The following is a 72,089-nucleotide window of genomic DNA, read 5'->3' on the forward strand; positions in this document are numbered from 1 at the left end:
GCATAAGAGACAATAATTAGCTGAGAATTTATTCCCAATTAAAAGATACTAAAGAGACAAAAGAACAAAATACAATGCATGATCCTATACCAGAGGGAGACAAGTTCCATAACAAATCATTATGAGAATAATTGAACAAAGTGGGATGTGAACTAAAGATTATGGCCTTATGTCAATGTAACATTTTCTGAATATTTTAATTGTAATGTGGTTATGTATCCTAGTTCTTTTTTTTTTTTTCTTTTTTCGAGATAGAGTCTTGCTCTGTCACCCAGGCTGGAGCACCTGGGTGTGAGCTTGGATCACTGCAACTGCCGCCTCTGAGGTTCAAGCAATTCTCCTGCGTCAGCCTCCTGAGTAGCTGAGATTACAGGCACATGCCATCACGTCCGGGAAATTTTTGTAGTTTTAGTAGAGACAGGGTTTCATTATGTTGGCCAGGCTGGTCTCGAACTCCTGACCTTGTGATCCACCTTCCTTGGACTCTCAAAGTGCTGGGATTATAGGTGTGAGCCACTGCACCCAGCTGTATCCTAGTTCTTATGAAACACACTGGATTATTATAAGATAAATTTAATAAATGCTCTGTTAATACATATCATGGAGACAGAGAGAGCAAGCAAAACTGAATGAGAATAAGGCTTATAAAGAAAATAGGGCAAAGATTGAAAAACTAGTGAATCTTGGTACAGTATTGTGATGGAAAAAGTAATGACTCCCCACAAAATGTCCATGTCCTAATCCTCAGAATCTGTTAATATGCTGTTTTACACAGCAAAAATAGTTACAATTGTAATTTAGCTAAGGATTTTGAGCTGTGGATGCAGATGATTATCCAGCAGGCCCAATAATCACAGGGGTCCTAGTAAGAGGGAGGCAGGGGGGTCAGAGTCAGGCAGAAAAGATGTATCAAAGCAGGCATCAGAGAGGAGAGAGCATGCTGCACTGCTGGCTTTGATGATGGAGTCCTGAACCAGGAAATAGAGAACTCCAGAACAAACACAGGCCTGTGGACCCATTTTTGACTTCCTTCCTCCAGAAGGCTAAGATATTGTAAAATAATAAGTTTTTGTTGTTAAAACCACTAATTTTGGTTAGGAAGCCAATACAGGTATAGAGAAATTTCTGTGTCTCCCTATGTAATTTTCTGTTTAAAATTATTTTAAAATTCCAAAAACTTCACAGAAAAAGATGAGTCAGGGATTGGGCAATTAAATGTGTATGATTTGGGGAAGTTATCAGAAATATCTACAGGCAGATCATTAGATCAGGTTCAAATACTGGGTCATAGGAGCCTGTCAAGGTTTGAGGCTCATAATATTCCTGTCAGTATAAAAGCTTAACACAAAGATGGCCCTTGGTTGGCTGGAGAGGGGCTCCAGTGTGCTGAGGAAAATTGGAATTTAAAAAGACAGAGTTTTTCTATTGTTACCAATTGTTATAAGCTGCAAACTGGAGCCTCATGAGTGTGAAATTACAGGCAATCATAGGGATGAAAACAGTTAAAAAGTTGGTGCAAAAAATTGCCATTCCTGGAACATGTGTGCAAACCTCATGCCTACTAATAGTGGGTCAGTTTTGCTCTTTTTGAGTGCACATCTGATTTTTGACAAACCTGACAAAAACAAACAATAGGGAAAGGATTCCTTGTTTAATACATGGTGTTGGAAAAACTGGCTACTCACATGCAGAAAGCAGAAACTGGACCCCTTCCTGACAACTTACACTAAAATTAGCTCCAGATGGATTAAAGATTTAAACATAAGGCCCAACACCATAAAAACCCTAGAAAAGAATCTAGGCAAAACCATTCAGGACATAGGAATAGGCAATGACTTCATGACTAAAACACCAAAAGCAATGGCAAGAAAAGCCAAAATAGACAAATGGGATCTAAATAAACTTAAGAGCTTCTGCACAGCAGAAGAAACAATTATTAGAGCGAACAAGCAATCCACAGAATGGGAAAAAATTTTTGAAATCTACTCATCTGACAAACGGCTAATATCCAGAATCTACAAAGAACTTAAACAAATTTACAAGAAAAAAAAAAAAACCACTACAAAAGTGGGCAAAGGATATAAACAGACAATTTTCAAAAGAAGACATTTATGCAGCCTACAAACATATGAAAAAATGCTTATCATCACTGGTCATTAGACAAATACAAACAAAACCATCTTGAGATACCATCTTATGTCAGTTAGAATGGCAATCATTAAAAAATCTGTAGACAACAGATGGTGGAGAGGACGTGAAGAAATAGGAATGCTTTTACACTGTTAGTGGGAGTGTAAATTAGTTCAACCATTGTGGAAGACAGTGTGGTGATTTCTCAAGGATCTAGAAATACCATTTGACCCAGCAATCCCATTACTGGGAATATACCTAAAGGATTATAAATCATTCTATTATAAAGACACATGCACACGTATGTTTATTGTGGCAGAGTTTACAATAGCAAATACTTGGAGCCAACCCAAATGCCCATCAATGATAGACTGGATAAGAAAATGTGGCACATATATACAATGAAATACTATTCAGCCATAAAAAAAGGATGAATTCATGTGCTTTGCAAGGACAGGAATGAAGTTGGAAACTATCATTCTCAGCAAACTGACACAAGAACAGAAAATCAAAAACTGCATGTTCTCATTCATAAGTGGGCATTGAACAATGAGAACACATGGACACAGAGAGGAGAACATCACACACTGGGGCCTGTCAGGGGAGGGATGATGGGGAGTGGGTGAATTGGTTAGGGATAATATTAGGAGAAATACCTAATGCAGGGGACAGGGGGATAGATGTAGCAAACCACCATGGCATGTGTATACCTATGTAACAAACCTGCACAACCTGCACATGTACCCTAGAACTTATAATAATAATAATAAATCCCTTTACTTCTTTCTAGTAATATTCTTCACAAATATTACTGACACAAGAACAGAAAACCAAACACCATATGTTATCACTCATAGTCATATTTCATACTTTCTTCACTCAGGATTTCAGGAAGATACAGATCTGTCTCAACAACAACAAAAAAGGCATTACAGTGTGCAAAGTAGGAAATTTAAGTGCAGCAAATAAATCTTTTTTTACCACGTGGGAAACATCCTAGTAATTTCCATTATGGCCATGAAAGGATTCGTTTATCATTTTGAAAGTGGAAAATAATAATAATGTTTTTATTTGAAAATTTTTGTTTTTAATTATGTAGAATCTTGTGCAATTTTAATGAATATCATGAGTTATTTGTTGATCACTTTGTAAAATTTCACAGATGCTTGTTTTTTTCCTTTTTATTTATTTATTTATTTATTTTTTATTGCATTTTAGGTTTTGGGGTACATGTGCAGAGCATGCAATACAGTTGCATAGGTACACACATGGCAGTGTGTTTTGTTTGCTTTCTCCCCTTCACCCACATTTGTCATTTCTCCCCAGGCTATCCCTCCCCACCTCCCCCTCCCACTGGCCCTCCCCTTTTCACCCCAATGGACCCCAGTGTTTAGTACTCCCCTCTCTGTGTCCATGTGTTCTCATTTTTCATCACCCACCTATGAGTGAGAACATGCGGTGTTTCATTTTCTGTTCTTGTGTCAGTTTGCTGAGAATGATGTTCTCCAGATTCATCCATGTCCCTACAAACGACACAAACTCATCATTCTGATTGCTGCATAATATTCCATGGTGTATATGTGCCACATTTTCCCAATCCAGTCTATCATCAGTGGGCATTTGGGTTGATTCCAGGTCTTTGCTATTGTAAACAGTGCTGCAATGAACATTCGTGTGTATGTGTCCTTATAGTAGAACGATTTGTTTAGAGTGGACAGATATAAAAGTCCCTGTGTGAAATAACTGAGCTTTGTTTCTTAGCTTATGCTACACATTCTGCATTTCCAACAAAATTAAACAAATCATTTTGTGCCAGTTGAAGAGAGATGCACCCTGGGTCAAGCCTTTCCACTCTTGCCATTTTGGATACCACTGACAGCATTTTTTATTCATCACTGTCATTTATATTTTGCCCAAACTAAAGTTTATTTCTCTGAATTCCTGCTATAACATATTGCCCTAGAGACATTGTAGAATCACCATCAGCATCATTTTAGTCAACACTATCAAATAGGAATGCGAATGGAATAATAGGGGAAAAATTCTCAAATTAATTATAATTTCACAATTATCTGCAGAGATAGCAAATAATATCTCTGCCTAAATATTATAAAATGAAAAAGTTCTGGGGTCAAATAAAAATATGTTATTATAAGATATAGCAGAAAGCAACTACTACGCTCTGCATAATCTATTATTACCTCTCTAATTCCATTTTTTCTTAAAAGGTAAAGTCATATAACTTTTATCACTCTTGGTGCAATTAGCTTTGAATGCAAGCGTAGGTGATAAAATGGACCTGGATACAATATCTCTGAGAAATCTGAGCCCGGTAGCTGTGGTTGACCCACTCAGAGATTTCAATGGTAGTAAGGACTAAATGCTGTTTTTTCAGAGTGATTTGTCTCCACATATGAGTAGGGATTTTACTGCTTCTCTTCAGCATGATGTGTGCTTTTAATTCTAATATTTCAGAGACAGCTTTTTGCATTAGCTTCCCAGTGAAAGCCACTGAGTGAATACAGAGTTTTGCTAGAATGAATCAACCATGACCTATTTGCTTAGAGTCAGAGGCTTTCCTGTTTTTGGAAAACAGAATCTTCAAAATTGTGTGTGTGTGTGTGTGTGTGTGTGTGTGTACACACACATGTCTATGTATCTTTGTGTATGTATAAATATATTTCTGGATAATTTATGCTGAAATGTTTTTATTTGCTTGGTTTTCTTGTCTAAACCAAGATCCATTAAGCAAAAAAAGAAACCAAAATTGTGTACAAAGGAAGCTATTTCTATTTTCAAGCCTATTCATTTATGTAATAGCATGAGTAAGCTGCTGATACAGAAACTTTCATGCTTAAATGATCTTATTAGAAGAGGCTCATAATATCTAATTTTAACTATATTAGCTGCAATGTTCACTGATTTTTTAAATTGCATATGAAAGTTTACCATTTATACAATATTTTTCCAGAAAATGGTTTATACATATACATATGTTTGTTTGTTTGTCTATTTATTTATTTATTTATGCATGTATACACACACAGATGAACTAAGAATTTGGTGGATGTCTGCAACAATAAATTTTTTTAAATAATATTTTAATTCTTCTTTTTCCTATTAATCAATAAAATAAGATAGAAAAATTATATAATATTGTATTCAACGGCCTAACTGAATGCATTTATTCGAAGGATGTTCTTATTACCATCAATTTCATCTTAAAGAAGGTAGAATTCCTTCTTGTGTTCTCTTTTCTTCTTGATCCTTTCTCTTTTGCCTCCTGCTAGATTTATTTATATTTTCTGAAAAGGATAGCTCCTATTTTTCTCAACCCTCCAAATTCTCCTGCTTTACCTACTCATTCTGCTCTGTAAACACAGATTTCATTTTCATTATCCTCAAACAATTAAAGTCTTCTTGCCAATCTTGCACTAAGTCAACTATCTCTTCATTTTTCGTTTCATGAAGAATTTCATGAGGTCCATGTTACTTCCATCAACATCTCTTCACCTATTAACTGCTTTTTTTAAAAGGTCACCTATAACCTTTGTCTTAATGCAAAGATGAAATCTAATAATCTAAATATGTTTTAATTCTGCTTATTATTGAAGTCATTTATTTTTCAAACAACTAAATTAATAAAGTAGCATGTATTAAATATGTATTATAGGCACTGATGGTATAGAGATTAAAGATATTACTCAGAGTCTCAAAAACTTAGTTTAGTGAGGGCAATGAACATGAAATAAACATCATATAATGCAAGGCAACAACTCATAAAGATATATTTTCTTGATAGAGATATGACATTTGTTACTTGCTAAGCAAGAATGTTTATCTAGAAACTTGAAAAGTTTCTTAATTTAAGCAAAATGACACAAGGAAGAAAACCAAACCACATGTTCTCACTCATAAGTGAGTGTTGAATAATGAGAACACATGGACACAGGGAGGGGAACATCACACACTGGGGCCTGTCAAGGGGTGGGGGACTAAGGGAGGGATAGAAGGGGATGGGGGTATAGGGGATGAATAGCATTAGGAGAAATGCCTATTGTAGAAGATGGGATGATGGATGCAGCAAACCACCATGGCATGTATATTCCTACATAACAAACCAGCATGTTCTGCACCTGTACCCCGGAACTTAGAGTATAATAAAATTAATTAGTCAATGAAAAAAGAATTGTACAGTGTATTATACCTTAAGGACGGATTATTTTTAATTGGGAGAAAATGTTGCTTACAAAAATCTTTGGTTTCTTAGATGTGAAACATGAATTTTCAATTCAATAATAGTATTTAACATAAAAATAAAGAATCTCACATTTTAAAAATGTTAAGGCAACTGATTCAATTATCCAAATAATTACTTTTATGTGCTATGAAGTGCCTAGTTCATGCCTTCTAGAATTGTCCCATCTTTTGTAAAAGCTTGATTTTTTCTGACCATTTAAATACCTATGACACACAATCTAGATTTCTGTAATATTAAATCTATATGTGCTTATATATAGATATGATTGATAGCTAGATGATAGATAGATAGATATAAATAGATATAGACAAACTCTCCTTGGTAAAGTGGTACACGCCCTTTTAAGGAAAAGTAGTGAGTTAAGCTGATTACATATTTTCAAAAGTTTTTTTATGACCCATGATAGATCAAAGGCTGAATGTTTTGGTGTGTGGGGCAGGGAGATCTTGTAAATCTAACTTGGAAGAATAACCCAATATTTATGAGGACAGTTTAAATAAGATCCTACTTAAATACATGTGAATAATGGTTTAAGACTAAAACCCCATTAAAAAGTTGCATTTTCTTTAGTCATTTTAACAATCTATTTAATACATAACCTTGCACAATTTTACAGGAAACAAGTTTATGACACACTAAGTACCCTAGGAGGCTGTGCTCCCATCTGAATAATGCGACCACAGCAGTTTCTTCTTTATAATTCACCTGTAACTGTATCATATGTTAGTTTTCAAGCAAGCCATTGATTGACCCAACCCTACAGCGAACATTCTCTATGGAAGCTAGATATGAAATGACTTGGCTTGACAACTGTTCCTTATGGGGTGATGACTAATGATATTCATTTATACTCTCATTTTTGTTACATTTCAATTTCAGGAGAGAGGAGTCGAATCATAGACTGTATTAGAGACACAGACCATGAGGTTAAACACAGTAAAGAGCTCAGTTGTCATTATGGTGAAATCAATAGTGGGGGGTGGGGGGCAGAAGCAAAAGCTAGCTTCTATAGAATGGCATATCAATGTCCAGTATTTCAATTGGATCACAAGTGTCTCCACAGTGACTGGAATGGTTCCAACCATTGTTTCAGTCCTCCAAAGCCCAAACAAACGTTTGGATCTTCTTACTTTTTTGTTTATGTAATACACGCCTAACAGATTACTTAGTCATTGTCTGTTCCTTATCACTCAAAATGTCTAATGTACTATTTTGTCTTTCTTTAGGAATTAATAAATACTCTGCTGCTCTTTTATGTATTTGAAAATCTGGACAACTTTACGTTGTATTTGTTAGCATATGCTTTAATTGATGTCCACTTTAAATTGATGTTCCACTTGGTGACAGAGCATGCAATTTTGGTATCTCATCTATCAAAGTGCCTTGATTATATTAATGCCTAATGAAGGTGGATGCTATTCTTTGAATTATTTTAGACTACCTTCTGACTCTTCTATATTGTGCTAATAATGTAAGTGCTTTTTCTAGTATTTTTTCATCAGCAATTATTGTATTTTTGGGTAAATAACGTAAACAGTGTTACGTGCTATTGGTTGATATTCTGAGTTTCTTCATGTATGCTGGTGATGTGAAAATGTATTTAAAAGAAAACTAACCAGTTTTTTAGAAGAATTTTTATAGTACAAATTCTCTGAGAACAGTTATAATTTAAATGAAAACATCTGCTTTTATTTTTAATGCATTTTTTATACATTTAAATAAAATTATGGAGGTAAAAATGTAATTTCCACTGTTGGAGTGTAGATAATTAGAGATTAAATATTTTTGCAAAAACTTATTTATGTACATTTAAAATATTATGTTGTCACATGAATTAATCAGCAGAAACAAATGTACAATATGTAAATTTATTTTTGGGGACCTGCAGGTTTATAGTCATGTTTTTTCACTTGTTCCCTAAGCCACAAAGGCAATTTAACAGTAAGAATATAAAAGGGAAAGCTTTATCTGAATCATCTCTTTAAATTGATGTTCCACTTGGTGACAGGGCATGCAATTTTGGTATCTCATCTTATCTATCATAGTGACTTGATTATATTAATGTCTAATGAATGGGGGGGCTACTCTTTGAATTATTTTATACTACCTTCTGACTTTTCCATATTATGTACTCCTACAACCACCATCAGTCTTTGTCAATACCCCTTAATGAAAAAGATGCATCTTTCAATTTGTTAGATTGCATACATTTGTAGATTTTGATTTAACACCTACTGGCACCTCAGAAACATATGATAATCCTTATCTATATAGTAATATCAGAAATGTAAATTAACATGAACAAAATTTACTCAATTACTTATAGATTTGATTTCATAGGGCCAATACCTACTTGTGGTGTTAACGATTGGCTAGAGCTCTAACATAATATATAATACACCATCATTTCAGATTATTGAGTTGATAATTAACCTAGCCCAGGTATTAGCATCTTATTGTTCCTAGACAGAACTGAGTTTTTCAGCCTATAAGATGATATAAACTCTTTTTAAAATTTTTACTCTTTTTGTGCCTTAAGCAAATATGACTTTGACTAAAACCTAGTGAAACATATTAAATCTTTCTACACATCACAAAATTCTTCTGAAAGGTCTCCAGGTATGACCATTGTAGAACAATACCATCATTATCATTGGAAATTTTATACGTGTCTGACATAATTTATTGAAATTGGCTGCTTTAATAATAAGTCATATGATACAAAAGATGTCATAAATGTATTTCTTTTCCCCCTAGAATGATTGTCACATAATGTGTAAAGACAATGAAAGAATCAAAGGCAAGATAAACCTGTATGGTGAAAACACAAAGGGTCACTGGCAGGTTTCAAATGATCCAAGACATCCTTAAGTAAGAGAAATAATTAGAATTAATCCCATTTTCAGCCGACAGCTTTCTCTGGACAATAAACTTAAGAAATCAAGACTAAAAATAGCATTACCCTTTCCCCATAGGGATGATATTTGTTAGACTGAAAATTATTAAGGAGGCAAAACAATAAAATCAAGCCTTTTGTACAAGAAAATAGCAAACATTTGGTTTGATATTTAAAATATATCATAATATTTAGAAATGAATTTTAATATATAAATATTAATTTAAATTTTTATGGTAGGAAATATTGGTTAAAGAATGTTCTTTACACCAAATTTCTAGTCAACTGTCTCCAGCACAGTGAAAATCCAAAGAGTAATAATGATCTTCAACCAATTTTCCCATCCCACTGATTTTTCCAGATATCACCTATACTAACTGTGGAAATTTGGGCATGTTGCATAACTCCTCTGAGCCACAAATTCATTTGCAAATTATCAGGACATTTCTACCTATTAAATAAAAAACATACACAAACCAGAGTTATTGGCACACAAGAGTTTCCAAGTAAATGTTAATTCCTTTCAACAATTTCCAATTCAGTCAAGAGCCTATATTAAAGAACATTACAGCTTCTTTGAAGGATGCAGCTCAAAGTCAAGGGTAGCGATGTTTAATTGACAAGATATTTTATGTAAATTATGATAGTGTCTACATTTGTGAATAATGTTACAATTTTCAAAGTGCTTTTATCTTACTTGGGTCTCATAAATTTTCTCTGAGATATGCATGATGACATTGTTAAAATACCCAAATGTATCTTGAAAAATGATTGTGTTTCCTTGGGAGTGCAATCAATAGATTCTGTACACACTCCCCATTGTCTTGAACTTCCCTGTAAAGGATCATACCTACCAACTTCTCAGGTAAAACTTCCTTTAAAAACTACTGACCTGTTTCCATACTCCATACACCTCACCTTTACACAAAAATGCATTGAGTTGTCTGGTTAGTGAATAAAGCCATTGGTCTTTTATAAAAATAAAGACTATTTAGCCTCTATCTGCCCTCTCCTTCTTGGTGGAGCAATGTCTTGAAGTCCACATGATGGGATAGGTCTTCTAGCCAGTCAACTTAAGATATAGTCTCCAATTTTAGTTTTATTAATAAAGATAACATCGTCCTCTCCATCTGCCTTACCCCTGTTTGTTCTGAACATTGGTGAAGAAAGTTGAGCTATTTCTGTTTCCCTTCAAACTCCAGTATAGCTAAAGAAAAAATAAAATCAGGAATAAAAGCGTTTGAATGACTAACCCAAGAATATAGAGTTAGTAAATGGGAGATCCAAGATACAAATCCACATTTCCAGACACAAAGTCTGGAATTCCTTCCAATTTACCTCTCGATTTATCAGGTCATTTTTCTTTTTACACTTTTTTTTTCTAATCCTGGAAATTTTATTGGTTGGGCAAGCACTTAGAAGCTCTGTGATATGCAAAAGTTACTCAAACTCTCTGAGCCTTGTTTGTTCATCTTTAAAGTGGAAATGTAATACCTCACTGGGCTATTGTGAGGATTAACAAAATAGTGTACATGAAACATATCTTCTAGTAGGCACTTCAGATGTCATGTTTCCATTTTCTTCTTTCTTCTTTCATTCATATTAACACCAAGGGGAAGAATTACAGTGTGAACTTTTCAATCAGTTTATTGAAATATGTTTCCACATGACATTTGCTGAATTTATTCTTACCATTAACTCTTATTAGGAAAACTGACATTTTGCTTCATGATTGTTAATAGTAGAACATATAATTTCTTCCATTATTTTTTAGTTACATTTTTATAATTCCAAACTATAATCCTGCTCTTGAATTTTAAGTAAAACACCTTAAGTGGTCTTATACTACCATTTTTAAAAGAAGAGTATGACTTAGAAATTATTACATAAAATATACTTGGTGAGTAACTGTCACAAAAAGCATATCTGACAATGTAGCTTCAAAAAATGATAAAAATATATTTGAGGTAAAAAGAGAAGAAAATTCAGCAAAAGAAATAGACAAAGATGACATAAGAAAACTGAATGAATAGGAGAGAAAAGAAATTATATTGTATATACTCATAATATTTTACATGTTTATATTTAACAATTTTTTTAAGCTTGAAAGAAGCATGTTTATGTCTGAAAATGGAATGGAAAATAAATTTTATAGATAGATAAAATGTATACCTCTACATAGGAGAAAGTTTTTTGTGAGATGGAAAGTGATGTCACCAATGGAAACATTTGATGGTAGGGTCAGATCAGAAAATAAGTAAAATAAGGAAGTGTTAAAATTCAAACATTATTTGGCTTACTGGAATTTTCATTGAATTAACAAATTTAATTAGATGGCTTTGTGAAAATATACCTAACGAAAAATTTAACTATAATATCTACTTTTCCTATGTATTCTTCCCTCAACATGCTGTGTTCCTCACCATTTATTCATATTTTTACTGTAAAATCATACAATAATAATTTTTTTCTGAATAATTTCCATGGAACAGCTGCAAAAAACATGTTAGTATATTTAAATGACTGAATGATCAATGAATGTGGTTATAAAGAATCATTCAGAATATATTAGTAGATAATAGATCAAGCTACGTCTTACTCTTAATAATTTTTCATCTTTATTCTAGCTGGACACACTTTGTATTTTCAAGCTAATGATCAACATTTATAAAGAGAAATAAATTATTCTTCAAGTTCTGTTTTTGCAAAGTTGAAAAGAATGTGATCAATAACTAATTTCAGGTCAATGAACTGGGAGACACTATACTGATGGCTAAGAGCCGCTTGGAAACATTAGACCTTATGGCATGGTGCTGTATCTTCAGATCACTTAATACTCTTAATACAGTTAATAATATTTATTTAATCCCCCCTGGTTTTCATGTGGGACATTTGATTTCTGTTTAGCTATTTTAGTATGGTTTTGTTTTACCATGGTTTGAAGTGTTTTCTGCACATTTTGTCCTCTTAGTTGTAGCTCTAGAAATTTATTTACACTAATGATCAGATTTAGTTTTGGAGATAGATATACTTAGGATTACATTTTTTCTACTCTATTTTCTGATGTTTGATTATTTCTTAAATCCCTTGACATACTTGTGAATTAAAACCTACATATTGTTTTAAAAGTAATTTAGAGCTGCTGGATAATTTGTTGTCCCTCTTTGCTAGGAAGATAGAATGTAGGTGAACCCACTTAATCTAATCAAGGGCCTATTAGATTTCATCTTGAGTTACACTTTTGAGAATAATTTGTTCATTTGTCATTTGCCCCCTACCTTTCTTGCTCTAAGGTATAGTCTTCCAGGAGTTCCAGGTCCTAGAGAAGTCACAATTGTTCCTCTCTCATCTTCCCGTGTTTCCTGAATTTTCGCTCTTGCCTCACAATTACTACGAGGCTGCTTAAAACTTTATCCTACTCTTCTGAAGTTTTTGCTTCGCCTATTTTTAACCAGTTTCTTTTGCACAGCTTTAGAATTCAACATATCTAGCAAAGAGAATGATTCTCTGATATCTGTTTCTCACTTATCACTTTCCACATTTCCAGTCTTTCAAGCCTTCAGTTTTTATAATCTGGGCTCAAAACACATCCATAATTTCTACGGTTTTTTTTTTTTGTGTGTGTGTGTGTTTGCTTAATAGCACGATTTACCTGGGTTATTTGCCACACCCTCAGCCTCTTAACCTCAACCCAGAATCAGCAAATACTCAAAGGAAGTTAGCTGGTTCAGAATGTCGGCTTACCTCTCTGTGCAGTTCAGTCACCTGCATGGTTTTGCCATTTGAAATTCTGGTTATCTTAACTAACCTCTCCTGCCTTAGAATATACTTTTCCTTTTCTGTTTTTTTTTCTTAATTTTCTTTTGTTCTTCTTCTTCATATTGTCTTCTAGAGAAGATTTACCACACGTTACTTTATAATAGTTTTGAGTGGCACTTTAATATCATAATTTAAAAAAAGCAAACAATAGAAATGTATTAAAATATCTTCTCAAGGTAAGAATATGTTGTGGTACTTTACAAACACAAAAGTAGTCACATTAAAAACTGATAAGTTCTTGGTAAATTAGGTTATATATGTCTACCTTTGGTTTTTTATAAAATGCATGGTTTCCTCAAAGCTGTAAAACATAAATATGTATTTTTAAAGGTATTATTGTCTCCATGAGTTAAGTCTCCACGAGATTGCACTTCTTTTAATAAAGTTTCCATTGCTTCTGGGCATATGTGTGCAGTAAATTATATCCATGTTATTTTTCTTAGTGGTTAGTGTTGTGGATTGATGGTTTCCTCTTGTTGCAGCTGCTACCTATTCAGGAAGAAACCTTGTAAAAGTGTATGTGTGTTGGTGGAAGCTTAATTACTTAGTATTTCATTGGTTTCCAAGCTATTTATACCTTGACTATCCTCTATTTCAATGTCAAGTATCAATTACATAGTAAGACATTTAAAAAAAAGACAATGTGCACACTCTAAATTTGTGCTTTGGGATAAAGACACCATTTACTAGCTTGCGTTGCTTTCTCATCAATATAATATATTCTTCTGACCACTTTGATGTCTGTTTTGATATCAACTTGCCTCTGCTTTTTTCATTATCTGCTGTCATTATGAAGAATGCTGACTTCATAATTGTGTAAAGTTTTATGTCTGCAGAATGTATCTTAGCTAATCAATATGAAGTTAATATTTTAGGTTAGCAGTGAGCTAGAATTCCTGTCTTTTTGTACCTTTCTTATGAGACAATCTTAGCTGGAATAGATATGACTTTAATTAGTGTGATCAATCGTAAGCCCTTTCAGTTAATGAAAAGTCAGGCCCCTAGATGTCAGTATTCTGCAGTAAAGTGTGCTATAAATAGTCACTAAATCACAGATGCTCAGCCAGAGAACTCTGTGAAGAGTTAATCATATACTAAAAGTTTTAGATTGTTTGATGATTTACTGACTCTGGACTTAAGCTTCTCATTTTATGGGAGAGTAAGTGGCAATTGACAGGATTATTCTTGGTCTCTAGCAGCCCTCCAGATATTATTTTTCTGATACACAATCACTGGCTCACAGTAAGTGACGTTTCAATGTAAAGTACAAGCTTTATTATCTTATACAGTGGGGATCATTTAGATTTGAAACATACCTATTTCCTACTTCAGATAGCTTACTTTTGTGACATTTTCTAAGATTCCATGTCTATATATTGGTATCAATTTACCACAAGTTACTTTATCATAGCTTTCAGTGGAAATTTGATATATTTTAAAAGAAACAAAATAATAGAAAGGTATCAAAATATCTTCTCAAGGTAAGAATATATTGCGATACTCTATAAACACAAAAGTAGTCACATTAAATAACTAATAAGTTGTTGGTAAATGAGGTTTTGTATGTCTACTTTCAGTATTTTATAAAATGCATGGTTTCCTAAAAATTGATATCAATTTATAGGCATGGCATCTTAGACAACGTCATAAAAGTAAGCTATCTGAAGTATCTCTAGTTGAATGGTCCTAAAGCTGAGACATGCTGCTAAGATATATTTTATCAGGTTCTTCTAATTGTCCTACTTATGTGAATGATACTAATACTGTTAGACACATTATGATGTCAACTCTCAGCACATTTATGAAGAAAGTAGACTAGGTCTTCTGTCCTCTTTGGTTTCCCAGGAGATCCTCAGCAATTAAAATAGAAATGGATTATAGGTCAGTGTTCTAGTTCCTTCTTCTCCAATGCCATGGACAAATTATTTAATGTGAGCATTGTTTTTATACAAATAAATTTCTGTTTATAACCACAGCTTTTCACCAAGATTTTCTTAGACCCTACAAACTGTCTAATCAAATTACAATGATTTAGCCATCAAACTGTTTATCTGGGACAATATTTATTTTTATATGTTAAATAATAACTAGAAAGTTATGTGTACTGTGAGAGATGTCTTAAAATATAAAATCAGTTAAAAATAAAATAATAAAAAATAGATTGTGATGGATTATAAAAATTATTGATGCTTTGCTGATTAGTTTAAAATGATAGATTCTACAAGTAATTATTGCAATCAGCAAAATAAGGCTAAGAAAGTAATAAGATTAGTCAGGTACAACACTAACATAGGACACACTATTTACAGCACAGTTTTGAAGATTCAGGTTTGAATCTACACAGTGTCAGAAGCTATAAACTGGACATTCAAAATAGATAAGTTTCATCAATTCATAGGGTAATGTTTGATGTCTTTTTTTTTTAAATTTTTTATTGGATTATAGGTTTTGGGGTACATGAGCAGAGCATGCAAGACAGTTGCGTAGGTACACACATGGCAGTGTGCTTTCTTTTCATCTCCCCTTCACCCACATTTGGCATTTCTCCCCAGGCTATCCCTCCCCACCTCCCCCTCCCACTGGCCCTCCCCTTTTCCCCCCAGTAGACCCCAGTGTTTAGTACTCCCCTTTCTGTGTCCATGTGTTGTCATTTTTCATCACCCACCTATGAGTGAGAATATGCGGTGTTTCATTTTCTGTTCTTGTGTCAGTTTGCTGAGGATGATGTTCTCCAGATTCATTCATGTCCCTACAAACGACACAAACTCATCATTTCTGATTGCTGCATAATATTCCATGGTGTATATGTGCCACATTTTTCCAATCCAGTCTATTATCTATGGACATTTGGGTTGATTCCAGGTCTTTGCTATTGTAAACAGTGCTGCAATGAACATTCGTGTACATGTGTCCTTATAGTAGAACGATTTATAGTCTTTTGGATATATACCCAGTAATGGGATTGCTGGGTCAAATGGAATTTCTATTTCTAAGGCCTTGAGGAATCGCCACACCGTCTTCCACAATGGTTGAACTAATTTACACTCCCACCAACAGTGTAAAAGTGTTCCTATTTCTCCACATCCTCTCCAGCATCTGTTGTCTCCAGATTTTTTAATGATCGCCATTCTAACTGGCGTGAGATGGTATCTCAATGTGGTTTTGATTTGCATCTCTCTGATGACCAGTGACGATGAGCATTTTTTCATATGATTGTTGGCCTCATATATGTCTTCTTTCGTAAAGTATCTGTTCATATCCTTTGCCCACTTTTGAATGGGCTTGTTTTTTTCCTGTAAATCTGTTTGAGTTCTTTGTAAATTCTGGATATCAGCCCTTTGTCAGATGGGAAAACTGCAAAAATTTTTTCCCATTCTGTTGGTTGCTGATCCACTCTAGTGACTGTTTCTTTTGCTGTGCAGAAGCTGTGGAGTTTCATTAGGTCCCATTTGTCTATTTTGGCTTTTGTTGCCAATGCTTTTGGTGTTTTGTTCATGAAGTCCTTGCCTACTCCTATGTCCTGGATAGTTTTGCCTAGATTGGCTTCTAGGGTTTTTATGGTGCCAGGTCTTATGTTTAAGTCTTTAATCCATCTGGAGTTAATTTTAGTGTAAGATGTCAGGAAGGGGTCCAGTTTCTGCTTTCTGCACATGGCTAGCCAGTTTTCCCAACACCATTTGTTAAACATGGAATCCTTTCCCCATTGCTTGTTTTTGTCATGTTTATCAAAGATTGTATAGTTGTATGTATGTTGTGTTGCCTCCGGTGCCTCTGTTTTGTTCCATTGGTCTATATCTCTGTTTTGGTACCAGTACCATGCTGTTTTGATTACTGTAGCCTTGTAGTATAGTTTGAAATCCGGTAGTGTGATGCCCCCCGCTGTGTTCTTTTTGCTTAGAATTGACTTGGCTATGTGGGCTCTCTTTTGGCTCCATATGAAGTTCATGGTGGTTTTTTCCAGTTCTGTGAAGAAAGTCGATGGTAGCTTCATGGGGATAGCATTGATTCTGTAGATTACTTTGGGCAGTATAGCCATTTTTATGATATTAATTCTTCCTAACCATGAACATGGTATGTTTCTCCATCTGTTTGTGTCCTCTCTGATTTCGTTGAGCAGTGGTTTGTAGTTCTCCTTGAAGAGTTCTCTTACGTTCCTTGTGAGTTGTATTCCAAGGTATTTTATTCTTTTTGTAGCAATTGCGAATGGCAGTTCGCTCTTGATTTGGCTTTCTTTAAGTCTGTTATTGGTGTAGACAAATGCTTGTGATTTTTGCACATTGATTTTATATCCTGAGACTTTGCTGAAGTTGCTTATCAGTTTCAGGAGTTTTTGGGCTGAGGCAATGGGGTCTTCTAGGTATACTATCATGTCGTCTGCAAATAGAGACAATTTGGCTTCCACCTTTCCTATTTGAATACCCTTCATTTCTTTTTCTTGCCTGATTGCTCTGGCTAGAACTTCCAGTACTATATTGAATAGGAGTGGTGAAAGAGGGCATCCTTGTCTAGTGCCAGATTTCAAAGGGAATGCTTCCAGTTTTTGCCCATTCAGTATGATATTGGCTGTTGGTTTGTCATAAATAGCTTTTATTACTTTGAGATACGTTCCATCGATACCGAGTTTATTGAGGGTTTTTAGCATAAAGGGCTGTTGAATTTTGTCAAATGCCTTCTCTGCGTCAATTGAGATAATCATGTGGTTTTTGTTTTTGGTTCTGTTTATGTGGTGAATTACGTTGATAGACTTGCGTATGTTGAATCAGACTTGCATCCCCGGGATGAATCCTACTTGATCGTGATGAATAAGTTTTTTGATTTGCTCTTGCAATTGGCTTGCCAATATTTTATTGAAGATTTTTGCATCTATGTTCATCATGGATATTGGCCTGAAGTTTTCTTTTCTCATTGGGTCTCTGCCGGGTTTGGTATCAGGATGATGTTGGTCTCATAAAATGATTTGGGAAGGATTCCCTCTTTTTGGATTGTTTGAAATAGTTTTAGAAGAAATGGTACCAGCTCTTCCTTGTGTGTCTGGTAGAATTCGGCTGTGAACCCGTCTGGACCTGGACTTTTTTTGTGTGGTAGGCTCTTAATTGCTGCCTCAACTTCAGACCTTGTTATTGGTCTATTCATAGTTTCAGCTTCCTCCTGGTTTAGGCTTGGGAGGACACAGGAATCCAGGAATTTGTCCATTTCTTCCAGGTTTACTAGTTTATGTGCATAGAGTTGCTTGTAATATTCTCTGATGATGGTTTGAATTTCTGTGGAATCTGTGGTGATTTCCCCTTTATCATTTTTTATTGCATCTATTTGGTTGTTCTCTCTTTTATTTTTAATCAATCTGGCTAGTGGTCTGTCTATTTTGTTGATCTTTTCAAAAAACCAGCTCTTGGATTTATTGATTTTTTGAAGTGTTTTTCGTGTCTCAATCTCCTTCAGCTTAGCTCTGATCTTAGTTATTTCTGGTCTTCTGCTGGGTTTTGAGTTTTTTTGATCTTGCTCCTCTAGCTCTTTCAATTTTGACGATAGGGTGTCAATTTTGGATCTCTCCATTCTCCTCATATGGGCACTTATTGCTATATACTTTCCTCTAGAGACTGCTTTAAATGTGTCCCAGAGGTTTTGGCACGTTGTGTCTTCGTTCTCATTGGTTTCGAAGAACTTCTTTATTTCTGCCTTTATTTCGTTGTTTACCTAGTCAACATTCAAGAGCCAGTTGTTCAGTTTCCATAAAGCTGTGCGGTTCTGGGTCTGTTTCTGAATTCTGAGTTCTAACTTGATTGCACTATGGTCTGAGAGGCTGTTTGTTATGATTTCAGTTGTTTTGCATTTGTTGAGCAGTGCTTTACTTCCAATTATGTGGTCAATTTTAGAGTAGGTGTGATGTGGTGCTGAGAAGAATGTGTATTCTGTGGATTTGGGGTGGAGAGTTCTGTAAATGTCTATCAGGTTTGCTTGCTCCAGGTCTGAGTTCAAGCCCTGGATATCCTTGTTGATTTTTTGTCTGGTAGATCTGTCTAGTATTGACAGTGGAGTGTTAAAGTCTCCCAGTATTATTGTGTGGGAGTCTAAGTCCTTTTGTAAGTCCTTAAGAACTTGCCTTATGTATCTGGGTGCTCCTGCATTGGGTCCATATATGTTTAGGATCGTTAGCTCTTCTTGTTGTATCGATCCTTTTACCATTATGTAATGGCCTTCTTTGTCTCTTTTGATCTTTGTTACTTTAAAGTCTATTTTATCAGAGATGAGAATTGCAACTCCTGCTTTTTTTTGCTTTCCATTTGCTTGGTAAATCTTCCTCCATCCCTTTATTTTGAGCCTTTGTGTATCCTTGCATGTGAGATGGGTTTCCTGTATACAGCACACTGATGGGTTTTGGCTTTTTTTCCAATTTGCCAGTCTGTGTCTTTTGATTGGTGCATTTAGTCCATTTACATTTAGGGTTAAGATTGTTATGTGTGAATTTGATACTGCCATTTTGATGCTAAGTGGCTGTTTTGCCTGTTAGTTGTTGTAGATTCTTCATTATGTTGATGCTCTTTAGCATTCAGTGTGATTTTGGAATGGCTGGTACTGGTTGATCCTTTCTATGTGTAGTGCCTCTTTTAGGAGCTCTTGTAAAGCAGGCCTGGTGGTGACAAAATCTCTGAGTACTTGCTTGTTCGCAAAGGATTTTATTTTTCCTTCACTTCTGAAGTTCAGTTTGGCTGGATATAAAATTCTGCGTTGAAAGTTCTTTTCTTTAAGAATGTTGAATATTGGCCCCCACTCTCTTCTGGCTTGTAGTGTTTCTGCCGAGAGATCTGCTGTGAGTCTGATGGGTTTCCCTTTGTGGGTGACCCGACCTTTCTCTCTGGCTGCCCTTAGTATTCTCTCCTTTATTTCAACCCTATTGAATCTGACGATTATGTGCCTTGGGGTTGCTCTTCTTGCGGAATATCTTTGTGGTGTTCTCTGAATTTCCTGCAATTGAGTGTTGGCCTGTCTTGCTAGGTGGGGGAAATTTTCCTGGATGATGTCCTGAAGAGTATTTTCCAGCTTGGATTCATTGTCTTCATCCCCTTCTGGTACACCTATCAAACGTAGGTTAGGTCTTTTCACATAGTCCCACATTTCTTGGAGACTTTGTTCATTCCTTTTTGCGTTTTTTTCTCTAATCTTGGTTTCTCGTTTTATTTCATTGAGTTGGTCTTCGACTTCAGTTATTCTTTCTTCTGCTTGGTCAATTCGGCTGTTGAAACTTGTGTTTGCTTCGCAAAGTTCTCGTATTGTGTTTCTCAGCTCCTTTAATTCATTCATATTCCTCTCTAAGTTATCCATTCTTGTTATCATTTCCTCAAATCTTTTTTCAAGGTTCTTAGTTTCTTTGCATTGATTTAATACATGATCTTTTAGCTCACCAAAGTTTCTCATTATCCATCTTCTGAAGTCTAATTCCGTCATTTCGTCACAGTCATTCTCCATCCAGCTTTGTTCCCTTGCTGGTGAGGAGTTTTGGTCCTTTCTAGGAGGCGAGGTGTTCTGGTTTCGGGTGTTTTCCTCCTTTTTGCACTGGTTTCTTCCCATCTTTGTGGATTTGTCCGCTGGTCGTCTGCGTAGTTGCTGACTTTTCGATTGGGTCTCTGAGTGGACACCCTGAATGTTGATGATGAAGTATTTCTGTTGCTTGATTTTTCTTCTACCGGTCTAGCCCCTTCGCTGTATGAGTGCTGAGGTCCGCTCCAGACCCTGCTTGTCTGGGGTGCACTTCTAGCAGCTGTGGCACAGCGAGGGATGCTACCAGTTTCTTTTTCTGCTATCTTTGTCCCAGGATGGTGCTTGCCTAATGTCAGTCTTTTGGATATAGAGGGGTCAGGGAGCTGCTTGAGGAGACAGTTTGTACTTTATAGGGGTTTAATTTCTGAGCTGTGAGCTGTGTTGTTCATTCAGGGCTGTTAGGCTGCTATGTTTGATTCTGCTGCAACAGAGCTCATTAAAAAAAACCCTTTTTTTTGTGTTGAGGGGTTTGGGCTTTATTTTTGGATGTCCGTTGAGGTCCTGCCCAGCTAGGATTCAGACTAGCCACTGTTTGCCTGCCGAGGCTCTGCCCTGCTGTTGTGAGGCTCACCCTGGCTCAGCTGTTCTGCTGTTCTCCGCCATGCCCTGCGGTGGAGTCTCTCTGTTGTAGCGGGTTGCCTCGGCAACGGCAGGCTGCGTCAGCAGTGGGCGTGTATCTCAGTAGGAACGGGTTGCCTCGGCAACGGCTGGCTGCGTCAGCAGTGGGCGTGTATCTCAGTAGGGACGGGTTGCCTCGGCAACGGCTGGCTGCATCAGCAATGGGCGTGTATCTCAGTTGGGGCGGGTTGCCTCGGTAATGGTGGCCGCCCCTCCCCCTCAGAGCGTCTCGGGCCATCTGCAAGGGGCTTGTTTGAAATCGCGGTTTTGTTCGTCCCACTGGGCCAATCCTAACGCTCTGTTCCTGCAATCCCCTGGGCTGGCCCACTGTCCAAGTCTAGCTCAGTCTCAAGTCCAGCCCTCTCACGTCTCCGGTTGCCAGTTCAATGGGGCACCCGGACAAGTGCGCCCTGTGGGTAGCACTGGGTAGGGACAGCCGCCGCCACCCCAGCTGCCGGTTTCGCCAGGCGGAATATCTGCCTGGCGTCCCGTGTCTCCTCTTCACTTGGGAATTTCCCCGTTCCATGGGCAACAAAGATCAGTCTGGAAATGCAGCTCAGACTCCCCTCTCCGCCGACACAATGAGAACTCCAATCCTGGGTTGTTCTCACAGCGCCATCTTGAGTCCTCTCTGTTTGATGTCTTGAGTACCATACTATACTGGCACTATGCCATTCTAGTCTTTTGTCATTTCCTTTTATATTAGAATCTTCCCATTCCACAAGAAAAATCACCAGGCCAAAAGTGAAGTTCGAAGTCTGGACATGTACTAGTTTTCTCTAGCAATCAACTGTCAATTTTTGATAATTAAGAAGAGGCTATTTAAAACCCTCTTCTTAATTACACATATTTATGTAATTCATTACTCTACCTCCCAGTCCATATGAAGTATTTCCAGTTTTGAAATATCAGAATTATGATAGTCCTATAGAACAAGGTGGGAAGTATTCCCCTTCTTTCTACTACCTGGAAGAATTTGTGTAAGACTGTGAGAAATTATTTCTTTCTTAAATACTTGAACAAATACACCTGTGATTGTGAAGCTATCTGAGTCAGAAGTTTTCCTTGTGGAAAAGTTTTAAAAATATAGATTTAATTTCTTTAATGGATTAATAACATTCAGATTTTTGGTGTCTTTTTTTAAAAATCAGTTTTGGTATGTTGTTTTTTAAGATTCTTTTTCATCTAAATAACTAAATGTATTAATAGATAAGGTTTTCTTAATATTCTCTTATAGACTTTTTCAAATCTGTTGGGTTTATAATAATGGCCTCCCACACTACAGCTTTATTTCTGATATTGGTAATTTGTGTTTTTCTCACTTTTTTGTCTTGCTAGCACTTATTAACTTTACTTATTTTCCCAAAGAACCAAATTTTGACTTAGTTGATTTCCCTAATGTATATTCAGACTTTTTCTAATGTATGTGTGCTTTATGTTTTACTGGTGTCTGCTCACTTTAAAAAACATTTTCTTCCTCCTATATTCTTTGCGTTTAATTTACTGTTATTTGTCTGGATTTTGAAATAGAAGCTTGAATCATTATCTTTTCCATTTTTTCTTCTTTTCTAACATATGCATTAAAAAGTAAAAACAGCAACAACAAACTCTTTAGAAATTCACTGTTCAAGCTGCATTTTATAAATATGTCTATGCCATATTTTTTAATTGCATTTTAGGTTTTGGGGTACATGTGCAGAACATGCAAGATAGTTGCATAGGTACACATGTGGCATTGTGTTTTGCTGCCTTCCTCCCCTTCACCCACATTTGGCATTTCTCCTCATGCTATCCCTCCCCAGCTTCCCCAACCCCACTGTCCCTCCCCATTCCCCCCAATAGACTCCAGTGTATAGTGCTCCCTTCCCTGGGTCTATGTGTTCTCATTGTTCATCACCCACCTATGAGTGAGAATATGCGGTATTTCATTTTCTGTTCTTGTGTTAGTTTGCTGAGAATGATGTTCTCCAGATTCATCCATGTCCCTACAAAGGACACAAACTCATCATTTTTGGTTGCTGCATAATTTTCCATGGTGTATATGTGCCACATTTTCCCAGTCCAGTCTATCATCGATGGGCATTTGGGTTGGTTCCAGGTCTTTGCTATTGTAAACAGTGCTGCAATGAACATTTGTGTGCATGTGTCCTTATAGTAGACCGATTTATAGTCCTTTGGCTATATACCCAGTAATGGGATTGGTGGGTCAAATGGAATTTCTATTTCTAGGTCCTTGAGGAATCGCCACACTGTCTTCCACAATGGTTGAACTAATTTACACTCCCACCAATAGTGTAAAAGTGTTCCTATTTCTTCACATCCTCTCCAGCATCTGTTGTCTCCAGATTTTTTAATGATCACCATTCTAACTGGCATGAGATGGTATCTCAATGTGGTTTTGATTTGCATCTCTCTAATGACAGTGATGATGAGCATTTTTTCATATGTTTGTTGCCCTCATGTATGTCTTCTTTTGTAAAGTGTCTGTTCATATCCTTTGCCCATTTTTGAATGGGCTTGTTTGTTTTTTTTTTCTGTAAATCTGTTTGAGTTCTTTGTAAATTCTGGATATCAGCCCTTTGTCAGATGGGTAAACTGCAAAAATTTTTTCCCATTCTGTTGGTTGCTGATTCACTCTAGTGACTGTTTCTTTTGCTGTGCAGAAGCTGTGGAGTTTGATTCGGTCCCATTTGTCTATTTTGGCTTTCGTTGCCAATGCTTTTGGTGTTTTGGTCATGAAGTCCTTGCCTACTCCTTTGTCCTGAATGGTTTTGCCTAGATTTTCTTCTAGGGTTTTTATGGTGCCAGGTCTTACGTTTAAGTCTTATTTATTTATTTATTTATTTATTTATTTATTATTTTTTTTTATTGGATTTTAGGTTTTGGGGTACATGAGCAGAGCATGCAAGACAGTTGCATAGGTACACACATGGCAGTGTGCTTTGCTTTTCTTCTCCCCTTCACCCACATTTGGCATTTCTCCCCAGGCTATCCCACCCCACCTCCCCCTCCCACTGGCCCTCCCCTTTTCCCCCCAATGGACCCCAGTGTTTAGTGCTCCCCTTTCTGTGTCCATGTGTTCTCATTTTTCATCACCCACCTATGAGTGAGAATATGCGGTGTTTCATTTTCTGTTCTTGTGTCAGTTTGCTGAGGATGATGTTCTCCAGATTCATCCATGTCCCTACAAACGACACAAACTCATCATTTCTGATTGCTGCATAATATTCCTCAAGGCCTTAGAAATAGAAATTCCATTTGACCCAGCAATCCCATTACTGGGTATATATCCAAAAGACTATAAATCATTCTACTATAAGGACACATGGACACGAATGTTCATTGCAGCACTGTTTACAATAGCAAAGACCTGGAATCAACCCAAATGCCCATCGATAATAGACTGGATTGGAAAAATGTGGCACATATACACCATGGAATATTATGTTTAAGTCTTTAATCCATCTGGAGTTAATTTTAGTGTAAGGTGTCAGAAAGGGGTCCAGTTTCTGCTTTCTGCACATGGCTAGCCAGTTTTTCCAACACCATTTATTAAACAGGGAATCCTTTCCCCATTGCTTGTTTTTGTCAGGTTTATCAAAGATTGTATGGTTGTAGATATGCCATATTTTTATTGCTGCTTAGTTTAAAATATATCAACATTTTATTATGATTAAACTTTGATCTATTAATTATATAAAAGTATGATGTTTAATTTTCAAATATATTATTTCAAACGTTTTTTACTTGAGAATTATTAACTTAGTGACTTAGAAAGCTGTTTTCTAACTCTGTTATTAATCTTAATGATTGTGGTGATATTTACCCAATTTGTAATATATGAATAGTTTCTATGACACTAATCACTAATTAAATCTCTGAAAATAACTGAATGTCCCTAGAAGCAAAACAAGAATCTTATACCAGAATTGGCTGATTTAATTTACTGTGGATTTTTAGTTATGGTTAGATGGGGTTTCTTTTGGTATCTCTCTATATTTACTCAGTCCAGAAAAAGTAACATCAACAATCAAAATTAAATTTCAAATGTGAAAAAGTAACTTTTAATAAAGGAGATTTTGTTAAGTGTCAGAAATAATTTTTCACTTTAATAAGCATATGACAATGATAAAAAAAGGCTCTGTTTTGTCTCCCACTTATTACTCCATTCCCCAAATAATTACTACATGTGAAATCATAGTCTTCAGTGTATCCCTTTTGTTTTTTATTGCAAAATATATGTATTCTCACAGAAATTGAAGTGACTCCTGTCTTTTATTTCATTAATAATGCCTTATTACATAAAAGAAAATCCTGAAAGTATAAAAAGATTTTAAAATGCATTTTCTTATGTATAGTGTGATATCTTTTAAGTCTCTGTAAGCTCTTTTACCTTTGACATTCTTGATTACCTAGAGCTATGGAAGTGGGAGTTGTACTTGTTTCTCTCCTAGGTCTGCCATGTTTTAGCTTTGTGATCTTACAACCATGTTTAAGTCTAAAAATAAGAGTTAGAAATAGGACTGGCACATCTCACTATATTGCATTTAATCAACTCTAACAGAATTTGTGTTCCTAAACCCAGGACATTGGGATCTGCTGGTTAGAGATATCAGTGCCCAGGGAAGAATACTTGCACAAGGAGATGGAACAGTGTTTTTGTTGCATTGGCAATGAAGAATATTTGATTATTTTGAATTTGTCACAGTCTTCAGCTAAAAGGTGAACTGGAAAAGAAGAGGGGATTACCATGTTGGATTGCTTGTTTGATCCTGAAAGTCAAGGGGAAATATGGCTCCCACAAAATGAGGTCAGAGAGATTCATGTAACATTCAAGGTATCCCCTTGAGCATCTTCTATTACTGTTTTGGCCAATGATAAAAGTTTAAGAATGATGACAACAAGTCAATATACCAAGCACAATGCAACTAAAATTATGATAGTTACCCGTATTTTTTATTATCATGTTTATATTAACATTAATTTACATATTCTTAATATATGCTAATTTAATAAAAGTTGATATATTAATTATTTGTTAAATAATTTTATATTTTTCGATCCTGACTCAAGACGGCACTGTGAGAACAACCCAGGATTGGAGCTCGCGTTGTGTCCGCGGAAAGGTGAGTCTGAGCTGCATTTCCAGACTGATCTTTGTTGCCCACGGAACGGGGAAATTCCCAAGTGAAGAGGAGACGCGGGACGCCAGGCAGAACCTCCGCCTGGCGAAGCCGGCAGCCAGGGTGGCGGGGGCCAGCCCTACCCAGCGCTCCCCACAGGGCGCGCTTGTCCAGGTGCCCTGTTAAACCAGCAACAGGAGACGTGAGAGGGCTGGACTTGAGACTGAGCTAGACTTGGAAAGTGGGCCAGCCAGGGGATCGCAGGGACAGAGCGTTAGGGTTGGCCCAGTGGGACGAACAAAACCGCGATTTCAAACAAGCCCCGGGCAGACGGCCCGAGACGCTCTGAGGGGGAGGGGCGTCCACCATTACCGAGGCAACCCGCCCCAACTGAGATACACGCCCATTGCTGACGCAGCCAGCCGGTGCTGAGGCAACCTGTCCCTACTGAGATACACGCCCACTGCTGATGCAGCCTGCCATTGCCAAGGCAACCCGCTACAACAGAGAGACTCTGCCGCAGGGCGTGGCGGAGACCACAGCAGAGCCTGCAGGAACAGGGCGAATCACACAACAGCAGGGTGGAGCCTCGGCAGTCAAACAGTGGCTAGTCTGCGTCCTAGCTGGGCAGGTCCTCAACGGACATCCAAAAATAAATCCCAAACCCCTCAACACAGAGCATTTGGGAAAAAAAAAGGGTTTTTAAATGAGCTCTGTTGCTGCAGAATCAAACATAGCAGCCTAACAGCCCTGAATGAACAACAGAGCTCACAGCTCAGCAATTAAGCCCCTATAAAGTACAAACTGTCTCCTCAAGCAGCTCCCTGTCCCCTCTATATCCAAAAGACTGACATTAGGGAGGCATCATCCTGGGACAAAGGTAGCAGAAAAAGAAACTGGTAGCATCCCTCGCTGTGCCACAGCTGCTAGAGGTGCACCCCAGACAAGCAGGGTCTGGATTATAAACTAGTAAACCTGGAAGAAATGGATAAATTCCTGGACTCCTGTGTCCTCCCAAGCCTAAACCAGGAGGAAGATGAGACTATGAATAGACCAATAACAAGGTCTGAAGTTGAGGGAGCAATTAAGAGCCTACCACACAAAAAAAGCCCAGGTCCAGATGGGTTCACAGCCGAATTCTACCAGACACACAAGGAGGAGCTGGTACCATTCCTTCTAAAACTATTTCAAACAATCCAAAAAGAGGGAAACCTTCCCAAATCATTTTATGAGACCAACATCATCCTAATACCAAAGCCTGGCAGAGACCCAACGAGAAAAGAAAACTCCAGGCCAATATCCGTGATGAACATAGATGCAAAAATCTTCAATAAAATATTGGCAAGCCGATTGCAACAGCAAATCAAAAAACTTATTCATCATGATCATCATGATCAAGTAGGATTCATCCCAGGCATGCAAGGCTGGTTCAACATATGCAAGTCTATCAACGTAATTCACCACATAAACAGAACCAAAAACAAACACCACATGATTATCTCAATTGACGCAGAGAAGGCATTTGACAAAATTCAACAGCCCTTTATGCTAAAAACCCTCAATAAACTCGGTATCGATGGAATGTATCTCAAAGTAATAAAAGCTATTTATGACAAACCAACAGCCAATATCATACTGAATGGGCAAAAACTGGAAGCATTCCCTTTGAAATCTGGCACTAGACAAGGATGCCCTCTCTCACCACTCCTATTCAATATAGTTCTGGAAGTTCTAGCCAGAGCAATAAGGCAAGAAAAAGAAATAAAGGGTATTCAAATAGGAAAGGTGGAAGCCAAATTGTCTCTATTTGCAGACGACATGATAGTATACCTAGAAGACTCCATTGCCTCTGCCCAAAAACTCCTGAAACTGATAAGCAACTTCAGCAAAGTCTCAGGATATAAAATCAATGTGCAAAAATCACAAGCATTCGTCTACACCAATAACAGACTTAAAGAAAGCCAAATCAAGAGCGAACTGCCATTCGCAATTGCTACAAAAAGAATAAAATACCTTGGAATACAACTCACAAGGAATGTAAGAGACCTCTTCAAGGAGAACTACAAACCACTGCTCAACGAAATCAGAGAGGACACAAACAGATGGAGAAACATTCCATGTTCATGGTTAGGAAGAATTAATATCGTAAAAATGGCTATACTGCCCAAAGTAATTTACAGAATCAATGCTATCCCCATCAAGCTACCATCGACTTTCTTCACAGAACTGGAAAAAACCACCATGAACTTCATATGGAACCAAAAGAGAGCCCGCATAGCCAAGTCAATTCTAAGCAAAAAGAACACAGCGGGGGGCATCACACTACCGGATTTCAAACTATACTACAAGGCTACAGTAATCAAAACAGCATGGTACTGGTACCAAAACAGAGATATAGACCAATGGAACAAAACCGAGGCACCGGAGGCAACACAACATACATACAACTATACAATCTTTGATAAACCTGACAAAAACAAGCAATGGGGAAAGGATTCCATGTTTAACAAATGGTGTTGGGAAAACTGGCTAGCCATGTGCAGAAAGCAGAAACTGGACCCCTTCCTGACACCTTACACTAAAATTAACTCCAGATGGATTAAAGACTTAAACATAAGACCTGGCACCATAAAAACCCTAGAAGGAAATCTAGGCAAAACTATCCAGGACATAGGAGTAGGCAAGGACTTCATGAACAAAACACCAAGAGCATTGGCAACAAAAGCCAAAATAGACAAATGGGACCTAATGAAACTCCACAGCTTCTGCACGGCAAAAGAAACAGTCACTAGAGTGATCGGCAACCAACAGAATGGGAAAAAATTTTCGCAGTCCACCCATCTGACAAAGGGCTGATATCCAGAATTTACAAAGAACTCAAACAGATTTACAGGAAAAAAACAAACAAGCCCATTCAAAAGTGGGCAAAGGATATGAACAGATACTTTATGAAAGAAGACATATATGAGGCCAGCAATCATATGAAAAAATGCTCATCGTCACTGGTCATCAGAGAGATGCAAATTAAAACCACATTGAGATACCATCTCACGCCAGTTAGAATGGCGATCATTAAAAAATCTGGAGACAACAGATGCTGGAGAGGATGTGGAGAAAAAGGAACACTTTTACACTGTTGGTGGGAGTGTAAATTAGTTCAACCGTTGTGGAAGACGGTGTGGAGATTCCTCAAGGCCTTAGAAATAGAAATTCCATTTGACCCAGCAATCCCATTACTGGGTATATATCCAAAAGTCTGTAAATCGTTCTACTATAAGGACACATGTACACGAATGTTCATTGCAGCACTGTTTACAATAGCAAAGACCTGGAATCAACCCAAATGTCCATTGATAATAGACTGGATTGGAAAAATGTGGCACATATACACCATGGAATATTATGCAGCAATCAGAAATGATGAGTTCGTGTCGTTTGTAGGGACATGGATGAATCTGGAGAACATCATCCTCAGCAAACTGACAGAAGAACAGAAAATGAAACACCGCATATTCTCACTCATAGGTGGGTGATGAAAAATGAGAACACATGGACACAGGGAGGGGAGTACTAAACACTGGGGTCTACTGGGGGGAAAAGGGGAGGGCCAGTGAGAGGGGGAGGTGGGGAGGGATAGCCTGGGGAGAAATGCCAAATGTGGGTGAAGGGGAGAAGAAAAGCAAAGCACACTGCCATGTGTGTACCTACGCAACTGTCTTGCATGCTCTGCTCATGTACCCCAAAACCTAAAATGCAATAAAAATTAAAAAAATAATAATAATAATTTTATATTTTTCTTACCCCTAATGTTTTATGTAACATATAGCTGGTGTTGGTACTGATTATCTTTATAACATAGTCCATATATTTCACTTTATCAATGTGTAATTATGACTGAATTAAAAGAGGAACAGCAATCATCCAGGGATTGTTGTATACATCGTTGGGACTTTATTTCTTCCTCTTCGATAGACAGTAAGAAGTTTGCAGTTGTATGTAGAATGGTTGTGTAGTTGTTATTACTCTTTGGTACCTTTTGGTATAGGGAAAGGTTGAGGATTATGCATTTCTGTATTCTATCAGTTTTCTTCTAGTGTAGAGACTAGAAAACTTAGAGCTACATTTCTGAAGCTCACCATCAACTGAGACTCTTTGTATAGTTTACTTCCACCTTATCAAATGCAGTTGCAGAAAATAAGAAAAGTAAAAATAAAAGTGGAAGCCATGGTTAAAAATTTATTTACCTGTAACTTTTGCCCCATCATTGAAAATATCTGGTTCTTCTTCAGTGGCTTCCTGATATGAAAGCATCTTCATCACAGAAGAGGAGGTAGCTCCTTGCAGCACTTCTATGGTGGAACACTAATAAAGTCTTTCTTGGTTAAGTTAGACATAGTGATTTCAGTTACCAAAAAGTTCAGTTTTGATCAATAGAATTATGATGTTTGTTAAATACATTCATTCCTGAATACAGTTTTCTAATATGTAAACTTCATCTAAAAATGTCTTTATTTTGCCTTTGTTCCTGATATAGAGAACAGTGATTTGAGTGATAGCAGATTTCATATGAGGAACCGATGAAGCTAGATAAGAATGGAATATCTTTGAAGTCCAAAAGAAACAAAAAACCAACCTTGAATTCTTTATTTAGTAAAGTTACCCTTCAAAAATGAAGGCAAAATAAAGATGTTTTCAGATAAAAGACAACTATGAGAATTCTTCACCAGAAGTCCTATTATATCAGAACAGCCAAAAGAAGTTTGTCGGCCAGGCGCGGTGGCTCGAGCCTGTAATCCCAGCACCTTGGGGAGCTGAGGCGGGTGGATCACAAGGTTGAGAGATCGAGACCAACCTGGTCAACATGGTGAAACCCCGTCTCTACTAAAAATACAAAAAGTTAGCTGGGCATGGTGGCGCATGCCTGTAATCCCAGCTACTCGGGAGGCTGAGGCAGGAGAATTGCCTGAACCCAGGAGGTGGAGGTTGCGGTGAGCTGAGATCTCGCCACTGCACTCCAGCCTGGGTAACAAGAGTGAAACTCCATCCTAAAAAGAAAGAAAGAAAGAAAGAAAGAATAAATAAATAAATTTATCAGCCTACAGGAAATTATATCAAAGGGAAGATTTGACCTTGAAAACGAATGAGGAAAATAAAAAATTGTAATTATCTGGGTAAACAGAAAATAAAATTTTTTTATCTTAACATCTCTAAAAATGTATGACTATTGAAAACAAAAATTGGAATATGAACAGTGTGAATTTCAATGTATGTAAATGGATATTGTAAGATTACTTTAACATAAATAACAGTAGCAACTAGAAGAGCAATGTAAGAAACTTATATAGATGCAAAGTTTCTAAGTTTTACAAGAGCAATGCAATATTAACTCTAAGTGAACTCTGAAAGGATTCATAGTATAGCAATCAATATAGATCAAGTTGGAATAGGTAAATTAAATTAGAATACTAAAAATGTTTAAATAAACCAACTTAAGGCAGAAAAGGGAGCAAAAAGAAGAAGAAGAAAAACAAAATAGTAGACATAAATCCAACAATGCCTTTTGAGTGATAGAAATTAATAGAATGGATAAAAAGCAAGACTCAGCTCTATGCTTTCTGCAAAGAAAACTTTAGATATAAAGACTTAGATTCAATGTAAATGAATAAAAAAAGATATACAATAAAATAAGCAAAAGAAACCTGGAGGGTCATATGAGTGCCAAATAAAACAGATTTCAAACCAATGTATTACTAGAGATACTGAGAGACATTATATAATGATAAAAGAGACGTTTCATCTGGAACATATATTTTAGATGCATATTTCCTTAAGCAGAGGCTTATCGAACAGAGGAAATAAATTGATAAATTGGCAAATCTTTAGTTATAGTATGAAAGTTTCAAAACTCCATCTTAGCAATTGATCAAGCAACTAGATCAAAAATAAAAAATATATATTTGAAGATATTACTCACACTATTAACCACCTTAATTTAATTGGCATTTGTAGATCACCATATTTGACATTCTTTTCAAGAGTACATGGTACATTCATCAAGAAGGACCACATGCTCGTCCATAAAACGTGTCTCAAGAAATTTAAAAGGATTGAAATCATACACGGAATATTCACTAACTTCACAGAATTAAATGAAATTCAATATCAATAGTATACTTAGTAAACTCACAAATACTTGGAAATCAAACAAAAATCTTCTAAATAATTCATAGATCAAAAACAAATTTAGAACACATTTTGAATTAAAAGACAATAATAACCTGAAGTACTGTAATAATTATTTGATCTGAGTGGCAGTTACATAGTTTTCGCTTTCTGACAACTTGTTAAGTTTAGAGTTTATATTATTTTCTATATGCGTATGATCTGTTATACTTACATTTGAGTTAAAAATAAAAGTTGTTAGCATATACCTGACACTGGAAGCCTAGGTAGTGTATTTGAACAGGCAATAGTAAAGTGTGAAATAGAGGAAATGAAATGGTATCCTAGAGTGATGAGACTCATTGCCACAGTAACACAGGAGATAGAAAAAAATTACTGTAGGCAGATAGTGAGGGCAAAAAAGTCCATGGCAGAAGTTACCTTCTAACAAAAAGAAGCCCGAGAAATCACTTCTTTTCTAACAAAGAGCAGCCTGGAAGATCGAGCTGAAAACACAGATAAGGACTCTGGAAGCTTGCCCAGGGGAATGCCCACAGCTGCCCAGATAGAAAGGGCTCCCTGGGGCCAAGCATATCCACCATGGGGGCTCCACCTTCCTTTTTTTGTTAGCACATGCACACTGAAAAAGAAATAAGCAACATGGAGTAGCTCAGGCAGAGTACTCACCTGCATAATAAAAGATCGGGATGAGGGCTTCCAGAGATTCACGCCCTATGCAGATGGCACACCTGGTACTAACCATTTTTTTGCACCCTATGTAGATCAGATACCACCTCCCCACTAGCTCGTCTAAAAACCCTTCACATTTCACTGCCCCTTGGCAACTCGTTTTTCTGGAAGCCCTCTCTGTAACAGAGAGCTTTTCTCTTCCTTTTGCCTGTTAAAATTCTGCTCTAAACCTCACCCTCTGTGCATGTGTGTCCATGTCCTTATCTCTGTGGCTATGAGACCAAGAACCTCAGGACCCCAGACAAGGCTTCTTCAGCAGATGAGTGGCAACTATCTGGGCCAGTGGTGTGGGGGTAAGAAGAATTTACCAAAACTGTTGTAGGTTAAAAAGGCAGACTGAGTAGAGGAAGTATGAAAATACATGGCAAGAAAGCAACGAGCAAATCAGCATGAGAGGAGCTGAACACGCAAGGAAACAAAGGCTTGGTAGGGAGTTTATAAAATAGCGCTTATGCTGAAGAGTTCTACATGAAGTACTGATAACGCCAAGGTTGCAGTGAGTGAACTTGCAGGTGTCTGGCAATAGCTGGGTGCAGGAAGATTGTGACTTATTTCAGCATGAGGGATTTGTGTCCTGGACTATGAAGAAAGGCAGACTTACAGCTTATCTACTTTCTCTTTTTGCTTTTCCCTGGTTCCACCAGCCTGACTCCTTTTCCCTAATTAGGACTCCACACTTTTGAAGATTAATAGGAAGATGCAGATTAGTAGGAAGACCAAACAATGAGGTTAATAAAACCCATATGGGGAAAATTGTAAGAAAAGAATAAAACTCAAATTGTTTTCTGTTAGAGTGAGCCTGAGTAAGAAAAGCAAGTGCAGTGTTAGGGATGTCTAAAATCAGAGTCCAAATTAGAGTCTATTAAAAGAAGGTTAAAAGTGAAGGAGTAGCAAAAAAGTGTATGGTGATATGTTTTAGAAATATATTTATGTATGAATAAAATAATTCTTTCAACTTTACTGGTAAAATAAGTTGTTATTTTTCCTGTATAAGAAGTATGGTTTTAGGCAGCCACCAGTGTTGAATCAGAAGCAAAACAAAGACAAGTTTAAATTCTGTGTGGTTTTTCTCATGATACTATTCAAAGGTAGACAGAAGTAGCCACTTATTTCTCTTTTTATCTGACTTCCAGCTCCAAGAGAAGCTGGAGCAATGTGTGCTTAGCTAGTTCAAGCAAAATCAGAGTTCTCTCAGCAAAAAAGAAATGGGGATGGAAGGTGGAAGGTGATTCAGAACACGTGCCTCTGTATACATGCATCTCTTCCACTGGGGAGGCTACCCCAAATTCTCATCCAGGTACCACATCCACCTTGAAGTTCTGACTTCTTTGGTGAGGTAGTCTTTTTCATCATTCATTAATTCACTTAACAAGTTTTTATTGAACATCAATTACTGTGTGTCAAGCACTGCTCTTGTTCTCAGGGTGTATTAGAGACTAAAAAAGAAAAAAAAAAAAAAGACAAAGATCTCTGCTCTGCCATTATCCTAACTGAAAATCAAATTATGTGTACCCACATATTTGTGGTGAAAAAACAGGTTAAGTTTGTGAAATTCCCACTTGGAAAAGGAGATGATGAAAAATATGCAGAAGTAACTTTTCCAGAGCACATAGTAACCCTTGCTGGACAGTGATGTAATTTCTTACAAAGCAGCAGTGAATGGAACCTTGAGAATCAGTGGTGGGAAAGACTTTTGACAGCTAAGAGGTACTTTCACCACTGAAATTGTTACATACTGACTATTGCTATTGGACACACCCTGTCTTTAGATGTGTTAATTCAAAGTAACTCTTCTAATTAGTGAGTTTATATGTAAATTATATATGTAAGCTAGAAATACAAATGACAGCTGCTTCCTGGTGTGAGTATTAACATAATGAAACAGGTTTCTAAGGGCATCTAGAGACTTCTTTTTTTTTTTCTTTTGGAAAACAGGGTGGTTTCTGAACTGCACATAGAAGACTCCTATTAAATGTCACTGGTTTAGGCAGGAACATTTAGGCAGCTGTTGTCTTTGTTCTGCTGGGGCTCAGAAAACAATACCCCAAAATAGAGGTCTCAGAAGCAGAAGCTTTTCCCTGACCTTCTGCCCTCCTGTCTCTCAGTCTCATTCTCCCCTGATGCTAGCCATAGAAACTAGAATCCCCCTTCCCCAAGAAGGGGGTCATAGAAACTAGAACCCCTTTTCCCGAAAGCTAGTCATAAAACCTAACGTTGGAGTAATAAAATATTGCTCTAACTTTCCATCCTCATTTGTGAGTAAAAACTGGCCATAAAGAAATTATCTGACCTACCTTGTTTGACTGTAGGATATAAGACCCCCATTTCAGAGATGATCCTGCACATACTCAGAAGGAAAGAATCAATGCTTAGAGAGGCCAAGAAGAATCTAGGCAGACAAACCTTGTGGGGTTTCCCCACTCAACTTGTTAGCATTATACTACAAAGTTTTTGTTCAATTCTAGTTTTACACGCACCCATACTTTGTTGAACCTAAGCATAAAAATGGACAGTTTCCTCTGTAATTTTGAGTCTCCATTCTGAAGGCTCCTGTGCATACACATTGAATAAATTTGTATATCCCTTCTTCAATTAATCTGTCTTTTGCAAGTTTATTTTTCAGGGAAACTTCAGAGAGCCAGGGGTGCCATGGCCCCTACTATTCAACAATACCTACTTATTTATATCTTGAGTAAATTGTTGCAGGGAATCAATGACTACCCGGGCCAGTGGCACAGGGATAAAAGAATTTGCTAAGACAGTTGTAGGTAAAGAAAGGTAGATTTATTAGAGAAAGTATGAAAATATATTGCAAGGAGGTAACAGGCAGGTCAGCATGAGAGAAGCTGATTGCAAGGAAACAAAGGCTTGCAGGAGATTTTATAGAATAGAATTTGGGAGCCGTGATGTTTAATGAGTTATGTACGTTATTTGTTCAGGAGGGCAATATATTTTGGGCCATAAAGAAAAACAGGCTAATAATTTATCTGCTTACTCTTTTTGTTTATATGTCCCGAGCCATAAAGAAAAGCCTATTTATAGTTTATTTGCTTTAACTTTTTGTTTTCTTCTGGTCCCACCAGCCTGACTCCTTTTTCCTAATTAGGACTCACATAAATATTACATGAAAAATTATTAAAAGGCAACAAGCAGAGTAGAGAGACAAAGGTAGAAAGGCTTGGGTCCAGGTAGCTGTATGGTTCTTGAGCATGTAGAACGCTCTTTTCTCTAAATGATGGTAATGCAGTACTATGAATAACCTAGGCAGATATTAGTGTATTCTCAATAATTTCCTAATGTTGCTGCAGCCACTGCTGGAAGATGTCTTAAGAGCTCAGCAATTAAATCTCAGTGGTTATAGTTCAACAGTACTTCAGTAAAGGGCCTCAGATGTTTCATTATATCATTCATGTTTCTAAGCAACTATTTCTATGGCAATGTGTCTCAAACCTATGATTAAATAAATTAGCACTCTCTATCCCCTACATGGGGGTTGAGGAATGGCCTTTTGGAAAATTTGAAATTTGTGAAAAATTTTGCATTCTAATTTTTTATTTTGGCATTTCATTGGTTTTATGCAATTTGGTTTTAAGACGTTAAAAATTAAGGTGTGTTATACAAAGGGGGAATACACATAAGTTTCAACAAAAATACTAATGAAACAGTAAGAAGTGTGACAACTGGCTGTGTGATGATTAAAAGATGTCGTGACTTCACCTACAGATGATGGCCATTACATTCCAGGCAGAAAGCAAAGAGTATCTGACCCGCTCCACTTGAGGTGTGAAAATAGAGTTATGTCACTTACCTTCCCATCCTTCTCAGGAAGTTTGGAAGATAAAGTTCTAAAGTTTCCTCAGCTAAATAATAGTGTATGTGTAAGAGTTGACAATAAAATGACAATAAAATGAACAGTTGCCCTTTTCTTAAAAGGGGGTCATGCCTGTTACTCTCTTTTATCTCTTTTACTGCTTCACTCTCATGAATCAGTAATGATGGGGTGAAGTCCAAATTAGTAACTTTGGAGTTATTGGAGTATTGTTAAAGAATATTTTTAAGATATTGGAATATCTTTAAAAAAAAAAAGACGTAGAAAGGCCTGGGTCTAGGTGGCCAAATGACTCTTGATGAGCACATAGAATGTTCTTGTCTCTAAATGATGATAATGTAGTACTATGAATAATCTAGACAGATATTATTGTATTCTCAATAATCTCTGCACCCTGCTATCACCACTATAAGAAACTGCCTCAATCTTAACAGCACAGCAATTAAATCTCAGTGGCTATAGTTCAGCAGTAGTTTACTAAGTTCCTCAGTGCTTCTGAATAAAGTTTTCTGATAACCTCAGCTTTCAGATGAGAAAAACCTTGAAGTAACAAATTGGAAGAGCAAAGCAGCTTGCAACTCAATTCTTTCAGGATAATAAGAAAATCAGAGAAAGGAATGCAATAATAAATAAATTCCAAAATCTGTGGGTGGAATTAAGCCATACCTAAAATAATGTAGTAATGTGCTTTTTCTTTTTGAGAGATTATGTATATGTAGTGTTACCTATCTATAGAACAGATGTCATACAACAAACATTTATTACTCATTTCTTTAGGAAGTGGCACATGAGACTAGCAGGAGCAAATGTTTTATACAGTAGGCCTTACAAAAATTCTGCAGTGGGAATCGGTAAGCTGGTACAATGAGAAAGCAATGTAATACTGAAAAATCAAAACGCCATTCTACAGAACTCTGACGCATTCAGAACAAAGGGATTTACCTAGTTAGAAATTGTTTACTTTTTTTTCTGTGCCCCATCCCAAGCCCAGGGTGAGTCCAATACTCAGGCAAGAAAAGCAATATAAGTCCGAGGCGGCTTGGGCTCTGCATCCTACCCAAGGTGCAGGGAGAGTGAGAATTCAACTCTTCCTACTCTAGGAATTTGCTTTCAAGGGCTTCCTTTCCAGTAATGATGGTGGAGAAAAGCAATTGAGAAAGGGAGGTTCTGTAACTGCCTATTATTTGACACTGATTCCAAACAGTCCATGCGAGAAAACACAAAAGCTCCCTGAAGCTGCCCTTACTATATGTTAGCCGTACTGTTTCTCTTCGTAATGCCATTCTGCTGGCACGATCAAACACCTCCAAAACTCCTCGGATCTTTCCCCAAGCTTGATTTCTGATATCAGGTGTGGTCTGTTCTCTAGTTACTATTTCCTGTGCTTTTTTCCCCTATATATAATATAGGAAATATATATAGAAAACAGGAGTTAAGTGGGAATAGAGAATGCACAAGACAGCTTTGACTCAGACATTCAACCCTACCTGCACCTAGCAAATTCTTGGCTTCTTCTGTTCTTGGGATTAAGAGTGAAAATTATTTCATATTCCTTTCAGTTTCCTTCTCTTCCTTTCCCCTCTTCCTCTTTTTCCTCCTCCTCCTTTTTCTTCGCCAACTTCTCTCATTTGTCTTTAGGTTATTCATTTATCAATCTCTCCTTAGTCCTATCTGTCACCTACTTCACCTACTGGGTAATTTAGGCAGATTGATTTCTAGCAGAAAGAGAGCAATCACACCTGTTATTGACTGAGATCTTGACAAATTCAGAAATTATAAAGAGTCGTTTTTAAGGTGGAGGAATTTGGGAATTAGAAGAAATTCATTACTGACTGGAGAATGTCATAGGCATGCCAGAGGGGGAAAAAGTATAGAGAGGTTTCAAGGTAGAGAGCAAAGGATATCTGGAAGTAAGCCTTAGCCAATATTATGCATTGAATCTACCCACCTGACAAAATTAATATGGGCCAAGTAATTTGTTTCAGTGTCTTAGTGCCAGCTGCAATAACAAAATACTGGGGGTTCAAACAACAGAAATTTATTTTCTCACAGTTCAGAAGCTAGAAGTGCACAATCAGGATGCCAGCATGGTTAGGTTCTGAAAAGGGCTCTCTTCCTAGCTTTCAGATGGGCACCTCCTCATTATGCCCTCACATGACAGAGAAAGAGAGAGAGAGAGAGAAACACTGTCTCATGTCTCTACTTGTAAGGGCACTAACTGCATCATGAACAGCCTACTCTCATGACCTCATTTAACCCTAATTGCCTCCCAAAGTTCCTATCTCCAAATACCATCACTTTGGGGGTAAAGGCTTCAACATATGAATTTTAGGGAGATGCATTGTAGTGTAAAGCAAATGTTTTCCAACTATGCCTGAAAGATGTTCATACATACGAGGTAAGAGAAAATTGTACAATCTTTATTTATTTTGCTTTCACATCAGATCACAAATCAAGCTGAAAAAGTAAAGCGTTCTGTGAGTGGTGGAATGGAAATTGCCTCAACCATCTCACCACTTGATGACAGTTGTAATTTCAGTGACCCAATTCAAGGCAAGAGAAATCACTTTTTCCGTGTTTGCCCCAGTACTCTTAAATTCTTAATTTCAGTTGTTAGGAGACACAACTTCAGACGTACTTATTATATAGTTTAGAACATTATTCTTTTTTTCTACTAAAGAAAAGAATATACTCAAAGGACAAACATGAGTTTTTGATTGTAATGTATAGTCTTATCTATAAACAAACAGTTTTCCCATGCCTAGTTCCTAACTTGGTATTTTGTATATTTAACTTTTGAATTCTACTTTGTGTTATAATTATTTCTCAGAGAGGTAAACATTTATTCATAAATTTAGACAGTGACTAATTGTTTTATGACTAAAGGAACTGTGCTTCATACATAGTATTAAGAACTTGAATCTAAAAATTCTGAATTATATTGGTTATTTTACTTTTTGAATATAATGAGAATTTGTCATATCATTTTTCTAAGCCTATAAATTTTGGAAATTAATCCAAATTCTCAAAATCTTCACCATATTAAAATATTAACATGGAATATTGTTAAAGAAAAAAATCCAATGACACAATTGTTAAAGCACAGTAAGGAAGACTTTAATTCAAGACCATCGCAACATATAGAAACCACTGCAATGGGATTTTGTAGCAGTGGGATTCAACTGGGCTTGACTTCAAATACAGCATGGTCAAGAAGGAATTTATAGCCAGGGAGCAGGATGGAAGTCATTGAAAAGAAAATTACTAAGAGGAAGCATCAGGAATATGGGGGATTCTGGTTAAACTGATTTAGCAAAATTCTTGCCGAATACAACCAGGGTGGTCAGATGATCATCACCCGGGAGATGGTGATGAATGAGGAACAAGGTCAGACATTGAAGGTGTATTAGTCTGCTCTCGCTCTGCTAATAAAGACATACCTGAGACTGGGTAATTTATAAAGGGAAGAGGTTTAATTGACTCACAGTTCCACATGGCTGGGTTGCGGGGGGTTCTCACAGTCATGGCTGAAGCTGAAGATGTAACACATCTTATATGGCAGCAGGCAAGAGAGAGCATGAGCAGGGGGACTGCCATTTACAAAACCGTCAGATCTCATGAAACTTATTCACTATCACGAGAACATAATGGGAAAAATCTGCCCCCATGATTCAATTACTTCCCACTGGGTCCCTCCCATAACATGTGGGGATTATTCCAATTCAAGGTGAAATTTGGGTGGGACACCAAACCATATCACAACCAGGGTGATCAGACAACCATCACCTGGGGGATGGTGGAGAATGAGGAACTGGATCAGACATCCAGGATAATCAGATACTGAGGGTGTGGAGTTTTTTGCTAAATTGACTTAGCAGGGTTCTTGCTTTTTTGAAAAAAAAAAGGCACTTCCTCTGTGTGCCCTTCTTAAAGTATACAGATAATTTCAGAGAAAAGTGTTACTGATTAAGAAGTATATTGATAATAATAAAGATTAATTTTTAGTCTTCATAGAGTGGCTGTGAAACATATTACATACCTTTTCGGCAGAAATCAAGAGAGAAGATTGTAAATCTCATTATTTCCCAGCACTAAGAGGCTTTATCTCTTTTTCACCAAGCCATTTATCTGGCAAGAAACCATCTCACGCCAGTTAAAATGGTGATCATTAAAAAATCTGGAGACAACAGATGCTGGAGAAGATGTGGAGAAAAAGGAACACTTTTACACTGTTGGTGGGAGTGTAAATTAGTTCAACCATTGTGGAAGACAGTGTGGCGATTCCTCAAGGCCTTAGAAATAGAAATTCCATTTGACCCAGCAATCCCATTACTGGGTATATATCCAAAAGACTATAAATCGTTCTACTATAAGGACACATGTACACAAATGTTCATTGCAGCACTGTTTACAATAGCAAAGACCTGGAATCAACCCAAATGCCCATTGATAATAGACTGGATTGGAAAAATGTGGCACATATGCACCATGGAATATTATGCAGCAATCAGAAATGATGAGTTCATGTCATTTGTAGGAACATGGATGAATCTGGAGAACATCATCCTCAGCAAACTGACACAAGAACAGAAAATGAAACACCGCATATTCTCACTCATAGGCGGGTGATGAAAAATGAGAACACATGGACACAGAGAGGGGAGTACTAAACACTGGGGTCTATTGGGGGGGAAAAGGGGAGGGCCAGTGGGACGGGGAGGTGGGGAGGGATAGCCTGGGGAGAAATGCCAAATGTGGGTGAAGGGGAGAAAGGAAGCAAAACACACTGTCATGTGTGTACCTACGCAACTGTCTTGCATGTTCTGCTCATGTACCCCAAAACCTAAAATGCAATAAAAAATTAAAAAAAAAAGAAACCATTACACTGAATACTGTAGGCTCCTTTTTAGATGCTCATACTATATTATATGAATATTTTGCAGAGCAATACCAGAATACATAGACCTCTCTCAGAATTTACATGAGCCATAGCTCTGAAGCCAGCCTCTTTCCTGTAGGGTTCTCAAAGAAGCCATTTTCTAAAAAGCAGTGACGGCAGGGAAAGAGCGCCACTGCAGCTTATGTCTGGAAGAAATCAGCAAGACCACGATACTTCGTAAATTATCTGTAAAACTGAGCACTTTCAGATCTCATTCAAAAAGGCCTGCCTGGCCAGAAGCACTGGAAGTCAATTACTGTATTTAGCTAATGTTCAGAGTTGTTGAGAATTAGAGATGAAGAGCATCTAAAAATGGAATTGCTCATGCTGTTTCCATGTTTTAATGGAAGATTATGTGTGCCTTTTAGTAGTAGCTATGATAATAAAATTAATTTTTGTTCTTTTTAATTAGGGTTAAAAATCTTTAATGCAAAACAGGTGGATTTATATAAACAAGATAAAAATTATACTTAATGATTTGTATTTTAGTCATTATTACAATATGTGTTTGCAAAATGGCTAAGGAAATATTTTGCTTAACTTCAAGAGATAAATGTTGTCTGAATGCCAGAATTAACTGAACTAAAATTCAGAATATGTGGCTCCTATTTTCAAGCAATGATGTGCTCCCAATAAGTAGCTTATTAATGGGATAGAAAAGAATACTTTTGTAACATAATAATAAAAGCTATACTTATATTAATATAGTAAGTAATTCTTTTACTGTGGCTTAACTTCCATAGACAATCTTTTTATAAAAAATGTTTACAGTCTGAAAATGTTTTCTCCTTAATCTGCTTTTCTGCATGCAGTTTTCTACTTTGGTTTTCTGTGCAGTTTCTGACTTATTTAGGGAAGTTCTTTGCTGAGAGGTACCTGGTGAGTGAGAATAGAGTACCACATTCTTTGCCTGATATTGGGGGAGGGCATTGTCTGTAGTTCTTCTATGCCTATATTCCCCTGATAAAGGCAATAAATTTTCTTAAAAGCCAAATGGCAGTAAAACATGATATACTAAATTTCCTTCTGAATGCCTGATAGAAACACAGAATGACAGCTGAATCTATAACCAAGAATTTTTTTCCAAGAGCTGAAAATCTTCAGTTCTGTGCATGGGGCAGTGGGGTCAGGGAAAGCATGATCAACACAATTGATTTTCTTAACTTGAAATACGTAGCTAAGATAGGGAAGGAAGGAACAAAGCTATAGCAAATTGTCACTCAAGTTTGATTATTTTTGTAAGCTATACTGTTTGTAATATAGAAAAAGAAGCTCTGCAATGCTACCTGATTTCAGGATAGTGATATACATGAGATGGAAGGAACAGAAGGAAGAAGAGGGGAAAATTCATGTAGAAACTTCCTATTCAACATAAGCTTTTGAATGAAAATTCCAAACCATATAAATAATAAAATGCCTTGGTAATAATAATAATAATAAATATATTCAATATGATTTGCTTTGGCTGAAAATAAAATCTGAGGAAATGTCTGAAAAATTAAATATGTTTCAGATTCTGCAAGAGAAAAATGAGAATATAACATTAATAAAGTAGAATAATATTCTCAACATTTATATGTAGACCATCATATGCCAGACATTGTTCTAAGATCTTTACATAGAATAACTCAATAATTCTTATAACAATGGTAGGAGAAAAACACTCATTTTGCAAATGATGACACTGAGACAAGGGGAGTTTAAATGATTTGTCCAATCTAATGTAATAAGTAGAAGAGTCCACATTTGAACCCATGCAATCTGACTCCAGAAACTGAGCTCTCAACTACTGTATGCATGAAATTTTTAAAAAAGACAGTGGGCTGAGATTTAATAAGTACTAGTAGATATAAAAATACTAAAATAAAAAAATTTGACAGTGAAAATTTAGTCACTGAAATAAAAGTAAGCCATTACCAAGATAAACTGTAGATTTTATACAAAATGAAAATAATAAATAGGAAAATGATTGAATCTATTAGAATGCATCCAGACAAGCAATGAGATAAAATGTCTGAGTTATTTTCAAACATTTAAAAAAGGTTTAGAAACTCTAAGATTTTTAAAATAGGAAGTAAAGAAGAAAAGAATAGAACAAATCTTGGAGAAGCAAAAACAGAAGATAGATAAGAATTTTTCACAAATAAAAAGACAAAAGGCCAGTCACAGTGGCTCACCCCTATAATCCAAGCAATTTGGGAGGCCAAGATGGGCAGATCACGAGGTTAGGAGTTCGAGACCAGCCTGGCCAACATACTGAAACCTCGTTTCCACTAAAAATACAAAAATTAACTGGGCATGGTGGCGTTCACCTGTAATCCCAGCTACTCAGGAGGGTGAGGCAGGATAATCGCTTGAACCCAGGAGGGGAAGGTTGCAGTAAGCTGAGATTGCACCACTGCACTCCAGCCTGGGTGACAGAATGAGACTCTGTCTAAAAAAAGAAAGAAAGAGAGAGTTTAAAATTGAAAGCTCAATCCAAGTTAAATCCAATAATTATGGATTATCATAATTTATTTATCTCTCATATATGTTTCCCTAGGAGAAACTGTTCATTTAATAAAGACAGTTTAATTTTTTTTATAATATGTATGTCATTCGTGTTCTTTTCTTTAGTCTTACTTCACTGGCAAGAATATCCAGCACTGTTAAATAAGTCTGGTAAGGGTGGACCTCCTTGACAATTGTAGGAGGAAATCATTATAATTCAGCTTTGCATAACTGTTATGTTAGCTATAAATTGTGGTTGCTGTTTGTCAAGTTGAAGAAGTTCCCCATTCTTTAAATAATTTTTATTTGTAATGTTTATGGGTACATATATATATATATATTTATGGGGTGCATGATATATTTTGATACAGACATATCATGTGTAATAATTTACATTAGAGTTAATTGAGAATCCATCATCTCAAGCATTTATTATTTCAATGTTACAAACATTTCCATGATACTCTTTTAGTTATTTTAAAATGTACAATAAATTATTGTTGACTGTAGTAACCCTGTTATGCTATCAAATACTAGATATTATTCATTCTTTCTAACTATATTTTTGTGCTCATTAAATATTTTCACTCCTACCCCCTCCACTACCCTTCCCAGACTCTGGTAACCATCGTTCTACTCTCTCTGAGTTCAGTTGTAATTTTTAGCTCCCATAAATAAGTGATAATACGCAAAGTTTGTCTTTCTGTGCCTGGCTTATCTCACTTAACATAATGACCTTTTTTTCCATCCATGTTGTTGGAAAGTCAAGCTTTTATTTTTTTAATATTTGAATAGTACTCCATTATGTATATATACCACATTTTCTTTATCCGTTTATCTATTGATGGACACTTAAGTTATTTGAAATCTTGACTACTGTGAATAATTCTACAATAAACATGGGAATGCAGATACATTTTCAACATATTAATTGCTTTTTTTAAAAGACATGATCTTGCCATTGCCCAAGCTGAAATACAATGGCTGGATCATAGTTCACTGCAGCCTTAAGCTCCTGGGCTCAAGTGATCCTCCCATCTAAGCCTCCCCAATAGCTACGACTATAGGCATGCACCACCACACCAAAATTTTTCTTTTCTCTTCTCTCCTCTCTTCTCTTCTCTCTCCTCTCCTCTCTCTCTTCTCTTCTCCTCTTCTCCTCTTCTCCTCTCTCCCCTCCCCTCCCCTCCCCTCCTCTCTTCTCCTCTCCTCTTTTTTGTTAGTAGAGACAAGGTGTAACTACATTGTCCAGGCTGAACTTGAACTCCTAACCTCAAGCAGTCTTTAATCCCATCCTCTGAAAGTCTTGGGATTAAAGGCATGAGCCACTGTAGATCTCTTTGGGATATATAGCTAGTATTGGAACTGCTGAATCACATGATAGTTATATTTTTAGTTTTTTGAGGAACATTCATGTCTTTTTTGTAGTAGCTGTAGTAGTTTGCATCCCCATCAACATTGTGTTCCCTTTCCTCCATATTCTTGTCAACACTTGTTATCTTTTTTCTTTTGATAATAGTAATTCTAACTGAAGTGGATGATACTTCACTGTGTTTTCGATGTGCATTTCCTTGGCGATTGATGCCTTTGAACATTTTCAATGTACCTGTTTGGAATTCATATGTCTTCTTTTGAGAAATATCTCTTAATGTCTTTTTTTCCATTTCTAATTTGGACTGTTTGCTTCTTTGCCATTTAGATGTTTGAGTTTCTTTTATATTCTGAATATTAACTTCTTGTCAGATGTATTGTTTGCAAACATTTTCTCCAGTTCTGTAGGTTGTCTCTTCACTCTGTTTGTTTCTTCTCCTGTAAAGAAGATTTTCAGTTTGATGTAATCTCCTTTGTCTATTTTTGCTTTTGTTGTCTGTGTTTTTGAAATCTTATCCAAAGTAATCATTGACTATACCAGTGTGATGAGGCATTTTACCTATGTTTTCCTGTAGTAGTTTCATAGCCTTGGGTCTTATATTTAAGGCTTTAATCCATTTTGAGTTGATTTCTGAATATGGTTAGATATATATCTGGTTTTATTCTTCTGCATATGGATATCTGATGTTTTCAGCACCATTTATTGCAGAGACTGTCCTTTCTCCATTGTTTGTTCTTGGTACCTGGAGGCCCAGTAGTAAAAAGTTGTTTCATGGGCCAGTCCCTGTGCCGTATATAGCCTAGGGACTTGGTGGCCTTCATCCCATCCACTCCAGCCACGGCTGAAAGGGGCTAATGTAAAGCCTGGGCCATGGCTTCAGAGGGTGAAAGCCTCAAGCCTTGGCATCCTCCATGTGGTGTTAAGCCTACCAGTATGAAGAAGTCAAGAATAGGGGTTTGGGAACCTCTACCTAGATTTTACAGGATGTATGGAAACACCTGAATGTCCAGGCAGGAGTTTTCTTCAAGGGCAGGACTCTCATGGAGAACCCCTGTTAGGGCAGGGAGGAAGGGAAATGTGGGGTCAGAGCTGCCACACAAAGTCTGTACTGGGGCACTGCCTAGTGGAGCTGTGAGAAGAGGACCATCATCCTCCAGACCCCAGAATGTTAGATCCACTGACGGCTTTCCCTGTGAACCTGGAAAACTCACAGACACTCTTTGCCAGTTCGTGAAAGCAGCCAGGAGAGAGGCTGTACCCTGCAAAGCCACAGGGGTAGAGCTGCCCAAGACCATAGGAACCCACCTCTTGCATCAGCATGACCTGGATGTGAGACATGGAGTCAAAGGAGATCATTTTGTGGTTGTAAGATTTGACTGCCCCACTGGATTTTAGACTTGCATGAGGCCTGTACCCCTTCATTTTGGCCAATTTCTCCCATTTGGAATGACTGTATTTACCCAATACCTGTACTGCCCTTGTATCTAGGAAGTAACTAACATGCTTGTGATTTTACAGGCTCATAGGTGGAAGGGACTTGCCTTGTCTCAGATGAGACGTTGGACTGTGGACTTTTGGGTTAATGCTGAAATAAGTCAAGATTTTGAGAGGCTGTTGGGAAGGCAGGATTTGTTTTAAAATGTGAGGCCATGAAATTTGGAGGGGCCAGGGGTGGAATAATGTGGTTTTTCTGTGTCCCCACCCAAATCTTATCTTGAATTGTAACTCCCACAATTTCCACATGTTGTGGGAGGAATCCAGTGGGAGGTGATTGAATTATGGGGGAAGGTCTTTCCTGTGCTGTTCTCCTGATAGTGAATCAGTCTCATAAGATCCAATGATTTTAAAAATGGGAATTTCTCTGCACAAGCTTTTTCTTTGCCTGCTGCCATCCTCATAAGATGTGACTTGCTCCTACTTGCCTTTAGTCATGATTGTGAGGTCTCCCCAGCCACCTGGAACTGTGAGTCCAGTTAAACCCATTTCTTTTGTAAATTGCCCAGTCTGGAGTATGTCTTTATCAGCAGTATGAAAATGAACTAATACACCACATTTCTATATAACTTTGTTACTGCCATAACGTATGGATGGGTCCAACATTTTCCTGGGTCATACTCTGATATTTGGTGGGGTTTTAAACCAGAAAGTTTGTAGGTTTCACTCGCCCATACTAACTAATGAAAGATAGGGACTCAGCCTTGTTTTCTCTGCAATATAGAGCCCTGGCTTCATTAGATATGCTGCTTGCATGATGCTGGCATGAAAGAACTCAGCCATTTTTTAAAATTTCTAATAATTGCAACAGGTTATTCAAGCTTGAAGAAGGAGTTTATACCATAGGAAAATTAAAATAAAATAGAAAACAAATGTGCTCTGCCGAACTTATTTTTGGTTTGTTTTTTTCCTTTTACTTACAGTTCAGAAAGCCAGACTAATGGCATCTGTTTTTAGAGACAGCTTATTAGTTAAACAAAACCTCATGTCAACTGGAAAGATAACCGTACATGGGCACTTTGACACAAACAGATGCTGTCCACACTTCAGTATTTGAATCATAAAGATGGTGTTGAGGCATGAGCTAATTTTTTCTCACTAATTGGTTTCTGCTTTTATTATTTTTTTTTTGGAAAAAGGATCCAATGAAGATATTTATACTAGTCTATGAAAGTCAAAATAAACTCTAACAAACTTGATTCCAGCACACATTTCCTACTGGGCACTTATTGTTTGAACCAGAAATTTATCTCCAAAGTATCAGAGCAAATATTAATAAATGCATTTTATTCTCCTATTAGGAAATGATAAACTATGTGAGATGAACTAACTCTTCCAAAGCCCCATAATGCCATTCAGAAATAATCTAAGATTAACACATGATAATTTAACCTATTGTCTATGAAAATATGCCTAATAATTATGCAAGGATACTCTTAGCATGCATACTCCTGAAATATTGCATCCAGGGTTAGCTACTAGATTCGCTCCCTTGATATGTTAAAAGTATGAAATGAATATAGAAAATAACAGGCAATTTCTTTAAGCTCTAGTGCTCTGACCTCAAGGTTCAGAGGACTTTCTAGGTTAAGAAAGAGTGTAGTCTCAATTATGTCAGAACTTGGCCCTCTAGTAAAGAAAGGGCAACAATATCCCAAAAGACTCATATAGAAAGGGAAAGTTATACAGTAGTATATTGCAAAGTAGATTTGTGGTTTTTAGTAGTTCAGTATTTTATGGAAAATCAGACAGCATAGACTAGCTTGTTTTTTCTCTAAGAATCCTTTTACGTTCAAACTAGAATGCATTGTTTTCTCACAATGAATTTCTAGAACCCTAGAGATTCTGCAAAACGGAAAAATCTACCATCTATAGCAAGGGAATTCTACCAGTGAAATACTGTGGCAACACCAAGAGATCTGTGGAAAGGTGCCACTGGTGTGCCCAGAGTTCATTAGTACTGCAACATGTGGTACGGGGGAAATGTTAGGCTGCAGAGAATGGGTCTCTTCTCTAATTCATGCAACCTTCCTAATATCAACTGGCAATGTAGGGCCCTAAAAGGGACAGTTAATGCATTCAATTGAGGAATTGAATGCCAGGTATTATGGCTGTAGAAGTTTAAGAGGATCTAAAATCAGAAGCACAGAATCAGATGCAAAATGAACACTTATTCATAATAAAATCAATCAATAAAATATTTCAAAACTGACACATCACAAATATAACATTTGAATAAATAATACGTTCTTATTAATTAATTACCTGACTCAATCTATAATATCTTTTTTCTCTTCTTTTTTTGGTTGCATATTTTTTATGTTTTTGTAATATGCCAATGATTCCATGTTATTTTCCAGAGAGAAAGTTAATTCTGTCTTTAACATGACAGTTCTATCTTGTCCCTTGTTTATTTCCAACTTTGTTTCTTTTAAATCATCCACACACTCCCAGGCTTGGGTGCCAGAGGACACACCAATATTACAAGATGACCTCAGGCCACATACCTTCATGCCCCAGGAGAGTTGGCACAGATGGTGTAAGCATTTTCCTGGAAGCCTTTTCTGCTTTGAGACCGTTAGCATTAACTTCACTGTATGTGGAAGGAACAAACCACATAAGCATCTTTCACATAATCCAAACAAAATGTAATCATGTCTCCTTTTCCTTTAATCGAATATCAGAAAGCCTGTGACTACTCCAGCCAACCTTGCAAGTCAACATTGCAGATGAAAAATATGTTAAAAATGTTTACAGAAATTTATACCACACGAACTCTTCATTAATTTCATTAACTTCATTCTGAGTCTTCCTTGGTGTCTCCACGTTTTGTATTTGGCTTCTTGGACTATGATTCTCTTAGGAATATTTTACCAGTACAGAACTCCAATGCTATTTAAAAAAACACCTTTCTTTATTAATTCATTTACATTTTGTTAATTGCATTTAAAAAATTACTTCTTTCACTTCTGTTAGAATCAACTGCTCTAACTGTTCCTGTTTTCAATAGAATTTCTGCTATAATAAATTTCCAAGAGATTCAATGTGAAACAATAATCTACATTTCTTATTTATTTATTTATTATTGCATTTCAGGTTTTGGGGTACATGTGCAGAACATGCAAGATAGTTGCATAGGTACACACATGGCAATGTGTTTTGCTGCCTTCTTCCCCTTCACCCACATTTGGCATTTCTCCCTAGGCTATCTACATTTCTATCATTTAACTCATGATAAACTAGTAAAACAATTTGAAGCTGCTGGCTTAGGCTAGTTAGAATAGTTCTAAATTTTATGAGTTACATTTTTTTCCCTTAGATAAGGAGAAACCCAATCAATTCAAAAATTCTAAGGGGCGGTGGCTCAAGCCTGTAATCCCAGCACTTTGGGAGGCCGAGGCTGGTGGATCACGAGGTCATCAAGAGATCGAGACCATCCTGGTCAACATGGTGAAACCCCGTCTCTACTAAAAACACACAAAAAAATTAGCTGGGCATGGTGGCGCGTGCCTGTAATCCCAGCTACTCAGGAGGCTGAGGCAGGAGAATTGCCTGAACCCAGGAGGCGGAGGTTGCGGTGAGCCGATTTGCGCCATTGCACTCCAGCCTGGGTAACAAGAGCGAAACTCTGTCTCAAAAAAAAAAAAAAAAAAATTCTAAGGGGTTATTTTCATGTTTAATAGTGTATAATGATGCCTCATAGTGTACAATGGTGCCTCATACTGCAACCTTAGGAGTTCAACTCCGCATTTGATGATTTCCATAGTAGGGTCTCACACTGGCAGGGCTGTTGATAATAAGGTCATCACTGTAGACCTGGATAGGTAGGGTCACAGAGTGACAACAGTGTTTTAAGGGGACATTACAAACTATGTATTTTCTTTAATAAATTTTATTACCATGAAACACATGTTACTATACCAAACACCAAAATCCATTGTTTGTTATTGAAATGGAAACACTTAAAATGACAATCTTTTTCCTATATGTGTCTTGTATATGAATGATTATTGCTAAACAATTATAAAAATTTCAGTATCACAAGTTTAATTTTAAGTAATGTTTTCTATAAATGTATATTATTAATCTTTATTATTGATAATGAAAATAAAATTTTTGTAAAATAAAGTGAAAAAACAAAATTTTTGTTAGTTCTTTGAATTGCTTTTAAATTCTACAGCATGATAAGCACAGAGTAAGAAAAATATTGGTCATACATAAATAACTCTTACCAACAATGCGTATAGAACTATTATGATTCTATTAGTAAAAATGAGATTTTTATAATACAATGTTTTATACATTCTATAATATTATATGTATTCTTATACAGTTGTTTCACAAACATAAATGGTCTGTTTACTTATAAAAGCATGTTCCATTTGTCTCAATCACTAGAGAAAGGCAAATTAAAACCGCAGTGACCTCCAATTACATACCCATATGAGTGGCTAAAATAAAAAAGATTAAAAAAAATGCAAGGTATTGATAAGGATGCATAGCAACTTTAACTCTCCTACACTTTTCCTGGGAATGTACGTTTATGTTAATTGCCTTAACATAACAGTTTGGCAGTATTTACTAAAGCTGAACTTCTGCTTAACCTGTATTTCAGAAATTTCACTCTTACCTATCAGAAATGCCTGCATGAACATATTTTCACAAAACACATTTACTAAAATGTTCATAGCATTATTATTCATAAAAGCCCCAAACTAGAAACTGTCCCAATGCTTACAGTAGAATAAGAAAGTAAATTCTGGTATATTCAGACAAGGAAATGCAATCTAACTATGCAACAGCATGCATTGTTATACATCATTGAGAATGAATAATCTATAGCTAAGTAAAAAAGTATGAATTAGTCTTAAAACCATTGCGTTGAGTGAAAGAAACCAGATATAAAATAAGTTAATACGGTGTGATTAAGCATTAGGAGAGCGTTTACCCCTAGCGGACAAGACAGGGAACACAGGAAGCATAAAGCCGATCTTCTGAAATACTAGTAGTAACATCCTATTCGTTGTGCTGAATGCCTTCTATATGGGTGTGAGTGATTTGTTCAAATCTACTTATGAATGCTATTTTTTGTGGATGTTCAATCCTTAAATCATTTTTAAGATGCCCATCATAGGACGTTTGAGATTGCAAAGCCAATTCTGACTTGGATATAAATACTTTCACCATACTTATTAAACATTATAAAACCTAATGAGTAGTCTTGAAACTTGAGCAATAGTGCGTAATTTTCTATGCTGTGTGGTTTTGTATGTGTTAATCTTTTTAAGTGTGCTAAGACTAGACCTGGAGTGGGTCTCTAAAATTTGTGACCCAAAAAAAGAAGTTATTTAAACAGTAAACATAGTTAAACTATGAAGAAAGAGGAAATTTCCTTCTCATTTTTCTCAGTTCTATCCTACAAGGAAACAGAAGACAGGTGAGTGACAAGGTTTTCTGTCCAGAGGTTTCTAAATGTGCTACTTGAGAGCAACTATGGGAGGAAGTAAGAATATAGAGGGAGAGAGATAAGAACTGTAACAGAAACTGAAGCCCCAATTCTCTAATATTTTCCAAAAATATTTTTACTTTTCTCTTTATTTTTTTTTTCTGTTTTCCTCTCCCCTTTGAAATTAGGTCCTCTCCCTTCCTTCTTTCTTCACTTTCCCTGGAGATAGAGCTGAGATATTTTTGTCTGCTTTTCTCCATAATAAAATAAATTATCACCCAATATTTTCATGACTTCAAAGGTTTAAATAGTTATTATATATATATTTGAGCAGTACATTGAAGGCTGTGAGGTATTAATTATGTTTGTTCAAGTGAGAATTCTATGGCAAAAATTCTCACTGTGGGTATGGCTCAATATTCAAAGTATAAAAAGTAGAAAGAATAAAAACTTCATAGAAACTTTAAGATTTTAAAAATCTATCAAAATGTAACTTTGTTCTTCTTTTCTTTTTATTGACAGTTTATAATCATATATGATTCTGTGATACACAGTGATATTATGATGCGTGTATACAATGTAAAGTGATTGAACCAAACTAATTACCATTTAAGTTAACTTAAATACATATTATTTACTCCTTCTGTCTAACTGGAACTTTCTACTCAACATGTCTCCATTCTGCCCAACCCCCAGCCTCTGGTGACCAACTCTTCTAATCTCTGCTTATATGAGTTTGATTATTTTAGATTTCACATATAAGTGAAAACATGAAATTGTTGTCTTTCTGTGCCTGGCTTATTTGATTTAACATAATGTCCTCTGAGTTCATCCATGTTGTTGCCCCTGACAGAATTTGTTGTTTTTTTTAAAAAAGGCTGACTAGTATTCCATTGTGTATGTGTGTCTATATGATAGTGTGTGTGTGTTTAATGCATTTTCTATATCCATTCATCCATTAATAAACACTTAGGTTATTTTATAACTTGACTATTGTAAATAATGCTGCAATGAATATGGGAGTGCAGATATCTCTTTAACATACTGATGTCAAGTTCTTAGGATACATACCCAGAAGTGGTACTGGATCATGTGGCAATTCTGTTGTTAGTTTTTGTAGAACCACCATACAGTTTTCTGTGATTGTACTAGTTAACATTCTCTTAATAGTGCACAGGGTTCCCTTTCTCCACATCCGCACCAACACTAGTTGTCTTTCATATTTTTGATAATTGTTATTCTACAGGTATTAGATGGTAGCTCATTATGATTTTAATGTGCATTTCCTTAGTGATCAGTGATGTTCATCTTTTTTTATTGCATTTTAGGTTTTGGGGTACATGTGCAGAACATGCAAGATAGTTGCATAGGTACACACATGGCAGTGTGTTTTGCTGCCTTCCTCCTTTTCACCCACATCTGGCATTTCTCCCCATGCTATCCCTCCCCAGCTCCCCCACCCCACTGTCCCTCTCCTATTCCCCCCAATAGACCCCACTGTGTAATACTCCCTTCCCTGTGTCCATGTGTCCTCATTGTTCATCACCCACCTATGAGTGAGAATATGCAGTATTTCATTTTCTGTTCTTGTGTCAGTTTGCTGAGAATGATGTTCTCCAGAGTCATCCATGTCCCTACAAATGACACGAACTCATCATTGTTGATTGCTGCATAATATTCCATGGTGTATATGTGCCACATTTTCCCAATCCAGTCTATCATCGATGGACATTTGGGATGGTTCCAGGTCTTTGCTATTGTAAACAGTGTTGCAATGAACATTTTTGTGTGCATGTGTCCTTATAGTAGAACAATTTCTAGTCCTTTGGGTATATACCCAGTAATGGGATTGCTGGGTCAAATGGAATTTCTATTTCTAAGGCCTTGAGGAATCGCCACACCGTCTTCCACAATGCTTGAACTAATTTACACTCCCACCATCAGTGTAAAAGTGTTCCTGTTTCTCCACATCCTCTCCAGCATCTGTTGTCTCCAGATTTTTTAATAATCGCCATTCTAACTGGCGTGAAATGGTATCTCAATGTGGTTTTGATTTGCATCTCTCTAATGACCAGTGATGATGAGCATTTTTTCGTATGTTTGTTGGCCTCATGTATGTCTTCTTTTGTAAAGTGTCTGTTCATATCCTTTGCCCATTTTTGAATGAGCTTGTTTGTTTTTTTTTTTTTTTTCCTGTAAATCTGTTTGAGTTCTTTGTAAATTCTGGATATCAGCCCTTTGTCAGATGGGTAAACTGCAAAAATTTTTTCCCATTCTGTTGGTGGCCGATTCACTCTAGTGACTGTTTCTTTTGCCATGCAGAAGCTGTGGAGTTTCATTAGGTCCCATTTGTCTATTTTGGCTTTTGTTGCCAATGCTTTTTGTGTTTTAGTCATGAAGTTCTTGCCTACTCCTATGTCCTGGATGGTTTTGCCTAGATTTTCTTCTAGGATTTTTATGGTGTCAGGTCTTATGTTCAAGTCTTTAATCCATCTGGAGTTAATTTTAGTGTAAGGTGTCAGGAAGGGGTCCAGTTTCTGCTTTCTGCACATGGCTAGCCAGTTTTCCCAACACCATTTATTAAACAGGGAATCCTTTCTCCGTTGCTTGTTTTTGTCAGGTTTATCAAAGATTGTAGGGTTGTAGATACGTTGTGTTGCTTCTGATGCCTCTGTTTTGTTTCATTGGTCTATATCTCTGTTTTGGTACCAGTCCCATGCTGTTTTGATTACTGTAGCCTTGTAGTATAGTTTGAAGTCTGGTAGTATGATGCCTCCCACTGTGTTCTTTTTGCTTAGAATTGACTTGGTTATGCGGGCCCTCTTCTGGTTCAATATGAAGTTCAAGGTGGTTTTTTCCAGTTCTGTGAAGAAAGTCAATGGTAGCTTGATGGATATAGCATTGATTCTGTAAATTACTTTGGGCAGTATAGCCATTTTCACGATATTAATTCTTCCTAACCATGAACATGGAATGTTTCTCCATCTGTTTGTGTCCTCTCTGATTTCGTTGAGCAGTGGTTTGTAGTTTTCCTTGAAGAGGTCCCTTACGTTCCTTGTGAGTTGTATTCCAAGGTATTTTCTTCTTTTTGTAGCAATTGTGAATGGCAGTTCGTTCTTGATTTCGCTCTCTTTAAGTCTGTTATTGGTGTATAGAAATGCTTGTGATTTTTGCACATTGATTTTATATCCTGAGACTTTGCTGAAGTTGCTCATCAGTTTCAGGAGTTTTTGGGCTGAGGCGATGGGGTCTTCTAGGTATACTATCATGTCGTCTGCAAATAGAGACAATTTGACTTCCTCCTTTCCTATTTGAATACCCTTTATTTCTTTTTCTTGCCTGATTGCTCTGGCTAGAACTTCCAGTACTATATTGAATAGGAGTGGTGAGAGAGGGCATTCTTGTCTAGTGCCAGATTTCAAAGGGAATGCATTAAAAACTAAAAATGAACTTGATGTTAAATGCCAGGAAATTGAGTCAGGATATAATGCACTATTAGTTTTTACAGTCTTAGTCTCACAATAATCTTGGTGACATAGATTTACTTTTCACCTGAAATAGTTTGTTTCTTTTGAGAATGTTTTACTGTCTGATTGACATCACAGAAAAAAAAAATACCCTAAGAGTCTTACCAGAGGAGACTTATATTGAACCTAGAAGAAAATATCTTTTTTTACTGGAGCTACATAAATTATTGTATATTCGTTAGAGAAGATAAGGATGCTCACACAGTGAGTTCCTTACAGCCAGTGATGATCATCATTCTTGTCTTTTATTCATTCATTCCATACAGACTGTGAGTTCCTTGAAGATAGCACATATATGTGTTTCCTCCATACCAGCCACATGCCTGACACTAAGTTGTGCTCAACATAATTTCAATAAAGGGTAATATTAGTGGTATTTCATTAATATTTTACCAATTCAAATAGATTTTAATGAGAGTTAAAGTATCTATGAATCACTTGGAGGCACATATGACAAAGCAGCATTCAACAGAATTGATCGTTCCTCCTTGAAGTGACTTCCTTCGCTTGACTTCTAGGACACATATCTCCTTGTTTTCAGCCCTTCTATGTTCTACTCACTCTCCCATTTCCCTTGCTAGTTTCACTTGTTTCTCTAATTTTTCAAAATTGGGTATCACATAACTCAGTCTCTTCATTTGATATTTTTCTATCTGCCCATCTTTGATCATCTCATCTAGCCTCAGAGCTTTAAATACCATTTATATGCTTATGTTCTTAACTATGTATCTCTAAGTTGAGCATCTTTTCTGAACTCCTAATTTATCTTACTATGTATTTGACATCTGTATTAATGTATAATAGACATAAGCATAACAGGTCCATAACTGAGCTTCTGTTGCTAATACCGTCTAACCACATACACATTTTGGCTGCAGTTGTTTCTTAAGGGTGAAATTTTTTGTTAAGTTTTTAGTATTTATTTTGTATTTATATTGTTCCGCATTTTCCCAATTTTTCTACAGACTTGTGTGAATTCGAAAAAAATAACACATACAAAAATACATATAGATATATATGAACATATATACCTTTCAGGGAAAAAAGTATATATATATATATGTATATATGAATAAAGCAGACTTTTATTATAAATATAATTTATAATTTACATTAAAAGGAAACGAATTATATGTATATAATTATAAAAGAATTATATAAAAGATTTATATAAAAGAATTATATAAAATAATTTCATAATAAAACACAAGACACAATTTTTGATGTTTAAATAAAATGAAATAAGAAAATCTTGTCATCTGCTGCAACATGGATGGGCCTGGATGGCATTATGTTAAGTAAACTAAATAGTACAGAAAGACAAATAACACATATTCTCACTAATATGTGGGCATTAAAAAAAAATGAACTCATGGAGACAGATAGAGATGATTACCAGAGTATGGGAAGGGTAATGGGGATGGTGGAATAAAAAGGAGTTAATGGATTCAAGCATTTACTTAGAAAAGATAAGATCTAGTGTTCAGTAATACAGCAGGGTGACTGTAGTTGAAAATCACTTATTGTATATTTCAAGATATCTAAAAAAGTAAAGTTGGAGTGTTCCTAATGGAAAGAGGTGATGAATACCATAATTGCCATAAAGTAATGATTATACATTGTAACTTGTATCAAAATATCACATGTACTCCATAAATGTGTACAGCTAGTATTTGCCCATAATAATTAAAAATAAAAATTTTTAAATCTAAATAGGATTTTGGATTATTAGAGAAAAGGAGAAGAAAGAAAGAGAATACAGGAAAGTATAGAAGCAGAGACAACTTATGGCATAGTGAAACACTGAGAAAGAAAAAGGAAGTTTAACAAAGATGAAAAGAAAAATGGGCGAATCATGGAGCTTAGTCATCCAAATTGTTTTACTTGGTTTGTATCAAGATTTTGAAAAAGAGATGACAAATGTCAAAGGAGTTATGATTGGGATTTTAAAAATATAAAAGTATTTTTTTTCTAGGCAAGCTTAGAGGAATCATTGTGTTCTGGTTAAATCACTGGAAAAGACAATTGTCTGTGTCAAGTGGCCAGAGTCAAGTCAACCCCACAATGTCATGCAGAGCATGCATTTTGACTCTAGTGAGATGTCTGCATTTATCTTCCCCCTGCGTGACAGCATAAGTGATTTGCTATCACACAAACGTTTGTCACTCTATTCTTGTAACTGACTCACTAATGGTTTAATGAGTATGCCTTGGGTTTTTCTTTCCTCCAATACACTCTTTGAAATACTTGGGATGGATCAGTGAAATCAAAGACAGAATAAAACATCTCTCTCATGGAGTGTATATTTTACTTCAGGGTTGAGGTGAGTTAGGAGGAACAAACTATAAAAAACTAGCATAACAATAAGTTAACTATAATATTTTTCTGATGCTAAACATAAAGAAGTTTCAGGCTCAATATCCTATAAGATTCATTTTTTTAATAACTTAAGTCTAATTTGGAACAAGAAATCTGATTTATTTACATCAAATTGAGATAATGAATGAAACATTGAATGCAGGGAAAGTGATCAATAATGTCAATCTTGGATCAAACCAGGATAGTCATGGGTTAAGGTATATTCTCTAATATCATTGCTTGTTTGATATAAAATCATTTAATAAATAGTTATTTCCTGAATATTTACAGATTTATCAATATTTATATGCTTACAGGTCATCAAATATAAACATACATTAATATACAGCTTTATATAGTTATCAAATATGATTAAACTATTACATTAGGACAAAATGCTCCAGAGCTATTATGTTTATGCTCTCACTTAATTAGCTAGTTAATTAAGTGACTTCCTTCAAGTTACACTTCTTTCTTACATGTTTAATTGGTTTTCCTTCCTGAAGAATATTTCTTCGGGTTCTACAGTTTTAAGCTTTGTACACAGTGTGGGTAGGTAAGAGAAAAGTAATTGACTTTTCCTTTCTGTGAAGGAATGTCAAAGCCAATTTTTATTTCTCATTTTCATTCAGCAAAAAGATCTTATAAAACTTCCACTAGATAAATTTCAATTTGGCAAAGAGGACTGTGCTTCTGGAGGTAATACTATTCCCAGTAAGGAGTTTGGATATTTGGAACTAGCTCCCAGAAAGGCGATACTGCTAAAAGACAAATTGAAAATTTAAAAATCTGTCCTTGCACTTATGTAATCACTAAGTGGTCCACGTGTAAACTATTTGTATTTTCTACACCTTCCTTCATTCATAATGAAGATCTTCTTAGACTCACAAACAAATGATCAAATTTAAGCTAATTCCTTGAAGAACAAGGAATAAGATAAGGTGGCTAGCTGGAAGAAAGTTGTGTTTAACATCTGTCAAAATTGCAAGTTTTTATGTGTTAGCAACAAAAACAAAATATATAGATATGCTCCTTTTTGCTTGAATAAATATGTCTTAGTACTTTGTCACTGAATAGCATTTTATTTCATTGTCTAACACTTCTCCTGTTCCATGCTCACCAGTATATTCATGCATGGCTCAATCTCCCTCCTCTGTAGACAAAAGCCTTGCATTAAATTCCTTCTTGAGATTCAGTCTAAGAAGAAGTCTATTTCTACCAATAAATGTATCTATTTTGACTGCAAATAAAAGCTGTACAGCTCATTGTGTTTCTCTTATTTGTAATAACTATCAGAAAGTGTGGACTTTAAGTTGGTATCAAAGACTTTACATCTACTCAACCCAGTTGCATTTTTATTTGTTTATGTGAGCACTGGTTTGATTTGGCTTTAAATATCTTCTTTTATGCTATATTTTATCTTCTAATTCATCTCAAGCTCTTTAAGTATAAGACAAGATTTACAGTTGGGAGAAAAATACTAAAGAGACCTGGAAAATTTTATTACAGAGAAATCATCATTTTTTGTCACATTGTATTAAAAGGTGTAGCTTCCTAAGGAGGGAAAAATTGAAAGACACCTCTACTTCATTGTATTATGAAGGTATAGGGTACTTGTATATTGTTATTCATGTAAAAATAAAAAATTGGCATTGGGAATTTATGAGCTCATTTGATTGATAAGGCTAGAGGGAGATTATAAAATACTAGTCAACATTAATTATACTATTTCAGAAAACTGGGACTGCTTTTCAACCCCATAGTTTAGGCAGGGCATCTTATCTTAAGGTGGAGCATACAGTATCTACTCCTTTCCTATACCATATATAGAGTTTCAAAAACATCTAAAGCAGTTATAATTTTTGTCAAATGTATATTCTCCCCCTCCTACTGACAGCCTTCTCTTTCATAAACTTCCTTCCACAGACCTCCCCTTCACTCTACAGTCTTTTAGTTAAGAGCTCACTTCTCACCATCCTTCATTCAGAGACATTTGCATTATGAAAGTTATGGCATCTACTCTGAAAGAAGAGAATAACCTGTTGATCAAGCAAATTAGGGATTATTACTGACTGCAGTAAGTGAGAACACCACCGTGACAGAGTCTAGCAGTCTCAGGTGGGGACATTCAGGATAGGTATTTAGGAGGTTTGGCTGTCTGGGCTCAAGTATAAAAGATTGGTTTTAGTGTGGGAATCTTATGGAATTGGGCACAAATTGCCAGAAGAAATAAGCCAGGTCAGAATTTTGTTTTTCAGATCAGACCAGGTTCCAGTTCTGCTGCTCACCTTCCTTTCCCTGGAGGGCCTTGTGGATTTTATTTCTCTTCATTTCCTCCCCTGATTAGCTTATTATGTTTCTGGGAAGAAAAATATATAGTATTAGCATAGATTAAATTTTGTAAGTGAATGCTAAAACCCTAAAAATATTTTTGTGTGAGTATATTTTATAAACTGTGATATAATTTACTAATGAATTTAAAGTGGGTCTGCATTATAGAAAATACTATCTATCTGCCATGGCCATTATCAGAATTCAAAGAACTAAAATTTGCACTTCTAAGATTTTTTCTTTATTTTGTTAGACAATGGTAGCTGTTCATTAAGTGAAGACAACTATGGCATTTTATTTTTCATTTGTCCTTTCAAAGCTATATATTATGCCATAATCTTCAAGTACAATGTTATAAATGAGAAGAAAATAAAATAATATAACATTTATTGAATGCTTATTTTATGCCAGAAAATGCTCATGGTGTTTTCACATTTCTCATTATCTTCATGATATGGTTTGGCTGTGTCCCCACTCAAATCTCATCTTGAATTGTAGCTCCCACATATTAAGAAAGGGACCTAGTGGGGGGTAATTGAATCGTGGGGGTAGGTTTTTCCAATGCTGCTCTCATGATATTGAATGAGTCTCACAAGATATTATGGCTTTATAAAGGGCGGTTCCCCTCTCTTGCCTGCCACCATGTAAGATGTGCCTTTGTTCCTCCCTTGCCTTCCACCATGATTGTGAGGCTTCCCCAGCCATGTGGAACTGTGAGTCCATTAAACCTCTTTTTCTTTATTAATTACCTAGTCTTGGATATTTATTCATAGCAATATGAAAGTGGACTAATATACTCCATACCAGTGATGAGAGAACTGACACTCAAAGAGCTTAAGGAAATTCCTCAAACAGATGTCTTCATAACCAGTGCTTTTTACACTGCAGCATGCCAAACTAAAATTTTTAAAGCTCTTTACCATTTTAAGGTGTACAGCCTTGAATTACTATGTTAATAGGGCAATTGACTTCAGTAATAAAAGGAAAAAATTCCCCTATATTGTTGAACTTGTATTTTGAACTAGTTTCTATCTAGCATGCAATAACTGTTTCTCTCCATATTACAGATGAGCAAACTAAGGTTTGGGAAAATTATGCAATATGGCCAAGATATATAGTTGTTATTAGAAACAGCAGGTTTTCAATCCACCTGTTCATGACTTAAATTTTCAATAAATTGGAGAAAACTGCAAAAACTTAAGTTAAAAGAACTAAAACTACAGTTCATGTATTGCTATTGGACTTCAAGAATTTGCAACTCAGTAAAGCCTTATATTATTTAGGCACAAATTGCAAAGCCCAACAAAAAATTAATGAGAAAGACATGAGACAAGCACATATAAGTATGTAGCCTGGGAAACTGTGTGGGTGCTTCCATTTCTACTAACAAGTGCTCAGAGAGCAGTGTGAATCCTAGGGCTTCCTGAGTTTATAAATATTCCACCACTTTCATCAGCACAGATGTAATCCATTAAAGAAGTACCCTGCTGATGAATCCATTCTCTTCTCAGCATTCTTCTCTACCTGTTAAGTTTTAATAAAATCAGGTCTTTTTTTAGCATAAGATTAATTTTTTAAAAACTTCCCAGATTTTATTTTCTTGGACTGTATTAATTAGTCCTGCTTTAAGCAGCCTAAGCATATTAGTTTCCTATATTGCTACTGCAGCATATTATCACAAATTTAGCTCCTTCACACAACAGAAATTAATTCTCTTATAATCTGGAGGTCAGAGTCCTAAAGTCAAGGTGCCTGCAGGACTGCATTTCTTCTGTAAGCTCTAAAAGAAAATCAATTTCCTTTCCTTTTCCAACTTCTATAGAGGCCAGCTACCTTCCTTGGCTCATGACCCTTTTCCTCTCATCACTTCAATTCCTGCTTCCATCATCCCTAGAAAAATTACACACTTCCTATTTGACATAGCAAACCCACATCTCAGATTCTATCCCACAAATGCATTGGAAACAAAACAAAACAGAAAACAATCATATGTGAAAATTTTATTGCAACACTACATGTAATAACAAAAGAATGAAAGCAATCCAAATCTCTATCTACATTGATTGAATGAACTGTGGTATGATAAATATGATGAAATATTATGCAGTTGTATAAGAGGTAAAATAATGCATTTATAGACTGGAATGATCTCAAGGATATGTTGTTAAGCAAAAACAAAGAAGGAGAAAGTGTTATAATATATTTTATGTAATAAAGGGAAGAGGTAAATGCACTTAATTTTCTTATATAATAAAATATATATTTATTTATTGCCTTATTTAATAAAACTAAAATAATAAATTCAAAGGTATTTTTATTTATTTATTTATTTGGGGGACAAAGTCTCACTCTGACAAAGCTGGAGGGCAGTGGCACAATCATGGTTTACTGCAATCTCTGCCTCCTAGGTTCAAGTGACTCTCCTGCCTCAGCCTCCCAAGTAGCTGGGACTACAGGCATGGACCACCATGCCTGGCTAATTTTTTGTGTTTTAGTAGAGATGGGATTTCACCATGTTGGCCAGAATGGTCTCGATTTCCTGACCTCATGATCTGCCCTCCTTGGCCTCCCAAAGTGCTGGGATTTCAGGCATGAGCCACCGCACTCAGTCTTAAAGGTTTTTTTTTTTAAGATTCCCCCATTTAATAAATTGTGTTGGGAAAACTGGCTAGCCACTTGTAGAAAACTGAAACTGGACTCCTTCCTTATACCTTATACAAAAATTAACTCAAGATGGATTAAAGACCTAAAACCATAAAAACCCCAGAAGAAAACCTAGGCAATATAACTCAGGACATAGGCATGGGCGAAGACTTCACGACTAAAACACCAAAAGCAATGGCAACAAAAACCAAAGTTGACAAATGGGATCTAATTAAATTAAATAGCTTCTGCACAGAAAAAAGAAAAACAAACCATCATTGGTGTGAACAGATAACCTACAGAATAGGAGAAAATTTTCGCAATCTATCCATCTGACAAAGGGCTAATATCCAGAATCTACAAATAAACAAATTCATAAGAAAAAAGCAAACAAACCCGTCAAAAAGTGGGGAAAGGATATGAACAACCATGTGAACACCTATGCACATCTTCAGAATGAATAATTTGCTATAATAGCAGGATAATTATTCAGTAGAAAGAGAAACACCTGCAGCTGGAACTTGTGGCTTTAAATCAATACAGTTATGTGAACAAACATTCATGAGGCAAGGCTAGGCACTCACTCCCCCTCCACTGCAACAGTGGTGTTGAGAGAATGTGCCAATTTAATTAACTCTCTTTCTCAAGATAGAATCTGCAATAATATGATCTTGTTATGTTGTTTAAAACAAATATTTGAAGGAAAGAGAGATGGAAATGAGTAGCAGAAATGAAAATTTAATAAGTACAAGCATAACTATGTAAAGACTACTAGAGTATGTTGCTAGTCCCTAATTTTCAGGGTATGATATGAGTAACTTTTCAGGCTGAAGCATTTGAAACCAGGCTTCAGTGAATCTGAAATATGAATTTATATTCAAATTCCAACCAACCCGAAATATATTCAGAGCTACTTCAAAACGTGGCATGTGTGTGGAAGATGTGTGTGTGTGTGTGTGTGTGTGTGTGTGTGTGTTATGGGGAGGAACTTGTAAGCATGATAATCTGGTTTCTTTAATGTTTTAAGGTTTTTAATCTTTTAAGCAATTATTTCTGCCAATCAGAAATAATTTCTATTAAAGAGAACAAATTGTTTACAATCATTCTGCTTCATCATGACAATTCTCACCAAGTCCTTATTTCATCTTCCTGCAAAGAGGTGTTAAATTCTAACAGTCATCTATCCTATGTATTTTCTTCTGCTGTATCGAGATCTTCATCAAATATTGATTACATACACTTGCCCATGAAAAGAACTGTTAGTCTTTGTCCCAAATATTGTAATGAAAAGCCTGTAGGCTTGTTGTTGAAAGTGCCAAACATATTGTACAGTCAGTTAACAGATATTTTCAGGAACTGTATTATCAGACAATTTCTATCATTAATTCTATTTTCTTTTGAATCAATTTTACTTGGGTGTGACTTTAGCATAATTTTCAAAAGTAAATCTACTAAAAATTAGCTTCAAAGATATAAACGAAAGATTCATGAAGACTGAACTTTTTGATTTCAACTCTTTATTAGCAAATAAAATAAACTTTTTAAATAAAAAATAATTTTTTCTTTAAGAATAAAATGTAGAATGTATAAAATGGGTGAAGATATATAGAACACAAAACCTCAAGTGATTAAGAAAAATCCCAACAATTAACAAACTCATTTTTCAGTGGCTTAATAAACACAGAACTATTAACTATAAAAAATTAAACCTACCTATCTGCTAGAAACACATTTCAATATTCCATAGATTCAGCATATTTTTTTTTTTTTTTTTGAGACGGAGTTTCACTCTCGTTACCCAGGCTGGAGTGCAATGGCGCGATCTTGGCTCACTGCAACCTCCGCCTCCTGGGGTCAGGCAATTCTCCTGCCTCAGCCTCCTGAGTAGCTGGGATTACAGGCACGCGCCACCATGCCCAGCTATTTTTTTTTTTTTTTTTGTATTTTTAGTAGAGACGGGGTTTCACCATATTGACCAGGATGGTCTCGATCTCTCGTGATCCACCCGCCTCGGCCTCCCAAAGTGCTGGGATTACAGGCTTGAGCCACCGCGCCCGGCCCGATTCAGCATATTTTAAAATAGATAAAAAATAGAAATTCCATTTGACCCAGCAATCCCATTACTGGGTATATATCCAAAGGACTATAAATCGGTCTACTATAAGGACACATGCACACGAATGTTCATTGCAGCACTGTTTACAATAGCGAAGACCTGGAACCACCCAAATGCCCATCGATAATAGACTGGACTGGGAAAATGTGGCACATATACACAATGGAATATTATGCAGCAATCAAAAATGATGAGTTCGTGTCCTTTGTAGGGACATGGATGAGTCTGGAGAACATCATTCTCAGCAAACTGACACAAGAACAGAAAATGAAATACCACATATTCTCACTCATAGGCGGGTGAGGAAAAATGAGAACACATGGACACAGGGAAGGGAGTACTACACACTGGGGTCTATTGGGGTGAATAGGGGAGGGACAGCAGGCAGGGGGAGCTGGGGAGGGATAGCCTGGGGAGAAATGCCAAATGTGGGTGAAGGGGAGGAAGGCAGCAAAACACACCGACATGTGTGTACCTATGCAACTATCTTGCATGTTCTGCACATGTACCCCAAAACCTAAAATGCAATAAAAAAAGATAAAAAATTAACTAGCTTAAATAGAAACATTATCTATTGAACTCATGTACCATTGTTTAAAATGTACCTATGGTATTCTCAATGTCTTTTTGCAAAGGCAGTGAAAATATTTATTTTTGAGACTGTCTTTAACAGTAAGCCGCTGACAAACACAATGCAGGTATAGCTCATATGAGGTTTTATTCATGTTGTGATTTTTTTCAAGCATTATATAATATGGAAAGCATCAGGCCTTCCATATTACTTAATATTTATAGGATTTTATTCTAATATAGTGGGAGTTATCACATCACGTTTAAAGTAATTATTAAGACTGAGAATTTTTCTGTATTTCCCATACTACCAGAATTCTAATCAGTTGCGCATTCTTACATTTATAAGAAAGATTGACATTTTTTAGAGCAAACTTATAGACTAGTTTCTTAGAAGCCATATATGTAAAATTAAAATAGGACCAGGTCTCATAAGATAATAGTTATCTGTAACAAAATTTTGGGTAGTATAGAAGAGAAACGGGAGAACCCTTGCAAGGTTAGTAAAAATTATTAACATCCAGCACACTTTTTATAATAATGAGGGCTTACACACACGCCAGCTCTGTTGCCTCAGAGCAATGTCAGTGCTCCTCTCCAATGCATCCTGATTTCTCTTTCCCTTCTGAAAAATAGCTAGCAGCTGGGTTAATCTAAGAATAATATTCAGCTATAGACACCAAAAGCAAAAATAAACAAAATAAAAAAGCAGATATTCTGCTATGAATACCTGGGGAGATTTTGGAGTTTCTAATAATACTTTGATTTTGTTACATCTTCTACCTCCTTTTATATTTTACTATCTTTTATACTCAAAGTAATAAATGGCATAATGTTAATCAAAATTAAGTTGTTTTTAAATGTTTAATCAGTTCTTCATAAGATTTACATCATTGTAACAGACAATGAGAAGCAGTATAGAAAGACAGAAATAAGAAGGCATTTTTATATTTCAAGATTTAAGATTAAAATACTCTATTACTGCAATTTAACCAAATTTTAATTCTACAAATTCTGTAATCTATAACCTTGTTGAAGATTTAAACAATAAAATAATTCTAAGAAATATCTGTGTGTAATCATTTAGGTTCAAACTGTTTATGAAATACATTATGTATATGTTCACCAAATACTGCTTTCTAGTTAGTGCATATGCTCAATATGTCCTTCAAAAAGGCTGTCCTGACACTATTTCTAAAGTTCATTGGATTAAGGAGATCTTAGAGCTGTTCAAAAGTGACTCGGGGTGAGAGTAAGAAAGGGGAATTGTCACCATCCTCTTCTCACGGGATCATTTTCATTTTTACATGTTTTATACAATAGAGAAAACATAATTTTATTTGAACGTGATAAAAATATCTTTCTAAAAAATTGAAAATTATTAATTGCATAGACACTGATCTCTTTTAAATGCAAATGTTACCTAAAATCACAATATAAAGAGAAATAATTATTTATTAAAATTCAGTTTAAATAAGTTAGCTAGTTGGTACTGCATTTCTAAACCAAAAGACTGCTGTTTAAAATTAAACATAAAGCTAAGTTTAGATGTAGTTTTTAAAGCCTACAGCACTTAGTATCCCAGACAGTCCCTTATCCAAGTACTAACTAGGCCTAACTTTACTTAGGTTTGAGATAGATGAGATCAGACGTGTTCAGGGTGATATGGCCATAGACTCAACTGTGAGTTTTCGATGTACAGAAGAAAAAAAAAAAAGACTATTGGCACAATTCTAAAAAAAAGAAAAAGTGGTGAAAAATCCCTATCAAAGATCCTAGAGCCCAGGACACAAAACACCAGGACCAAAGACTCTGAAAAGCTAGGGGAAGACTATTCTGCAAATTAGCTTCCACAAATTCATAATCAGATGAAGATGATGACTGTAAGTTGGCTCTATCTTCAAAGTTTCTTAACGATATTAGTGACATTTGAGGACATACTCAGCTGTTTTTGCCACTATAGATTCTTTTAGCTATCTATGGTACTTTTCATTTTTTTAAAATTTTTTATTGCATTTTAGGTTTTGGGGTACATGTGCAGAACATGCAAGACAGTTGCATAGGTACGCACATGGCAGTGTGTTTTGCTTCCTTTCTCCCCTTCACCCACATTTGGCATTTCTCCCCAGGCTATCCCTCCCCAGCTCCCCCTCCCACTGGCCCTCCCCTTTCCCCCCCAGTAGTCCCCAGTGTTTAGTACTCCCCTCCCTGTGTCCATGTGTTCTCATTTTTCATCACCCGCCTATGAGTGAGAATACGCGGTGTTTCATTTTCTGTTCTTGTGTCAGTTTGCTGAGAATGATGTTCTCCAGATCCATCCATGTCCCTACAAACGACACGAACTCATCATTTCTGATTGCTGCATAATATTCCATGGTGTATATATGCCACATTTTCCCAATCCAGTCTATCATCGATGGGCGTTTGGGCTGATTCCAGGTCTTTGCTATTGTAAACAGTGCTGCAATGAACATTCGTGTGCATGTGTCCTTATAGTAGAACGATTTATAGTCCTTTGGATATATACCCAGTAATGGGATTGCTGGGTCAAATGGAATTTCTATTTCTAAGGCCTTGAGGAATCGCCACGCTGTCTTCCACAGTGGTTGAACTAATTTACACTCCCACCAACAGTGTAAAAGTGTTCCTTTTTCTCCACATCCTCTCCAGCATCTGTTGTCTCCAGATTTTTTAATGATCGCCATTCTAACTGGTGTGAGATGGTATCTCAATGTGGTTTTGATTTGCATCTCTCTGATGACCAGTGATGATGAGCATTTTTTCATATGATTGCTGGCCTCATATATGTCTTCTTTCGTAAAGTGTCTGTTCATATCCTTTGCCCATTTTTGAATGGGCTTGTTTGTTTTTTTTCCTGTAAATCTGCTTGAGTTCTTTGTAAATTCTGGATATCAGCCCTTTGTCAGATGGGTAAACTGCAAAAATTTTTTCCCATTCTGTTGGTGGCCGATTCACTCTAGTGACTGTTTCTTTTGCCGTGCAGAAGCTGTGGAGTTTCATTAGGTCCCATTTGTCTATTTTGGCTTTTGTTGCCAATGCTTTTGGTGTTTTAGTCATGAAGTTCTTGCCTACTCCTATGTCCTGGATGGTTTTGCCTAGATTTCCTTCTTGGGTTTTTATGGTGCCAGGTCTTATGTTTAAGTGTTTAATCCATCTGGAGTTCATTTTAGTGTAAGGTGTCAGGAAGGGGTCCAGTTTCTGCTTTCTGCACATGGCTAGCCAGTTTTCCCAACACCATTTGTTAAACAGGGAATCATTACCCCATTGCTTGTTTTTGTCAGGTTTATCAAAGATTGTATGGTTGTAGATTTGTTGTGTTGCCTCCGATGCCTCTGTTTTGTTCCATTGGTCTATATCTCTGTTTTGGTACCAGTACCATGCTGTTTTGATTACTGTAGCCTTGTAGTATAGTTTGAAATCTGGTAGTGTGATGCCCCCCGCTGTGTTCTTTTTGCTTAGAATCGACTTGGCTATGTGGGCGCTTTTTTGGTTCCATATGAAGTTCATGGTGGTTTTTTCCAGTTCTGTGAAGAAAGTCAATGGTAGCTTGATGGGGATAGTATTGATTCTGTAAATTACTTTGGGCAGTATAGCCATTTTTACAATATTAATTCTTCTTAACCATGAACATGGAATGTTTCTCTATCTGTTTGTGTCCTCTCTGATTTTGTTGAGCAGTGGTTTGTAGTTTTCCTTGAAGAGGTCCCTTAGGTTTCTTGTGAGTTGTATTCCTAGGTATTTTATTCTTTTTGTAGCAATTGTGAATGGCAGTTCGTTCTTGATTTGGGTTTCTTTAAGTCTGTTATTGGTGTAGAGGAATGCTTGTGATTTTTGCACATTGATTTTATATCCTGAGAGTTTGCTGAAGTTGCTTATCAGTTTCAGGAGTTTTTGGGCTGAGGCGATGGGGTCTTCTAGGTATACTATCATGTCTTCTGCAAATAGAGACAATTTGGCTTCCACCTTTCCAATTTGAATACCCTTTATTTCTTTTTCTTGCCTGATTGCTCTGGCTAGAACTTCCAGTACTATATTGAATAGGAGTGGTGAGAGAGGGCATCCTTGTCTAGTGCCGGATTTCAAAGGGAATGCTTTCAGTTTTTGCCCATTCTGTATGATATTCACTGTTGGTTTGTCATAAATAGCTTTTTTCATTGAGCTTATAATACACAAAACTTTTTGCTGAATAGATTCTAAGTATGGGTTTCACGAATTTGAAATAAACAACATGAATCCTTTCATGAAGTAGGAAAATCTTAATTTTTTGTGTGTGCTAACCTATATAGACAGATTGGAAGACAATCATTGTACTGAAAACCTATTTTTGCCACCCAAAGCCCTGTGATATTGTTATGATTGGGCTCTGGCAGGGGGAATACTTCATTTTAATTAATTTATTTTTTAACTTTTATTTTAGATACATGTGCAGGTTTGTTACATGGGCATATCGCACCTAGGTAGTCAGCACAGTACCTAATAGGTAGTTTTTCAATCTATGCCACTCTCCTTCCTTTATCCTTCTAGTAGCCCTCAGTGTCTATTGTTCTCATCTTTAAGTCCATGTGTATTCAATGCTCCCAATAATAAGTCAGTGGAAATATCTGGTCTTCTGTTTCTTCATTCTTGTGATAATTTGCTTAGGGTAATGGCATATAACTGCACTCATTTTTCTGCAAAGGACATGATTTCATTCTTTCTCATGGCTCTGTAGTATTCCATGGTGTACATGTACCACATTTTCTTTATCCAGTCCACCATTGATGAGCACCTAGATTGATTTCATGTCATTGGTATTATGAATAGTGCTTCATTGAACATATAAGTGTATGTGTCTTTTGGGTATAATGATCTATTTTTCTTTGGGTGCATACCAAGTAATGGAATTCCTGGGTCAAATGGTAGCTCCAAATGCTTTGGAAAATCTCCAAACTGCTTTCCATGGAGGTTGAACTAATTTACATTCCTACTGACAGTGTATAAGCAGCCCCTTTTCTCCACAGCCTCACCAGCATCTTTTATTCTTTGACTTTTAAGTAATAGCCATTCTGACTACTGTGAGATGGCATTTTATTGTGGTTTTGATTTGTATTTACCTGGTAATCATTGATGTTGAGTGCTTTCTCATATGATTGTAGGATGCTGTATGTTTTCTTTTGAAAAGTGTCTGTTCCTATCTTTTACCCATTTTTAATGTGGTTGTTTTTTGCTTGTTGATTTAAGTTACTTATAGATTCTGGATATTAGACCTTATTAGATTCATAGTTTATAAATATTATATCCCATTCTGTAGGTTGTCTGTTTAACTCTATTGATAGTTTCTTTTGCTGTACAGAAGTTCTTTAGTTTATTTAGGTCCCACTGGTCAATTTTTGTTGTTGTTGAAAGTACTTTTGAGGACATAGTCATCAGTTGTTTCCCAAGGCTGATGTCCAGAATGGTATTTCCTGTTTTCTTCTAGAATTCTTATCATTTGAGGTTCTACATTTACATCTTTAATTTGTCTTGAGTTAATTTTTTGTATATGGTGAAAACTATGGGTATACTTTCATTTACCTGCATATTGCTAGACAGCTATCCTAGCACCATTTATTGAATAGAGAGTTCTTTCTTCATTTTTGTCAACTTTGTCAAAGATCAGATGGCTGCAGTGTGTGATTT

This window comes from Callithrix jacchus, chromosome 6 (assembly GCF_049354715.1).
Source record: "Callithrix jacchus isolate 240 chromosome 6, calJac240_pri, whole genome shotgun sequence".
NCBI lineage: Eukaryota > Metazoa > Chordata > Mammalia > Primates > Cebidae > Callithrix > Callithrix jacchus.